Source organism: Ipomoea nil, unplaced genomic scaffold (genome assembly GCF_001879475.1).
Source record: "Ipomoea nil cultivar Tokyo-kokei standard unplaced genomic scaffold, Asagao_1.1 scaffold1043, whole genome shotgun sequence".
NCBI lineage: Eukaryota > Viridiplantae > Streptophyta > Magnoliopsida > Solanales > Convolvulaceae > Ipomoea > Ipomoea nil.
This window is the reverse complement of record NW_017617471.1, coordinates 9,778,535-9,850,623: the sequence shown is the minus strand read 5'-3', so window position 1 is coordinate 9,850,623 and position 72,089 is coordinate 9,778,535. Positions and strand designations below refer to the sequence as shown.

Genomic DNA, 72,089 nt, shown 5'->3' with positions numbered 1-72,089 from the left:
CTTAATTAGTACCGAGTATATAGACTTTTCAAAGAGCTTTTATTGTGTCTGATCAGAATGCAGTAAAGATGCATGTGATGTAGGGTAAGTCCGTACTAGAAAATAAAATTACTACTGACCGAAGACTTAATTAGTACCGAGTATATAGACTTTTCAAAGAGCTTTTATTGTGTCTGATCAGAATGCAGTAAAGATGCATGTGATGTAGGGTAAGTCCGTACTAGAAAATAAAATTACTACTGATCGAAGACTTAATTAGTACCGAGTATATAGACTTTTCAAAAAGCTTTTATTGTGTCTGATCAGAATGCAGTAAAGATGCATGTGATGTAGGGTAAGTCCGTACTAGAAAATAAAATTACTACTGACCGAAGACTTAATTAGTACCGAGTATATAGACTTTTCAAAGAGCTTTTATTGTGTCTGATCAGAATGCAGCAAAGATGCATGTGATGTAGGGTAAGTCCGTACTAGAAAATAAAATTACTACTGACCGAAGACTTAATTAGTACCGAGTATATAGACTTTTCAAAGAGCTTTTATTGTGTCTGATCAGAATGCAGTAAAGATGCATGTGATGTAGGGTAAGTCCGTACTAGAAAATAAAATTACTACTGATCGAAGACTTAATTAGTACCGAGTATATAGACTTTTCAAAAAGCTTTTATTGTGTCTGATCAGAATGCAGTAAAGATGCATGTGATGTAGGGTAAGTCCGTACTAGAAAATAAAATTACTACTGACCGAAGACTTAATTAGTACCGAGTATATAGACTTTCCAAAGAGCTTTTATTGTGTCTGATCAGAATGCAGTAAAGATGCATGTGATCAGAATGCAGTAAAAATGCATGTGATGTAAGGTAAGTCCGTACTAGAAAATAAAATTACTACTGACCGAAAACTTAATTACTACCGAGTATATAGATATTTCAAAGAGCTTTCATTGTGTCTGATCAGAATGCAGTAAAGATGCATGTGATGTAGGGTCCAAGTCCGTACTAGATCGAGCAACTGGCGCAAGTTGGAGCATCAAGACAAATGATGATTTAATTTGCACCTCTCACATATCGCCATTCAGATCTTATCTGATCTGATCTGCTTTTATATATATATATATATATATATATATATATATATATATATATATATATATATAGGGACGGAGCCAGGAATTTTGTTGAGGGGGGGCGAAATAGGGATCGATTCAGAAATTTTTTCCAGTATAAGCGAAACATTAAAATAAAAAAGACATTTAAAAAAATAAATAAATAAATTACCTAAAAAATATATGTGTAAATATTATTGGATATGGATGAAAAATAAAACATATCAAAAGGAATTGAACTCCTAACCTTTAATATAACTAAATATAAAAATAATTAATTTGATAAAATAATTTGAATATATATATGTATGTGTGTGTATTAAATATTAAAAAAGCTATTAAAATCATAGGGAACGAGCCAAAAAAAATTGTAAAATAATATTGACAACAAAAGGAATTGAACTCCTAACCTTTAATATAACTAAACACATGCTCTACCAACTAATCTAACTCATTTTTTGTTAAAAATTAATAATTTTTTTTATACTAATACTCAAACATGTACTATATATACATATATACATACACATATTATATATGGGGTGGGGGTGGGGTGAGGGGGGCAGCTGACCCCCCTGCCCCCCTCTGGCTCCGTCCATGTGTATATATATATATATATATATATATATATATATATATATATATATATATAGGTTTCGAATCTGGTGCAACCCCTAGATCATGAGATCTAATGATATCCATTGATTCATTTTCCATAAATGGTTGAGATTGTAAGAGATTGTGAAAGTAATTAAGGATATATTTAAATCAAAAGAATTAAATAGTAATTGTAGATATATGTTTAATTATGGACATAATACAATTGGAATCTTAAGCATTATATTAGGGAGATTACGAATGGGAATTGATATTTTAAATTATTAGTGACTCTATCAATGGTAATAATTAATTATATTTTATACATCTGAAATTTTAAATTATGGAAAATTTTACAGCGGTGTGTGCGTGGGTGTGGAATGGTGTGTGCGTTTTATAGTTTGCCATGGTGTACACCTCCTGTTATAGAAAATCACACACGCCATTCCACACCCGCGCACACACCATCGTAAAATTCCCCACAGTTAAAAAAAAAAAAAAAACCACATCAAGCCCAATACTATATCTCCGTTTCGCACACGCCCGAAACTAGTAAAACACAAACCAAAATGTACATGCCTGTATCACGAAACGCACATACCAAAACGCATAATTTTATGAAAAAAAACCAGCACGCCATGGTGTACAAGCCCTGTTACAGTAAACGCACACACCATTTCACACCCACGCACACACCGCCGTAAAATTCTAAAGAAAATTACTAAGAAAGTGAGAGAAATATTAATTAAAGAGAGCTGAAATAACGCTACCAATCTTTATTCACATGGAAATAAATGAAATGGAAAGTAATAAATATAGTGCTTAAGAACAAAAAGACTCATGCTTCATCTAGAATCAGTATAACATGAGATCCAAGTGGTAATCAATCTGAATCGTCAAAAAATTAAAATCAACGATCAGGGAGTGTGCTCACGGGCTCAGCTGACTAGGGGGTGTGCACCGGATTCAAAAAAAAAAAAAAAATAAAAAATAAAAAATAAAAAAAAAAAAATATATATATATATATATATATATATATATATATATATATATATATATATATATATATATATATATATATATATAAGAGCGCTCATATGCGGCGGGGTCTTACGGTGCGGCGGTGCGGTCAAATTCCAGAATACACCAACAGTGTTAACAATATGCACCAACATTGTAATAAAAACACACCCCAATGAAATGTAATAAAACATCACAAAATACACCACAGACTCAAAAAAACATACCATATAACTCACCACCCCCAATGGTGTATTTCCGAACAGTGTATGGTGTTTTTACTCACACCTAATGGTGTGTGTTTGGTGATGCAGGGCTCTGTTTACTCTGTTTTGTGTGGTGTATTTCCTAACGTTGATGGTGCATATTTGGTGAACTATTGGTGTTGCCGCACCGTAAGAAATAACCGCACCGTAAGACACTACCGCACCTGAACCCGCCTCTCTCTATATATATATATATATATATATATATATATATATATATATATATATATATATATATATATATATATATATATATATATATATAGGCTTCGAATCCGATGCACCCCCTATATTAGATGAGCCCATGAGCCCTCCTAATATCCATTGATCTTATTACCATGAATGGCTGAGATTGTAATGAATTTAGGTGGTAATTAAGGATATTTCCCAAACAGAGGGAGATAATAGTAATTGAATGATTAAGTGTATTTATGGACATTTTATGATTGGAATGTGAAGCATTCTACGCCTTGATATCTTCAAAGGAAATTAATAGGTTTTCCTCTTTACAAAGGCTGCTGGACTTACCGTGGTGTGAACAAGCTTTGACGAGAAAACTCAGGGCTGTAAGTGTAGAGTGAACACCAAAGTTTTCCGGCGACCCCCACCACAGGTATGTGCGTTTCCGAACTCTCGCTTGTGCATATGTTGTTTACTGAATGATTAATCCGCAAAGTGTGGTGGTGTGTGGTGGATGGCGTGATGGGGCGGTGGCGATAGTTGGGCGCAGTATAAGTTATGTGATGTTTATCGCGCGTCCGGGTTATTGTATGTGCATATAGGGTAGATTAATTATTGACGATGGGGCAGAATGTACTGTGCGGTAAGTGCGTTAGGTTCACCACTCAGAATGATTTGAAGGGGAAATGAATGTTGAACATATAAACCAATCTAGAATTTTAGGGTGGGTGCGTAAAAGAATAAGAGCAAGTGCGTATAAGCTGGTAACATTTCTCATTATATATATATGTCTTTTTTTTTTTTTTTTTTTTTTGTATGGCTGGTTATAGCGTAAAACGTCATTAACTATAACCTTTGTGGCAGGTGCACTACATATGGAACACGCAGTTGACGCGGAGCAGTGTGTTATAGATTCATCACCGAATGGGACACAGTTTTGGTTACCGGAATGCGACCAATCCATGAAACCAGTGTTGGGGCAGTTGTTTTCGACATTGGAAGAAGTTATTTGCTTCTACAACAACTACGCCTCTATAAGTGGCTTTGATGTGCGACGAAGTTCAGACAAAAAGAACACTCATGGGGCGATCTTGAAGAAAAAACTGGTTTGTACGCCCCCCGTCTGTGCATATACTGAAGAATGGGTCTTTTTCCCCGGTGGGGGTGGGAGGGGGTGTGGTTGTTGGACGAAGTAGTAGTCCATTGACGCGCGTAGTGTGTTCGTGTTTAGGTGGGTGCGTACATGGTTATTTGTTTGACCGATAGGATGGCGGGATGATGCGTAGATAGCAAATAGTATGTGCGTAGAATGTTATAATGTTGAATTTATGGTTTGGTCGAATTTTTTTAAAGAACTGGAACAGTGTGGGAGGGTAAGCACGGTGAGTACAACTAATATCACTGTATTGATGAAAGTTACAGTGTAAAGTGCGTATGATGATATAGGCCTGTGCATATCGCCTGTATAGCTCTTAGGGAAAATTGGCATTGTTTATGTACCGAAAGCGTATTACGCACAATCTATATACACACACGCACAGACTGGAAATGCACACTAACACGCGCCAGCTACGCACATACCAATTACCCTAAAAACACCATGGTATTATTTAACTAAATCCGCCTGTGCATATACTAAAGAATGGGTTTTTTTCCCAGTGGGGGTGGGAGGGGGGTGTGGTTGTTGGACGAAGTAGTAGTCCATTGACGCGCGTAGCGTGTTCGTGTTCAGGTGGGTGCGTACATGGTTATTTGTTTGACCGATAGAATGGCGGGATGATGCGTAGACAGCAAATAGTATGTGCGTAGAATGTTATAATGTTGAATTTATGGTTTGGTCGAATTTTTTTAAAGAACTGGAACAGTGTGGGAGGGTAAGCACGGTGAGTACAACTAATATCACTGTATTGATGAAAGTTACAGTGTAAAGTGCGTATGAGGATATAGGCATGCGCATATCGCCTGTATAACGCATCCTAAATTACACAAGAATGGATCATAAATCAAAGTATACCTAATACGGTGAATCATTGATATGCAATTTGTACAATATTGAACATTTAAATAACACACTGCACTACATTACAAAACCAAGCATTATATTAAAAAACCAAGCACACTCTGAGGCAGAGATACGCATTGACCCACCCACATACGGCGCCGGGTGATCGGGGGCTTGGGGCACTTCAACTGCTTCATGTTGTGGCAATGTTGCCAGCCGATCGGGTTCTTCGGCCACTCCTACTGTTTCCGGATGTGGCAAAGGTGCCATCGGATCAGCTACACCAACGGGCTCAGGAACACCATCACCTGCAAATGGTAATAAAAAACATCCAGCTTCCTACCCCTACACCAAAAGAAACAAAAACAATCAACAACATTGCGCACACGCAACACGCAGCAGCGCATATACAAAACAAAAAATGACCTCGAACTAAATCCAACACCAAAAAAAAAAAAAGCCATTCCACAGCTAAACACATAAAAAGAAAAAAAACAAAAAAACAAACAAACATCGTAATGCCAATTCCCAAAACACATAACATGCATAGGGTTACACACAACAATGCACAAACCAGGAATCCACCAACAATGTGCAAACCAGACTGAATACGCAATATGCACAAACTAAAGCCTCTGAATACACAAACCAGTTAATACAGACTAACAGCCAGCCAAACGCACCAACCGGATTAATTCTACGCACATACATCCAGCCAAACCCACCCAAATCAACAACAGACCGGAACCACCCAAATACTAATTATGCATACTACAATCAAATATACTAATTAATCCTATCTGGGAAATGGGACAACACCCCCACACACAGATGCAACAACCCCAAAACTCCTATTCTAAGTACAGTACTACAGAAACCTCAAATACCAAAAACCCCAATATTTAAATAAAAATTAAAAAAAAAACATAAATCAGAACCCAAACCCTAACCCGTAGCTACACACGTCTCTGCTCATGAACCTACCAGAATCCGGCCACCGTCAAAATCCCCACATCCCGGCGAAAACCCCACAGAAAAAAACACAGAAACCCCATAAAATAAACACGAACAATACACACCCGAGAATTATCAACCCCAACCCCTTCAATCGATAACAAAACCGATCAAAAAACGGAAACAAACATACCTAAAAAAAAGGGGGCGAAGACGAATACCTGCCATGGAACCCAACGAGTTGCTCCGAAGTCTCTTCGACCGCCGGACGCTCTACCCAGCCGTGATGAACGCAAGCAACAACCTTTGAGAAGGAAGCGAGAGAGTGCAATGGACGATGAAAAGGCAGAGGATGGAAGGAAGCGGGAGACTGCCTATTCTACGAAGCGACAGAGAGGAAAGATGATGAGACCAAAAATACCAAATCACAAAAACCGACGACATTAAATACATAACATAATTAAACCCAATGGCAAAGTACAAAACAGCCCCTATATTCATCAAATCAATCGCACGTGGACATAACAACAACTCAATCTGAACCATTGAATTAAAAAAATCAACGGCCAAAAAAAGGACTCACGAGCTCACCTGGCAAGGGGGGATGCACCGGATTCAAAATATATATATATATATATATATATATATATATATATATATATATATATGTATATATATATATATATATATATATATATATATATATATATATGTATATATATATATATATATGTATATATATATATATATATATATATATATATTGATGGGTAAATACGCATAGCAGACTGATCCTTATAGTCGGTCCGTCAAGAAGTCACCCAACCGGTTCATTACGGTCATCAACCCGACGAGACTAAATCACTTGTGGTCGACCATACCGTTCGTACCGATATTCCTCGTGACAAAAGAAGATGCGCTCGGATCACCCTTGGAATCGCCTTGATGGAAAGCCACCCGGTCGGTCTACCGTAGGCTGACCGGTCGGCATACAATGTGACGTAGCCTGCAGAGCCGAAAACGTAACTTACACGACAAGTTATAGGGTCCAACTTGCACTGGCAGAACGAAGGCTGACAGCTTGCAGGTAGGGTGGCTCTGTCACCTCGGTCAGTCAACCTACGAGTAGCTGCAGAGCGACCGCCTGATTGAGCCAACGAGAAGACGCCACGTCGATCCGCTTGTAGCAGGCGCATTAAATGTGTAGACCGACTTAGTTAAGTATAAATAGGGGGTGAAAAAGCCCGTGTATCTTGAAATCAATTTAACACTAAGGATTCTACTTGATTTTATGTTATGAGACAATTTCGCTGTTTAATTAAATCAATTTAATCAACATATAAATAACGAAATTGAAAGCATAAATAAAGTAAAGACACAGTAGAATTGTTACGCAGTTCGGAGCTCCTTCTCCTACGTCTGCGGGGCAACCCACGTCTGCCCAATCCACTAGATGTTCACCACAGAGTATTACAAGAGGTAACTACAAATGGCTCACAGCCTTTACCACTACAACTCTTCTAAAACACCTACTCAGGACTGAACCGTGCATGCCATAACCATCTTTGGTGTAGCACTTCAGCTGTCACAGGTACTGATTTGTTGTACAGATTTAAATCACAAATAATATTATCAATATTAAAGCAGTAATGTAGGAAGCTTGCATATGAGATCAGAATTTCAGAATTGGCAACTTCCTCTTTCGTTTTCCCTTCCTTATATACTGTTGATGTTATCACATCTGTGCTTGTTTTTATGGTTATTTTGAATCATCACAGTAATTAAGCTCTTTAATTTTGCTTATTTAATACATGTTTTCCTTGCTATTATCATTTAATTATGGTTCGCACTTGTTTTGAATATTTTACGGTGTTTGTTAGTGTTTTTGAACCATTTTAGGTCAAAGATATGACCAAGGGGAGTTCAAGGATGAGTTTGGAGCAATTTTGGATGAGTTCGGGGCCCAGTGGACTCGACACGTCGAAATTTTCCAGTAGCTAATTAATTCGCGCACAGGAAGTCTCGACGCGTCGAGAAAATTCTCGACGCGTCGAATATGCGTCTGTTTCTGGGATAAAAACTGACGCCTAAAGTGGCGCAGATAAAAAAACAGACGCCTAAAGTGGCGCAGCTGGGCAAAATTCAATACAAGCGCGAGATTTCTTTTCCTAATATCAATTGCGCGGACTTCAAGGCTCATATCTCCATATTAAAAGTTAGCAATTCAAGGAATCTTCCAAATTCTAAATATCATTAAAGACGACAATTTCTTTATTTAAATATAGGAATTAGAATTTGAGTCCAATTTGGTACAAGATTCCTATTTCATCTCAACTTTGTACCCACTATAAAATCCCTCCTTCCTCAACCCTAAAGACACAGACGGGACCGAGAGAATTCAGAGATTCTTGGAGACAAGAAGGAGAGAAATCAAGAGCCACAAGTTGTCTTGGAAAGCAAGAAGAAGACTAGGGAGATTTGGGAAAATCGTCTGGTTAATTCTTGTACTCTTTTGATGATTTGTAATTCTTTATTTATATTTGCTATGTATAATTTAGTCATGCTTGGCTAAATTCTTTAGAGATTTTTGGGTAAAAGTGTTTATGAACCTATGTGCCTGAGCTCTCAGTTTCTTTAATATATTATTATTTGGGTTTAATACTTGTGTTGCAATCGTGATAATATTGTTTGATGCTTGTAATTAATGGCCATAGTTACTAGCTTCATAGTCATGTTTGTGTCACCAATGGGAGTTGGGGCATAAATTAGGGTACACACAATTGCACCTAATGGTTGGACCTTGGGAAAGGGGAACTTATTAGGGGAAGTTTATTCTAGATTGTTGCCAATCGGGAGATGGTAGTAATTAGGAATAATTGAATGCTGATCTTCGATCTTATTGGGTGTTTAAGCCACGGGAGTGGAAATTCACTAGGAATAGAGATTACGGGAGTAATTCGATTCCACTTTGCATTCCCACACAAATCTTAATTCCAAACTAAATATTGCAAACGATAATTGGCACTAGGTGATTAAATACTTGAATCCCATGAATCTCAACTTCTCTCTAATTGTTTTCAAAATCCTAAACCTCTGTTTTATTTTATTTATTTTATGCCAATCAATCATCTAAGTAATTGTTAGGATTAGCTCTAATGAATAAGTTAGTAACTAGTGCTTGATACAACCACTTCCCTGTGGATCGATAACTCGTACTCCGAGAATTATTTGTTTGCAAATATACTACGCATCAACTGTACGCAATTCCCATTCCACCAAGCCTTGATTGTAGCTTCATATGTGGCTTGAATTCTTCTCAACCACTCATTCTTTAATTTGAGATCTTCAGACTTGCTTCTTTGTCCAACTCATTAGAAATAAAACTCCACCACACATTTTAGCTTGGTCCAATAATTAAATTACAACTCATACTAATTAACATTACATATTAATAAAATAAACTAATAAATTAGCCAATCTAATGTGTACTAATTTGTACACTTACAGGAGGGTCTCACCCCTCACTTCTAAGATCTTCATCTTCATCTCATTGTAACTACTACTCACTACATTGTAACCTACTATTTACTACTTGCAATACTACTTAGCCCCGGACCGCTCAGTCGTCACTCGGAAGTCCGACCGACCGACCGAGCGGCTGACCGTCGAACGCTTCATTTTACTCGTTCACAAACATACGTATTCGTAGTGTAATCGTAACCCCTGGTTCAATTTACACTATCATTGGCGCCGTCCGTGGGGACCTGAACGAGTCACTCTCTGTCCCGTTACTTTTCTTCTTTCACAACAAAATCTGCCTTGCTTGATCGAGATGGAAAACATCAAGAGGAGTCGGAGCCAGAGCCGCGTGCAGAGGGAAGGATCAACCCGTCAGGTTGGACATCACCCCGACAATACGGCCGATACGCTCCCCGAAGATGATCTACGACGACAGTTGGACCGATCAATAGGCCTGATGAATGAGCTCACATCCAACCACGGAAGACAGGATACACAACCTACCCATATAGTCGGACAGGATCCCGACCAGCAGGCTGGACGCATGAATGTCCACCTTCATATGCCAATGACATACACCATACTATCCCCGACAAGCCAGATGTTTCCCCCGACACCTGGTACATTTGGAGGAAACCCCATGCAAGGAACACCACCACAGGGATTCACTCAAATTTATCAACCGTGGTCTGGAATTCCCGGGTACTACTTTGTAACATCCACTCTTCAAATCCCAATTGCGGAGCAGCACCAACTAACCACACAACATGTCCAACAATTGCCCCCGCAACCCCAAAATCACATCCTGGAGGAAATAAAAGTGGTGGACCGATCCCGAAGGCACAATATTGAAGGATGTGGAGACCACCAACAACCCGACGTCACTCAACGAGAAAGTATTTTTGACCGAATTTGAAAAAGTGTCAAGTTCCGGTTGGGACCCCAAGACAACCGGAACCACTCAAGGTCGAAGTCTCGAAGAACTACCAAGCGGAGGAAAATAACACCATAAAAGCAGTCGGTTGATCGATCAACTTACCGTGGGCCAGTCTACTACTTGTAGAAAACTTGTCTGACCGATAGCTTGATAAAGTTCGTCCATCGACATTAAAATCGATTTTAAACGAGTGAGAACTCTCGACTCGTTTTGTAAAAACTTTGACCGGTTAAGCATTCCCGGTCCTAAATGTAATGATTTAGCCCGGTTGATGGCAAAAAAAAAATAAAATAAAATAAAACTCCCGATCTGTCCGTTTGAGGTTTCGTACGGTTGAGATATCCCGGCACTACCTGCACGGTCTTGCCCGATCGAGTGTAACATCTATCCTGCTTCTCAGCGATGAGACCTCTTGTTGGTCGTCCTCTAAAAAAAAAAAAAAAAAAAAAAAAAAAAAAAAAAAAAAAAAAAAAAAAAAACTCCCGATCGGTCCGTTTGAGGTTTTGTCCGGTTGAGTTATCCCGGCCTTACCTGCACGGTCTTGCCCGATCGAGTGTAACATCTATCCCGCTTCTCAGCGATGAGACCTCTTGTTGGTCGTCCTAAAAAAAAAAAAAAATCCCGATCGGTCCGTTAGAGGTTTTGTCCGGTTGAGTTATCCCGGCCTAACCTGCACGGTCTTGCCCGATCGAGTGTAACATCTATCCCGCTTCTCAGCGATGAGATCTCTTGTTGGTCGTCCCAAAAAAAAAAAAAAAAAACAATCCCGATCGGTCCGTTTGAGGTTTTGTCCGGTTGAGATATCCCGGCCCTACCTGCACGGTCTTGCCCGATCGAGTATAACATCTATCTCGCTTCTCAGCGATGAGACCTCTCGTTGGTCGTCCAGAAAAAAAAAAAAAAAAAAAAAACTCCCGATCTGTCCGTTTGAGGTTTCGTCCTGTTGAGATATCCCGGCACTACCTGCACGGTCTTGCCCGATCGAGTATAACATCTATCCCGCTTCTTAGCGATGAGACCTCTTGTTGGTCGTCCCAAAAAAAAAAAAAAAAAAAAAAAAAAAACTCCCGATCGGTCCGTTTGAGGTTGTCCGGTTGAGTTATCCCGGCCTTACCTGCACGGTCTTGCCCGATCGAGTTTAACATCTATCCCGCTTCTCAGCGATGAGACCTCTTGTTGGTCGTCCCAAAAAAAAAAAAAAAAAAAAATCCCGATCGGTCCGTTTGAAGTTTTGTCTGGTTGAGATATCCCGGCCCTACCTGCACGGTCTTGCCCGATCGAGTATAACATCTATCCCGCTTCTCAGCAATGAGACCTCTTGTTGGTCGTCCAAAAAAAAAAAAAAAAAAAAAAATCCCGATCGGTCCGTTTGAGGTTTTGCCCGGTCGAGTTATCTTGGCCCTACCTGCACGGTCTTGCCCAATCAAGTGTAACACCTATCCCGCTTCTCAGCTATGAGACCTCTTGTTGGTCGTCAAAAAAAAAAAAAAAACACTTCTGATCGGTCGTTTGAGGTTTTGCCCGATCGAGTTATCCCGGCCCTACCTGCACGATTTTGTCCATTTGAGTTTGTGATTAAGTTCACCTGTTTCCCGGCCCTGTCGTTTGAGGTTTTGCCCGGTCGAGTTATCCCGGCCCTACCTGCACGATTTAGTCCGTTTGAGTTTGTGATTAAGTTCACTTATTTCCCGGTCCTGTCGTTTGAGGTTTTGCCGGGTCGAGTTATCCCGGCCCTACCTGCACGATTTTGTCCGGTTGAGTTTGTAATTAAGTTTACTTGTTTCCCGACCTTGTTTTTTGAGGTTTTGCTCGGTCGAGTTGTCCCGGCCCTACCTGCACGATTTTGTCCGGTTGAGTTTGTGATTAAGTTCACTTGTTTCCCGGCCTTGTCGTTGGAGGTTTTGCCCGGTCGAGTTATCCCGGCCCTACCTGCACGATTTTATCCGGTTGAGTTTGTGATTTAGTTCACTTGTTTCCTGACCCTGTCGTTTGAGGTTTTGCCCGGTCGAGTGTTCCCGGCCCTACCTGCACGATTTTGTCCGGTTGAGTTTGTGATTAAGTTCACTTGTTTCTCAGCCCTGTCGTTTGAGGTTTTGCCCGGTCGAGTTATCCCGGCCCTACCTACACGATTTTTTCCGATCGAGTTAGTGATTAAGTTCACTTGTTTTTTCTGGCCAACCAGTATGGCACTACCCGACTGCTCGGTCAGTCATACCCATTAGGGTGAAAGGCAGCCAGTCGGTCGGATCAACGCATGCAGAACAAAAAATCACAAGTACTCAGTACGGAGCAAAGGAAACGAAGAACACATATATAAAATAGGCATGGTCTGACCGACACAATAACGGGGTCGGCCTCCCGAATACGAGAAGTCAAAAGTATATGATAGATAAAGCCAACTACGGATAACATTGCCAAGAAGCAGATGGTAGCAAGAGGGCGGTCGGTCGACCAAAAAAAAAAAAAGAGCAACAATGACGTGAGTCAGTCAGCCGAGTGGCGTGATCGGCCGGTCGGCCGGAGAAAAGATCACCAACAAATCGAACAAGCAGACGGTAGCAAGAGGTCGGTCGGTAGACCAACAAAAAAAAAAGAAGAACGAACGACAACGAAGAAGAAAGCACAAAGCAGGCAACAACAACAACAATAACAAGACACTAGTACATATATTGGTACAGGAAGCAGCGAAAGAAGCAAGATATGGTGTCGGCCAAGTTGGCCATTGGGTTAGAAGGAAAATGACACAAACATCACTAGCATAAAATTCAACACAAAGGTAAGTAAACGGAAGGAGCGAAGTTGATGATTTGATGAGTTGATCAGTCGACTGGATCGTTACTTTGGCCGGTCGATCGGAAAACGACAAACACCAAGTAGCAGAAAAACGACGGCTTGGTCGACCAAGAAGAAACATGTAACATGTTACAAAAAGGATGGCGGTCGGTCGACGACGTACGTGGTGGTCAGCGGAGACTTCGTGAGCGGCGAGCATGTGGCCTAGGCCGGTTGGCGATCGACGATTGTGCAAGTGGTCGGTCAGGCGGAGCAAACAGATGTACATAGCATCATAGAAGAATGGTAGAACTGGAGCATAATGGCGGTCGGTCGATGATGTGCATGATGGCGGTCGGTTGAAGATGTACGTGGTGGTCGGCGGAGACTTCGTGCGTGGCGAGCAGGTGGCTTGGGCTGGTTGGCGATCGACGGTTGTGCAAGTGGTCGGTCGAGCGGAGCAAACAGACGGACATAACATCATAGAAGAATGGTAGAATTGGAGCATAGTGGCGGTCGGTCGACGATGTGCATGATGGCGGTCGGTCGACCATGTACGTGGTGGTCGGCAGAGACTTCATGCGTGGCGAGCAGGTGGCCTGGGCTGGTTGGCGATCGACGGTTGTGCAAGTGGTTGGTCGGGCGGAGCAAACGGACGGACAAGGCATCAAAGAAAAAAATTTATGTCCCGAGGGACTTGTAGTCTAGAGTTTCGGTCGGACAGGGAAAGAAATATAAAAAATTCAAAGCAAAAGGAAAACGAAAGGAAGGCTAAAGAAACAGAATTTTTACCTTGTAAAGTGGTGAGATTCCAAAGAATTCGGGTTGGTTAAGGAAAGGAGAAGTGCAAAATGAGAATACACTAGTATAGGCCGTCCGATCAAAATTTTCAACAAGCAATCAGAATTTTGGAAATTACCAAAAAGCGTCCGGTAGACCAGGAGGAGTACGGTAGGTCGAGCAGAAGGTCTACGGTAGGTCGAACGGAAGGTCTATGGTAGGCCGACCAGATGACACTTTGTTCGTGACAAGCCAATCGGAAAAATTACAAAGAGGCTATTTTTACTTCTCGAACCCGACGATTCTCGCGGATTCAAGAAGTGGGGGACTTGTGATGGGTAAATACGCATAGAAGACTGATCCGTATAGTCGGTCCGTCAAGAAGTCACCCAACCGGTTCATTACGGTCATCAACCCGACGAGACTAAATCACTTGTGGTCGACCATACCGTTCGTACCGATATGCCTCGTGACAAAAGAAGATGCGCTCGGATCACCCTTGGAATCGCCTTGATGGAAAGCCACCCGGTCGGTCTACCGTAGGCTGACCGGTCGGCATACAACTTGCACTGGCAGAACGAAGGCTGATAGCTTGCAGGTAGGGTGGCTCTGTCACCTCGGTCAGTCAACCTACGAGTAGCTGCAGAGCGACCGCCTGATTGAGCCAACGAGAAGACGCCACGTCGATCCGCTTGCAGCAGGCGCATTAAATGTGTAGACCGACTTAGTTAAGTATAAATAGGAGGGTCTCACCCCTCACTTCTGAGATCTTCATCTTCATCTCATTGTAACTACTACTCACTACATTGTAACCTACTATTTACTACTTGCAATACTACTTAGCCTCGGACCGCTCAGTCGTCACTCGGTAGTCCGACCGACCGACTGACCGTCGAGCGCTTCATTTTACTCGTTCACAAACATACGTATTCGTAGTGTAATCGTAACCCCCGGTTCAATTTACACTATCATATATATATATATATATATATATATATATATATATATATATATATATATATATATATATATATATATATAAAGAAGGGATCTGGTGCATTTATGGTTTTTCATGTGGTTGTGTGGGTGAACGCACGTTACACATTAATCTGACACGCTTGAAGTACACAATACACGCACATTAAGCACACAAACAAAATATCTTCAGAACACAACCTCACGCATATTAAGCACAAGTCTCACATATGTTAAGTACAAGCCTCACGCATGTTAAGCACAAAAACACACGCAGATTAAGTTTTGAAAACAACTCGTATTAAGTACACACTCACGCACATTAAGTACAAAACTCACGCACCTTAAGCACAAAACTCAGGCATATTAAGCACAAAACTCACGCACATTAAGCATAAAACTCATACACTATAAAGTTTCAACAGCAACTCACATTAAGTACACACTCACACACATTAAGCACAAAACTCACGCATATTAGGCACAAGATTCACTCACCTTAAACTCAAAACTCACGCACATTAAACATTACACACTCACACACATTAACTCAAACCTCACGCACGTTAAGCACAATACTCACGAGTCTTAAGTACAAATCTCACGCACATTAATCACCCGCACAACCGCACGGGAAGCATTCAACCGCACGTCCGCACCTAAACCTTTCAAAATATATATATATATATATATATATATATATATATATATATATATATATATATATATATATATATATATATATGAAAAATGATACTTTTCTCCCATATGTTATAGAACTTTTAATACCTAAATTATTTAATTGGAAGTTTATCCCCGATATGTTAAATTGACATATTTACCCTTAAAATAAATATTTCACTTATTTTTTCTTCTCCAACAAATTATAACCACGATTTAAAAAAATAAAATATATTAATTGTTGAATTGAATTTAGAATATTTTAAAAATAAAAAAATAAAATTTTAAAAGAAAGTTTGAACCAGCAGTTCAAATTGGATCCGAAATCGTGAATCAACAGTTCAAAATAAAAACCAAATCGCGGTTATATATACTTATATGTGAGGGTCAGTATAAATGCGAAAAAAAAAAAGATACACTATTTACAAATATTATAATTCTAATTTTAAGCTAATGCTAGTAGTTGTTCCGATTTGAACATCCGGTTCACGGTTCAAGATCTATTTTTTTCCAGTTCACGATTTTAATAAACGGAAACTCAAATATTGGGTTATGTTCTGAATCATAACCGAAAATTTTTTATTTGATTGCTATAGTGTTCGGTTCAGTTCGAACCGAACCGTGGTCATCCCTACGTATAAGTAATAATTTGTTGAAAAAGAAAAATAAATAAAATATTTATTTTAATGGTAGAAATGTCCATTTAATATATCATCGAAAAAACTACTACTTTTATAATAATTGAGGGGCAAATGTGGATGCATGAATAACTCAGAAAAAAAAAAGTGTTATAAACATATAACTCATAGAGAAAAAGTGATATTTTTCCTACATTATTCCTACCTTATTCTTTCCCACCGAATTACAATTCATTTCCTTCTTAATTCCTTCCTCCCGACCAAACACTCCCTTAGTGTAAGCTTTGAAAAAAAGTTCAGCTTAAAAAGCTTCCAAAGTACTTTTTATTCCAAAATTCAGCCTCATTCTCATCCAAAAAATCCAGCCCCCTACTCACACTCGCATAGTCTCATCCAAAAGCTTTAAAAAATTTCAACTCCAACAAAAAAATCTTACTTTTCTGACAATTATTAAATCCTAGCTCCGTCCCTGTTAATATATATATATGGAAGAATAGAATATGCACCTCTCACATATCACTTGCATAATTGCATACATTTCCTATGTCTTCACTGTCTGTGAGAGAGAGAGCTGAAAGCAATGACAATAGTGGTGGACAAAGTGCTAGAGTCTCAGGTAAACCAGGGAGTAAACGCGTTGGTCGAAACTGTAGCATACAATGTGAAGTTGGTTCGTGGCATCGATTCTGAGATAAAGGATCTCACCTTCGACATTGAAACGTTTAACGCCAGGCTTGTGGAAGCTTCCAAGAACTCATGGGCCAGTGATCACCACGTTTTGAGAGTTGTTGTCAATAAATTCAGAAATGTTGTGAATGAAGCGCAGGATACAATTGCCGACTACGTTGCACTGAAGGGGAAGCATGTTGACACACTCTTCTCAAAATGTTTGGATAAGATTCCATTTTGTGGAAAGATCAATCATTTAGCGAGCGAGATCCAGTCCATAAGGGCTAAGCTGGCTATGATTCGGCAAGAGCACGGACAAGAACTTCTACAACTCATGAAGTACAAAATCAATGAACAAAACGAGGGTCTGCTAACTTTCCAGGTACCACAAACTATTCCTGAGTTATCCTCCTATTTCAAATTATTGGTTTAAGCAATTAAAATACTTTATCATATTAGATTACGCTTGATGGATTTAATTACTTGAGGTGGACCTGAATAACTAAATCCGGATAAGAGCGTGGATAGTAAATAAATAAATAGACAAAACGATGTCGCAAAATTCGCGGATACCATATATTATATTAAATGTTGTGAATAGGCTATTACAATGATTCGTTAGGACAGTAGTAGTAGGAAATAGTAAATGTGTCTTATTAGGACGAGGTGGAAGGTTTTTATATAAGCAAAACCCCTCAACCGCCCCTAAAATGGCGGGAGGTTGGATCCCCGCGCCCGGGCAAGACCGGGTCCCGGGTCAGCGCGTGTTGAGCCCGGGTCGGGTATGACCGAGCTCTCTAACCCGAGCTCATTACAGGCCGGAATGCCGAGCTCTTCCACCCGAGCCCATCATTGTCGAGATGGCTTGGGTCGAGGTACCTTGAGCCGAAACGTCTAAAGCCGAGGTGCCAGGGACGGAGCCAGAGGGGGCGTAGGGGGTCAGCTGCCCCCCCCCCCCCTCACCCCACCCCCCACCCCCGATCCCATATATAATATGTATATGTATATATGTATATATAGTATATGTTTTAGTATTAGTATAGAAAAATTAGTAAATGTTAGCAAGTAAGGTGTTAGATTAGTTGGTAGAGCATATTTATGGTAATAGGAAAGGTCTTGGGTTCAAAACCTTGCATTAGCATATTTTGTTCCTCCCCTATGACTTAACACATTTACTTTTTTAATATTTAATACACATCTTTTGTTTTAATGTTTCGCTTTTACTGGAAAAAATTTCTGAATTCGTTCTACTTCTTCGCCCCCCCTCAATCGAATTTCTGGCTTCGTCCCTGCAAGATGCCTTGGACCGAAGTGTCTTGGGCTCTACCTCGATACTCCGAGTCCGCTGCGCTACCCCGAATCAGTTCGTGTAATATATCCATCAACGTTAATACTCTATGCTTATAGACACGTAAACAAACAAGAAACACTAATTATCATGTTTTAATCAAATTCGGTGTCAAACTCATACTGTGAGTTTTTTTTTTTTTTTTCTTCTTCAAAATAGAGTCTTTAGAGTACCTTGAAATCTTATTTATCAAAACCAAGTAGTTGAAAATTTTATTTTTCAAAGTAGGATACTTTTTGTCATGTATGTTCCCCTTTGCTGCGTGCTTTCTGAGTTGTAGTCGTCATATCGCACTTGTCATGTCATGCATACAAATTTCTTCCCTAAACAATGTTATGTACTATACTAATAAGAGTCAAAAGAATACATGTGGTGTATTTAATCATGATTTTTGTAGACTTTTAAAATGATAAATTTTAATTGACTTTTATAGAGTCATTCCAAACTTTATAAAACTCTATAAAAGTATATATAAAAAACATTTATAAACTTGTATGAACTTTTTATTTTAAAAAGTCTACAAAAGTCTACCTGCACCCTATGTGTACCCTGCAATTTCATTCTTACGGGTTTTAAAATACCCGCACAATTTGAGTAATGGGTGCGGGTATGAGGAGAATTTTGTATACCGCGCGGGTATGGGGGCCGGTGCGGGGGAAGGTATCCTCGCCACACACACACTATATTAAACAATAATTAAATGATTTATAAAAATTACTTTAATTAAATGATTTACAAAAACTAGATTGGACTAAAACAACATTTAATATGTTAATTAAATGATTCATAAAAAATATACTAAAAATATTTAATTTGTCTTGTGAAGAAATGAAAGAGAGAAGATAATTAAAAGTGTTGCTAACGAAATTTGAACTCATGACATAAGCCTTTTACAATGCTTTTATAACATAAAATTTGGAATTCAACCAACTAAGCTACTCAAACTATTAATGCTTTCAACATAAATATAGATTTTATATAACATTTCATGATATATATGTATACATATACATACATATATATAAACGGGTGGGGTGGGGTGGGAGCTGCCCCCACACAGCTGGATTCGCCCTTGATAGCTCTATTACCCGATCATGAAATACCAATCATCATACCAACATGACTAGCTTAGAAAGTCAACGCTCTGGGATATCGCGATGACAATGGTTTGGCACGAAACCTTGTGAGGCATAAAGACAAGGCAAATTATATCGTGCACTGCGGTGCATAATTGATTATGTACCGAGTATCAAAATGATGCCGTTTTGTTTAATGAAAATAAACGGTATTCGTTTCGCACCGTTCCGCACCCTTCCGCGAAAAGTAACTCTATTATTCAATTTCGTTTTTGTATATACTGCAGTTTCAGTTCAACACAACTACAGTTTCATTTCAATATAACTACAGTTTCATTCGATATTTATAGACTCAAATATGTGAAAATGTTATTTAATTTAATTTTATAAACACTATATGTAACACCCTCGATTTTTAGGCATATTTTAAAACATTTTAAGATTAAGAAATACGATGAAGTCTATTATTTATACCAAAATAAAGCGGAAGTTAAACAGAATAGTTGGGGGAGGTTATGCCACATCTAAGCTAAGGACTTAGATGCACAAGTTTAGATACATTGTAGTGTTGTTTAGATACACTGTAGTGTCAGTTGGTAATTAACATAAAAAAATGCGCGCTCTGTTAACATACACTAACGGCGCATCATTTCTTTACTTCAAAAAACGACGTCGTTTTGACCGCGGTCCACGATATAACAACCCTAAAGACAAGCCAACACCCTTGTATTTAAAGGTGTCAAAACGGGCCAACCCGATTTGTAACGGGCTAAGTATAAAACGGTTTGGGCCAAGTTACGATTTTGTAACCCAGCAAATATTAAACTTTATATAGTCCAAGAATCAAACCTCTAACCTAGTCAACAATTAACACTATTTTCAATCAAATAAATTAAACTTTTTGAACAAATACAATGTGTTTATATACATACATATATATATATATATATATATATATATATATATATATATATATATATATATAAGTTCGATATATAATGATTGTGAATGATTTAAATAAATATATAATTATACAAAAATATTCAACAAGTATATAATTTTAAGGGTTCAATTCTTGTAATCAATAATATTTCCAACTAATACAAATTCAATTACACAAAATAAATTTGGGGTGAGGGGTTGGTCGTTCATACGATTTTCACATATAGTGCTTGGGTGCTACAAATTTGATGTCTTTAGCATTCTCTTAATCTAAGAAGTAGAAAGTAAGAGTGAATGTATGATTACTCATAAATCTACTATATTAATAAGAGCCCAAGAGAGTTAGGCATATAATGGGTAGAAAAAATGGTGGTCAAATTTTTTAATCAAATGAATGACTCAGATTGATCAGATTTTAATTTTTCCTTAAGATTTCCTAATTTCTATCTACATCTACAAATCTAATAAGAGCCAATAATGTTAGGTCCTTAACTGGAACCAGGGTTGCAAAAATCCCGCCTAGGCACCGAGTAATCGGGGCCTAGGCGCTAGGCGCCCCTAGGCCGTGGCGATTTCTCCCCTAGGCTCCCGCCTATGACACCGGGCGCCTAGGCGCCCGCCTAGCGCCTAACTCAGCCGATTACGCCGAGTTAACTCGTCAATTTCTGTCGAGTTAGCCGAGTTAACCCGACCAACTCGACCTTACTAATTTTTTTCATTTATATGACATATATATATATATATATATATATATATATATATATATATATATATATACATATATATACATATATACATATATACATATATATATATATATATATATATATATATATATATATATATATGTATATATATATGTATATATATATATATGTATATATATATATATATATACATATATATATATATATATATATATATATATATATATATATATATTTATATGTATATATATATACTACATATATATGTATATATATATACTACATATATATATACATATATATGTATGTATATATATATACTACATATATATGTATATATATATTTATATGTATATATATATACTACATATATATATACATATATATGTATGTATGTATATATATATATATATATATATATATATATATATATATATATATATGAGTGTGTGTGTGTAATATGACATATATGCACCTACACACGTGCACTGTTTTTCATTTTTTCAGTTAGCCGCCTAGGCGACCGCCTAGGCCGCTTAGGCCCTGCCTAGGCCGTCTAGGCGCTAGGCGCTACTCTACCGCCCGACTAGCGCCTAGCGCCTATTGCAACCATGACTGGAACAAAAAAATATCGGTAGTAGTTGTTTCTTAAAATGAACAGTTAATATTATTTTGATTTTAGTAATTTTTAATGATTTTCCTTATTTACCCTCTATTATATTATTTCCTTCCCTAAAATAACCCTAAATTCCGTTAGTATAAGTATAAACTTTAGTAACCAAATATTCCGTTAACTATTTATTATTATTATTATCATACTCATTAATCTACTATACTAATAAGAGCACAAGAGAGTTAGACCTATAATGGGTAGAAATTAATGGCGGTCAAATTTTTCTATCTACTATACTAATAAGAGCCCAAGAGAGTTAGACCTATAATGGGTAGAAATTATTGGCGGTCAAATTTTTTAATCAAATGAATGGCTCAGATTGATCAAATTTTAATTTTTCCTTAAGGTTTCCTAATTTATCATTAATGAATATGATTATCCGTTAACTTTTCCGTTAAATATTGTATTTTCCGTTAATTTCTTTTAGTTCACCGTTAACTTACTCATTGATTTCAATAAGAAATTTCTTAAGTTCGAACCCCATCCCAATCAAAGTTGGCATGATTAGTACTCTATTTTAGTCTTATTAAAATAAATAATAATTTAGTAGCTACAACAAAAAATAATACATATGCATTTCTTTAATTTAGAATTATGTGTCTACAATGTCTTTATTAAAAAAAATTATTCAGTATCAATAAATTAAATAAGAAAAATAATTTCATTAGTTATATTGTCTTTATTTTTCTCCAATATAAAAATTCTTTATATTCAAACTCATCAATTGATTATATTCGCTACATTGTCCCTACAATGTCTTTATTAAAAAAAATTATTCATTATCAATAAATTAATTAAGAGAAATAATTTAATTAGTTATATTGTATTTATTTGTCTCCAATGTAACAATTCTTTACATTCAAATTCATCAATTGATTATATTCACTACATTGTCTGTTATTTTTTTTGTGCACTATTTTTTTAATTAAATATCAAAATTATAATACAAAATAATATTATATATTTATTTACCAATTATTTTATTAATACCATGAAAAAATTAAAAAATATAATTAATAAAACCAATCATATTAACTACTTGAGGGATTTGTTGACAAAGAGAGTATTCAAATCACACAACAAATTGAAGTGAGAACTACACACAACAACTTGGAGTGAGAACTATCTCGTAATGTCCTTGTTTGACAATCAGCAGTTAGCAGATTTGACAAGCGAATTATATCAACGGTTGGTAAAAAGATATTTGAAAAAATTAGCTGTTTAGATTAACATGTAAAATGACCTAAGTGTATAATAATTGTAATAGTAATTGTTTTTAAAAAAAGTAATAGTAATTGTTTAAAAAAAAAAAAAAAAAAAAAAAATATATATATATATATATATATATATATATATATATATATATATATATATATATATATATATATATAATTAAGTCAATCATATTAACTACTTGGGTGATTTATTGATAAAAAAAGTATTCAAATCACACAACAAATTGAGGTGGAAAACTACCTCGCAATGTCCTTGTTTGGCAATTAGCCGTTAGCTCTTCAATATTAGTATATATTTAATATTTTATGCCCTAATTTTTATTTGTTGTCCCTTATGTCCCGTATTTGGTTTCAACCATACATATACAATTATTTTATTGACAATTATAATCAATTTTGACTATATTATCTTGCACTTGTAAACTTAGAATTACCTATTTAAATACGCAAATTCAACATACAATTATCTATGCATGAACAATTCCAATATAATCTTGTCTTGATATATATTTTAAAATACTTATTTAAAAAAAAACATTGGGCATTATCCCAATCGTGCAATGCGCGTAAAAAACTAGTATCCTTAATGAATATGATTATCTGTTAACTTTTTCGTTAAATATTATCTTTTCCATTAATTTCTGTTAGTTCACCGTTAACTTACTCATTGATTTCAATAAAAAGGTCTTAGGTTCGAACCCCATCCCAATCAAAGTTGGCATAATTAGTACTCTATTTTTACTCTTATTATATTATATTAAATATTAAATATAATACGGAGTAATTTAGACTATTTAGTAGCTACAACAAAAAATAATACATATGCATTTCTTTAATTTAGAATTATGTGTCTACAATGTCTTTATTCAAAAAAAATTATTCATTATCAATAAATTAAATAAGAGAAATAATTTCATTAGTTATATATATTATCTTTATTTTTCTCCAATATAAAAATTATTTACATTCAAATTTATCAATTGATTATATTCGTTACTTTGTCCATACAATGTCTTTATTAAAAAAAAATTATCCATTATCAATAAATTAATTAAGAGAAATAATTTTATTAGTTATATTGTCTTTATATTTCTCTAATTTAAAAATTCTTTACATTCAAATTCATCAATTGATTATATTCACTATATTGTCTATTACCTTTTTTTGTACCCTATTTTTTTTTTAATTAAATATCAAAGTTATAATACAAAATAATGCTATATATTTATTTACCAAGTATTTTATTAATACCATGAAAAAAATATAAAAATAAAATTAATAAAGCCAATTATATTAACTACTTGAGGGATTTGTTGACAAAGAGAGTATTCAAATCACACAACAAATTGAAGTGAGAACTACCCCGCAATATCATTGTTTGGCAATCAGTAGTTAGCTCTTCAATATTAGTATATATTTAATATTTTATGCCCTACTTTTTATTTGCTCTCCCTTATGTCCCGTATTTGGTTTCAACCGTATCTATACAATTATTTTATTGACAATTATAATCAATCTTGATTATATTATCTTGCATTTGAAAACTTAGAATTACCTATTCAAATATGCAAATTTAACATTCGATTATTCATACATAAACAATTCTAATATAATCTTACCTTGATATACTTTAAAGTACTTATTTAAAAAAAAAAATTGAGCATTATTCTAATCGCGCAATGCGCATAAAAAACTAGTAGCAATTATAAGCTTTTTAAAACGTTCTGTTGTCATAGATTAGTACTTTAAATTATTCAAAACATTTGTTTGTCTTTTGTGACGATTATCCTTTCGGTAAAATTGAGTTTGTTGAATTGGGTATACTACAAGAATTAAGACATTTAGTAACAAATTTTTTGTGACACTTCGTAATTTAGTCATAAATAATATTCTTTTTGTGATTAAAAAAAAGTTCAACACTATTGCTTATGATAATTTAGACAATTATTTTTTTGGTCACAGATAGTATGGTAATTGTGACAACTAAGTATTTGTTACAAATAAGCTGTCACTATTACTAGAATGATAGTGTCGTAACCTAAGTTGTCACTATTTGTTGTCACTAAATGTATGTGTCTTTTGACGGCAATATAATTATAGTGAGAACGGAAGTAATTGTGGCAAAATATAGTGTGACACACAAATTTTGGTACTTTTTGTGACAAATAGTTGTTGGTCACTCTGTTTTATATATCTGTGACAACACTTTTTGTCAATAAAAATACACTTATAAATTAGATACGATTGTGAGAATAAATTTATTGTCACTCATATTGTCATTTTTTTTATGAAATTGTTACAAATATTTAATTTGTGATGGTCTATTATTTCCTAACAAAAATTACTAAAATGTAACAATAATTGTGTTGAATTCAAGCTTCGTCACTAATGTTATGATAATTGTGATAAGTAATTATTTGTTACAATGATTTTGTCACTATAATTAAATAGATGAATATTGTGTGAAGCTATGTTGTAGTCAATGTTTGCCACTAAAATTGCATTCAAGTTGGTCCCAAAGTAATTTGTTGTGAACTAAATATTAAATACTATGGTCAATTAAAATGCAACTAGTTAGTGATTCTTAAAATAAATGTAATTGTGAAAATTAAATACATTTTATAATTGCTCATTTTTTTTTAGTTTCTTTTTGTGACATTTAAGTTCATTATAATTTACGGAAGCTATCTAACAAACAATTCTGCAAGTCAAATTGTTTCAATTCATCTTAATACAAATGTTAAAAAGCTCATACTTGTCACTAATTGGCTTTAAGAAGATATGACAACAGATAACCAAAGAACTCCAAGGTTAAGCGTGCTTGACTTACAGGATGGGTGACCTATTGGGGAGTAAGCATAGTGCAACACTAAAGTCTATCAATTGGTAATAGATCTGGGGTCACATGTTCGAACCGATCCAAATGGGCTGGGCATAGGTCGAGCCATGTCTAGTCCCGGGGCAGGGTGGGAGGGGGGGGGGGTGCTCCATTGTTGGGGTTGATCGAGTTGACCTCGAGTTCAGCCTAATTATTGGTTACCACCTTTTAAGTCACTATTAACAATTTTTAAATCAACAATAATTCTAAAAAATAAGTACAATTATTGTGACTAAAGTGTTGTCACTAGATCATTTTTTTGTAATGACATATTTGGTCACAGGATGTTAATTTATTGTGACCCCTATTATTATCACTCAAATAGTACTTTTAGTGTAAGTGAAATTTGTCACAAAAGTCTCGAGTAATTGTGACGACTTTTCAAAAGTCGTCACTATTATAATAGTGACGAAGGATATAGTAACAACATGTGACGACTTCAAAAATTGATCACTAATTTTATTAGTGACCAAATTGATAATTTTGGTGACAACTTGTGTTGTCACTAAATGCAAAATTGCTTGTAGTGGTACACAATCTTTAGGCATGTTCCATCATTCTGCTTCATAAGATTTCTGCATGCATCTCTTCTCTCTGCTATACATCTTTCTGTTGTCTTCTAGCTAGCAAGCTATACAAATATTTTCCTGTTGACTTTCAACTTACAATATATATTAGTCCCGATCTTCCGTAATTGTAACTTTGTCTTTAGGGATAGATGGAAATAGGTGTAGTCGAGTCGATGTTTAGAAAATTAGGTCTAGGTCAATTACGAAAATTTAAGGTATGGGGTTTTTATTAAGCTCAAGTTTGTAATTGTTATATCGTGCACCAAGACACATAATGCATTGTGCGCTCTAAATTTTTTTCTATTTCATATGTACATAATTATATAGTAGAATACATATAAATTCCTAACATAATACACATAATGTAACATAATATATAATACACATAAACTTATAACATAATACACATAAATTCTTATACATAATACACCTAAACTCTTAACATAATACACATGAACTCTTAACATAATAGACATAAAAACAAAAAAAACAAAAAAAAAAAACTGTAACGGGATTGGACGGACGGAACGGTGTCCGTCGCGTCAACTCCCCCAACTTATTGAAACGACGTCGTTTTGGGTCAGGGCACAATGCATTGTGCGCTCTGGTGCACGCTATAATTTGCATTAAGCCTGTATGTAGGCTTTATGTAGGTTTTTTATTAGGCTCAAGCCTGAGTTTACAATTGGCTTGGCCTGGTCTGAAACTTTTTTTAAAATCCGTTTAATAGGTAGGCCATTAAAAAAGTTTCAAAATAAGTCTTTCTTTGAGCCTATTTAAAGCCTATATGTTAAGTTTTTAAAAACTTTAATAAGTATTTCTAAATAATTTAAGAATATACATAAGTATATCACTACAATGCAAACTGTAATTTTGCATTTCCCCAGTTTAAGATGATTATTAGAGATAAACAACTGGTGTAATGGACTGACTGATTCGGAGACGTGAATTGTCAGTCAGATAGATGGATTGCAGATTAGTTTGTAGAGGCAAATAACTAAAGAAGATAATAAATCAACATATACAATGTTTACCCAGTTCGATACGGTGTGTATCTACATCTGGGGGACGATCACCGAGGCGTCCAATCCACTAACTCATAATCCAATGTACAAAGGTAGAGAAACAATAATCTCACCCAAGTGCCCCACAAGAGGTACGTACCCACTCTACAAAGGTTTAGTGGATTGTTGAAGACGGAGAGCCACGCATGCAGAAGTCCAATGAAATCCATTCGATTGGAGAGTTAACTCTGATGCAGTCCCTTCAATGACGCAGTCCCACGTTGTTCCCACAACTGAGTGATCTTCGCGTCCGTTCGTTTAAGTAACGATAGTTCTTCTCAAGTTCTTCATCATAATCACCAAGAACATATATTCTTGAGAAGAGGCATGATAATCAAAGATATGATACTCTGTATAGCAAGGAGTGTTTTCGTCTTCTTAAAATCGTAACACTAATTCATGACCGAATGAGGGTACTTATACTTTCTTGGTAAGAACACTCTCCAAATATATCTTTGATTGTAGATGGTAGGACAATTTGTGAAGAATGCAATCTTAAAGATTCGGTCCATACCTTCCAAAACAGATCCTCTGATTTTCTTTCCAAAACTGTCTTCTCAAACTGCGTTCAGCATTTTGGAAACATCTTCCTTTATCAGTTCTTCAGTGTCAGTGCGTCTGTTGATGAACCTGATCAATCAGTCTTCTGTAACAGTAAAAAGACAACAAACTAAACCCTATCTTAGTTTGCCATAATAATATTGCCAATTATATGCTGGAGTTTTTTGGAGAAAAATAAAAACACTAACACTAACATAATAATTGAAGAAATATACATTAAGTGTTCGGGAGAGAACTCAGAGCGCATGACATTCGTGCAGGTGTCCAGATCTAATGGTTGAGAAATACTGATTTTAAAAAAAAATACGGTGGCATTTTCGTAAATAACTTAACATCGAGGTGCAAGTAGAATGTATTACAAGTACAAGTAAAATGTATTACAAGTGCAAGTAGCAGTACAACAATACGCCTCATGGGGGTGGAAATTAGGGCACGATGGAGAGTAGGGGACGGCAAGTCCCTAGATTTTTGGTCCGATTGGTGGGTCAATGACAAGTCCCTTGGTCTTGATATGGAGATTGATATTCCGAAGAACCTCTACGATAAAAAAGTTAGCAATTTTATCAAAGATGACCGTAGTTGGAATGTTACGTTGATGCCTTGTTAACCTTTCTGCGGGAGGAGCTGGTGAACAAAATACGAGCCATCCCCGTCCCTGTTGACGACTCCACTGTCGATACACTCACTTGGCAGGACAGCACGTCAGGTACATTTTTTGTGGCCTCTGCCTATAGTCTTATTTCATGTACGGTGGACGAGAACTGGCCATGGCTGTGGAAGCTCAATTGCGTGGAGAAAGTAAAAACGTTACTCTGGCTCCTGCTCAAAGGCAGGATGTTTACTAATGTGGAGAGAAGGAGAAGACACTTGATTGACGACAGCACATGTGCAAGATGCCGAGATGAAGAGGAGTCTCTTGTTCACCTTTTCTGTGATTGCCAGTTCGCAAGGGAGTGTTGGGAGGCTATTGAGACCTACGGTGGAAAAACTCTAAAGAACCACCTCCTAATGAACGCCTGGATTGAGAGTAATGTTCATAGTAAAATCGTCACTAACGACGGTGCACCTTGGAGCATCACCTTTGTTTATACTCTTTGGCAGATCTGGAAGTGCAGAAATAATCTGATTTTCAATAACAACTCCGAAACTCCGGTACATGTGGCCAAGTTGGCTTGCACTTTCGCGTCCGAAGCAAGAGCCTTTATCATCAGACATGGAGGAACGTCACAAGGATGCTATAACTGGGTCACCTGGACCCCTCCGCAACCGGGGTGGGTTAAAATCAACATAGACGGAGCAATGAAGTCTTGCACAGGGTTAGCAAGCGCCGGCGGCATTGTCCGGGATGATCACGGTTGTTGGGTTATAGGGTTCGCAACAAAAATCGGTGTTACAGATAGTTTCTCAGCGGAGTTGTGGGGCCTAAGGGAGGGTTTAAGGCTCAGTCTAGGAGAGTGGTTAATGGACTCTGCAGCTGCGGTGCCGTGATGAATAGGGGTGATCACAGTGAAGAAACCGTGGTGACCTTGGTCAAGGACTGCTTAGACCTCAGCAGAAAGTTTCGCAAGTTCAAGATTTCTCACATTATGAGAGAAGGAAACAGATGCGCTGATTGGCTCGCGAATTATGGCCAGAATATCACTTGGAGAACGCTTTTACTCGACTCAGCTCCAGCGGAGCTCAATGATATCATTCAGGCTGACTCCCTGCAGCAGGCCTAGTCTAAGGGTTCGATAAGGCTCTCCTTTGAGGGCTTCAAACTTACCAAAAAAAATATTGCACCTAAGTGCAAATAAAATTTATTACAAGTGCAAACAAAATGTATTACAGATGCAAGTAAAATTACACTGAACATCAATACTTAGTGCACATAACGTTATAATTAGTTGTACCTAGGTGCCCGAATGTTAACAAGGTAAATTACTTGCACTTGTAAGTAAAAATAGGTGCACTTGTATGTGAAAATAGGTGCACATGTAAGTGATTTTACTTGCACTTTTTACTTGCGAAGGTGCACCAGCTACGTGTACTTATAACACATTTACTTGCGCCAAAGTTTGAATTATTTACGAAAATACCAACGCATCATTTTATAAAATTATATCTGATTCGTTGGTCTAGACACATGGACAGCTGTAAATGTTTCTTATTCCTCTCCTCTCTCTCTCTCTCTCTCTCTCTCTCTATATATATATATATATATATATATATATATATATATATATATATATATATATATATATATATATATATATGTCAGGCTTGTAGGCCAAAAGGCTGAGTCTGGTATATATAGTCCTGGTCTGTTTAGTTTAATAAGCTTTGATATAGGTCAAGCCTGACCTTTTTACTAAACAAGTAAGGTCTAATTAGCCCTTAATTAGGGGCATGGTCTATTCCCAATTGTTATGCCATGGACCCAGATCCACCTTACAAAGGTGAACCTGGGTCCAAAACGACGTCATTTTATTCCAAAACGGCATCATTTTACTTCAAAACGACGCCTTCTGAATTAGAACAAAAATTACTTCCTTCCATGTCGTTAACTTATCGTTTGTCTTTAAAATTCGTTCTTTTATATTCGTAATTTTTTAACTCTATATTCACAATTTTAGAACTGAATATTCATGATTTTAGATCTCAATATACAAAATTACAGAATTCAATATTAACAATTTTTTAACTCTATATTTACAATTACAGAACTCTATATTTACAATTACACAACTATATATTCACAATTACAGAACTATGTATTCAACAGTATAACACAAATTTTTAATCTATATTCACAATTTTTGAACTCTATTCACAATTTTTAAACTCTATATTCATTAAAAAAAAAAAAATCATTGGTAGAGAAAACACTGCCACTGACAACATTGTTATTTCAAAATGGTAGGTCACCTTGTAAGGTGGATCAGGTCGACAGCATAATTTGCCGCCTATTCCCATACTTATTTCTGTTCATAGATTTCATCTTTCCATCAATCTTCATCTCGATCTATCTTCATACTTATTGACTTATCTTAATTTTTGTGCTTAGTAAATTTTCTTAATTTGATGAATTTTTGTTTCGCTTTAACAACCAAGAGATAGTAAACTATTTGAGGTTCTATTTCCCTAATACATTATTTTTGACATCATTAAAATCTAGGAAAAAGATTAAATTAACCTCTTAAGTCGAGTAGATAGTATAATTGAGCTACTTAATTAAAAATAAAAGCTCCATTAAAACCTTCTAAATCGATAAAAATGTTCAATTGATTCCAAATTGACTTGTTTAGAGAAGGAAGGGTGGTGGCCAACAACCAATTTTTCTTGGTCTCCGACCTTTTCGTCTTCAACTGGAGGAGAGGAAAGAGAAGGAAGGGTGGTGGCCAGCAGCCAATTTTTGCTTTTATTATTTATTTATTATTATTATTATTATTATTATTATTTGTTTTAGTTTTTATTTAAACATTATTAAAATAATTTTTAAATTAAAAATTAAATTGACGACATGACCATATATGACACAAATTATAAAGTCATACACTTAATTTTAAAATATTAATAGTCAATGATACAAATTATATAGTCATGCACCTAATTTGATAATTTTAATAGTCAATAACCAAATTTGATACATGTACTATACACAAGGTACCAAAATAGTATTTTAAAAACGACACCCATCAGCCATGAATTAGTAACCTGCTAAACAAGTCAGGAATCAATTGAACATTTTTGCTAATTTACAGGGCTTTAATGGAGCTTTATTTATTTATTTATTTACTTGAGGAACTCTAGGGGCCAATTAGACAATTTTCTTAAAATCTGTATTACACTTCATTAACATACACTCATAGACCCATGCCACACTAGACTATATACTTTTACAGCGCAAATTATGCCGAATGGTGAACACGTGTTCAAATGGCGCCGTTTTTACGTTAAAAAAAAATGACGAATGTGATGTTAACGGCGCGCGTTTGGTTAGATTATGAATTTTCTGTTATGAGATTATGAATGTACTGTAAATTCATAATCTCATAATAGATAATTCATAATCGCATAAAAGAAAAACATTTATTAAATTATGAATTTTATGTTATGAGATTATGAATTTACTGTAAATTCATAATCTCATAACAGAAAATTCATAATTTATGAATGTTGAAGAAGCTTGCGCTACAGAGGAGCAACCATGGTTTCGGACGGGAATGTGTAGGCATGGTTCCAAAGTGAATATGCAGGCATGGATTCATAATTTATGAATGTCCGAAATCATTGCTCACCTCAAATTAAAGTGAAACCGCGAAATGTGAAAATGAAGAAGAAAAGTCAAGCAATTAATTAAGGAGAAAAAAAAAAGAAAAAAAAAAAGAGAGAAGATAACGGTGCACTAACACCGTTGGGACCATGTTCACCATGAATGGTGAACACGGTTCCATGGCATAACGATTGCTTTTACAGGGCGTTTGGTTGAATAGGGGGAATTATGTGGGAAAGGAATTGTAATTCCATGGGAGATGAATTACTGGGAATAAAGTGGGAATTTAAATTCCAGTATTTGGTTTACAGGAATAGAATTACTGGGAATTTCAATTCCAATGTTTGGTATACATGAGAATTGAAAGGGAATAAGTAATATAAAGTCAAAAATGTCCATTGTTGTTATTATGCATTAATTTTAGGTTAAAAAGGAATGGGTAATTTTGACTCATCACTATCTTTTTTTCTTCCTAAAATCCCAGGAACTAAAATCACAGGGGGACATGGGATTTTAATTCCATTACAATGGGGGAATTGCAATTCCTTTCAACCAAACAAGGGAATTTTGTGACCTTTGAAATTAGGTGGGAATTAAGTGGGAAGGGAATTAGTTTTTGGTTCTTAAAGCTAGGTTTTGCCTGATAGTCCTAAAATATGTCAAATTCAAACATAATGCATTAAATTTGCACTAATGACAAACTATTTAAATGAACAAGCAATAGATAGCCCCTGGATTTAGTGTAGTGCCTTGTTAAGATTGAATATTGCATATATATGGGTTCTAAAATAAAATTATAACTTGTTCAAATTAAAAGATGGTTTGAGCATTTGAAGAGTACACAGTACTAATAATGATTTGCAATTGAACTTGAATATTTGTATTTATCACCTTAGCACTTTGGTTAGTATAGATTTTTAATGATTTTTTCTTCAATTATTTAGGTTCGACCAATAGTAGAGGAAAACAAGGTATTTGGATTTAAAAAGGATTTGGAAATCATAGAGGGCCGTTTCATTGAGGCATCCAATAATTTTATTGTCATCCCAATTGTGGGGATAACTGGATCTGGAAAAACTATATTTGCCTCGAAGATTTTCGAAGACCAAAAATGCATTCATCAAAATTTCAACAACTACATTTGGGTTAATGTTTCACAAGGTTTTGATATAAAACATAAATTCATTGACATCATCTATCAAATTACCAGCCGTAGAGAGGACATTAGCATGATGAATGAAGAAGGGTTGGCCCGTGAAATATATGAACTTCTAAAGGATGAAATGTACTTTGTTGTATTGGATGATGTACGGAACAAAAAAGATTGGGATTCTTTTAAAGTTGTATTCCCTACAAACTTGAAAGGAAGTAGGGTGTTGGTGACCTCCCCATATGGCAATGTCGTTGATTCTAATTGGAAATCTCATAATTTAGGAATGTTAAGCAATGACCAAGGTTGGTTGCTGTTGAGAAATAGTGCTTTTGGTACAGACGAATGCAATGAGAAATCATTAGAGAATGTGGGGAAAGAAATAGCAAATAAATGCAATGGATTACCCCTAGCTCTAGTAGCGGTAGGTGGTATGCTACGTCAACGTAGGAATATTGCTGACTGGAAACGGATTGTTGAAAATCCATTTTTAGAAATTAATCGAGAAGGTCAAATCTACCGTGACCGAGTAAAAATGACTTACAATGATTTGCCTGATGAGAAGTTGAGAAATTGCTTCCTATATTTTGCATATTTTCCCATAGGACACAAGATTGTTGTTTGGAAGTTGTTTCGTTTGTGGATTGCTGAAGAATTCATTCGAACAATAGATGAGCAGGGGTATGCTTTAGATGCAGAAGTTGAGGCTCAAAAATATTTGAATGATCTCGTGGATAGAAATCTTGTGGTGGTGGCAGAACCAAGAATAAATGGGCAAATAAAAACTTGTTGTATACCCGACACATTGCATGAGTTTTGCAAAAGTGAAGCTGCAAGGATAAATTTGTTCCATGTAGTGGATGAGGGTCAAAGATTAGATGAGAATACTTCTTCAATTCATGATAATATTTCTTCAACTCGCCGTCTTTGTTTCTACTCCTTTGATGTCCTCATCAAACACTACAGCCAAGAGAGGAGGACTAGTTTATGCCCATTTGGCAAACATATCCATTCTTTGTTGTTGTTTTCCTCACAAAAGGGTCAAACTTATTTTAGTAAAGAGCAATTAGCAATCATCCCAAACACCTTTCCACATCTTAGGGTGTTGAACATTGAATTCTCCATTGAGCTTGATAAGGTCCTACCGAATGAGCTTGATAAGGTCCTACCAAATGAGCTTTATAATTTACATCTCCTTAGGTATCTTGCCATCAAAAGCGATCTCAATTTCCTCCCCAAATCATTCAAAAATCTTTGTGGATTGGAGACTTTAGTGATCGAAACCACATCATGGACACTACAAATTGATGAAGGCATATGGAACATGAAAAAGTTAAGGCATGTGCACACCAATACCTCTTTGCAATTACCACCCTTTCCTCGAAAAGGAAGCACAACCAACTCTGCAGGAAAAGACATCCGCACACTTTCTTCAATATCGCCAACAAATTGCTCAACAGAGATCTTTCGGAAGATCCCCAACCTCCAAAAATTAGGTGTTCGTGGGGATTTATCAAAATTTATAGAGGAATCGGAAATAAGTTGTTCATTCAAAGAGTTAAAATGCCTTGAAAACTTGAAGCTCTATGGCCAATATGCTAAAGTGTTAACGTTCCCAAGCGGAATCGTTGATGCAAGTAGGCTAAAAAAGTTGAGCTTCTCCGGCACACTGTTTGAGTGGAAAGATATGGCAGTATTGGGGAAGTTGGAGGAGCTTGAGGTGCTGAAGTTGGATGACTATGCATTCAAGGGGGAGAGTTGGGAACTAAGCAATGATGTTGTTTTCAAACGCCTTCAATATTTACGCATTGGAAGGACGAACCTAATAACTTGGAAGTTGACCACAGAGAATAGCTTTCCGGCTTTACGAAGTCTAATCCTTCGAAACTGTAGCTCTCTAAAAAAAATTCCAGAAGCTTTTGCTAATGTTCATACCCTTGAGGTGATGGAATTGTTTCACATGAGTGAAAATGCTGTTCAGTCTGCAAAAGAGGTCAAAGAAAAGCAGCTCGAAAACTGTGGATTCCAGCTCCTCATACCCCCTAAAATGGTAACTAATTGTCTATCTTTATTCCCCATTTATTCACTACTGGAAATTATGAAATTTTTGCCCACTTGAAAGTGATCTTAAATCAAGTCGAAAGCCTTGTTCCGATCGACCACTTTTGGTATCCGGAAAAACCTTTGTTGCTATTTACGACCACTTTTTACTTTCAACTTGATTTAAGATCACTTTCAGGTGATCAGAAATTCCATAATTTCCAGTAGTGATTGTTTTAGTGATTTAACACTATTTCATGAAATACTTTAATTTTTCATTAGTAGTTTATTCGTGGGCATCCAATAACTAGAAAGAAAATTTTAGGAGAGATAAAAAATAATTTTTTATATTAAAATTAATAGTCAATATAATAAAATGATTAGGGATAAAATTATAATTCACCCCGTTGCTTACCTCTATGGTTATTGTGTTTGAAATAGCTGATTGTATGTGCCATTAACAGGGTTTTCAACTAACAATTGACTTGGTCTGTTTTCCCTTGATCTATAGACACTCGTAATTTCATAGAATCTACTTTATATTATAGGATGCAATTTCCTCAATCTACTTGATATGGTTATTTATACTAAATTACTAATTGCTCAATATAATACTTGATTAGCTACAATTAGTCCTATTGTGAAATGTAATATTAAGTTTCCAATTGGGATATCTATTGGAGAAAAATCATTAGTTGTCAAAACAGTTAAGACATTCATTAAATAATCTTTAATATGGAAGCCAATTAATTAATATTTAGACTTAATTTGGCAGATTTTATTTTAGAATTATAACTTCTTTTAAGTTATTAATTGATAAGCTGTTTTTTTTTTTTTGTTTTTTTTTTGAAAACAATTAATAAGCTGTTCTAAGCTCTATTTCGCAAGAATTGACCAACTTAAAATAAGCTTTAATATTCAAACTTATTCTCCAATGCTATAATAAGTAAATAAGACATAATAAGCGCTGAGTTGTTTACTAGCTTTTCAATTATCAGCTAGTTTTTCTTTTATTATTGTTTTTTATTACTTTCACTAACTTTTTAGTTTGGCACAACAGAACCGCCTCTAATAATATTTTCTTTGTCACATTTTACTTATTTTGTTTAGTATTTAATTATTTATTGGTTAAACTAACTCAATTTTTTTTAGTATTTTCGTATTATTTTTAACTTATTTTTTGTTTGTGAAATAGTACTTTTTAATGTAATTTCTAAATATATAAATTATATAAATATATATATAAATATATATATAAATAAATATATATATATATATATATATATATATATATATTAATAGTAAATTTAATTTTATGAAAAATCAAATTTTAATAACTTTAGACAAACATTATTAGTTCAACTAGAGATATAAATAGGATGGATGGAGTAATATTTTTAAAAAAAAAATAATAATTTGTAAAAGTTTTATTTTAAAACATGAAAATATATATAAAACCCTACATTTAAGTTGCATCTCTCAGAAATTAAATTCATCTCTTAATTCTTCAGGGAAAGGGACCAATGATGGTAGGCACGATGATAGAGAAAGCGGTAAAGGAAATGGTTGAATTTGTAGAGTGCTGTAGTGATTGGAGTGGTGGGCCTCCTGGCTTATATTCAGAGTTAAAGGATATGAGCTTGGAAATCCAAACGTTTAATGCCAGGCTCCATGAAGCTTACAAGAATTCAATTGCATCTCTCGATGTTTTGATGTTGAAAAGCTTTCAAAATATTGTGAATGAAGCCCGGGATGCGGCTGTGAAATGCATCTTTCTAAAAATTTCCAGTACTCTACTCACAAAGTTTTTGGTACTAAGATATAAGAGAAATGTCAAATCTTGTGCGAGTGAAGTCCAGTCTGTTAGGTCAAAGATGATTATGTTTCGCCAACAACACGAAAATGACATTCAATTCCTCACGAAAATGTGCTGGCGCAATGTTCTGCTACCAACTGTCGAGGTACCACAAAAGCTATTGTTAAATTATCATATTTCACATTTGTTTCAGCAATATAAAACATGATCATATTCGGTTAATTCCGTTAATAAACTAAAGAAAAAAAAAAAAAAAAGAGAACAATTTAGAATAAGGAGAAGAAAGTTAAACTTGAATCCACATAGAGAAAAAGTGTATTGGGAGGAACCATTTTTGTAGAAAAAAATTGTATGTTTAGTATCTAGAATTTTTTTTCCCATTTTTCTAGAAAAATAAAAATAGAAAATGTATTTGTTTAGCATTTTTTCATTTTCTATTTCGAAAATTATTTTTCTATTTCCAATCTAACAAAAGATTTGTAAAATAGTTTTTTCTTGTTTTTTAGATTATTTTTTCCAAATAAAAAGCACACATAATGTAATCTATAATCATTATTATTATTATTACTTACAAACTTCCACCTAACTTATCTATCCACTATTTATTTTCAACGCGTTATACACAGAAATAAGTATCATATCCAATATTATTACTCAATGTTAAAATCATTTTATTGAAATAGTTTTTTTTTTTAAAATAATAGTATATAAATTTTAAAAAATTCATAAAATTTATAATTGTAGAATTCATAATTTCGATAATCCAAAAGAAATCATATGAATCCTAAACATGGACAAAAGTAAATATTATGGTAAAAATCTTGTGGTCAAGCGACATAATTGTAGCTAAAAGAAAATTATGTAAGCAGTGTTTAGGTAATCAATCAAATATAGGGTAAGTTAAGAGAAATCATAAGAAATTACAAAAAAAAAAAAAATCAATATTTAAATATTCAATTAATTCTCCTTTAGAGTATTTTAGAGAGTATTTAAAAAAAAAAAAAAAAAAAAAAAAAAAAAAAAAAAAAAAAGAGTAAATGCTATATGATAAATTCGACTACGGTTTGTAGATATATATGTGTGTGACGTCTGTGTGTATATGAGCATGTTCCACTATGTCTCTATGTCTATAGCTATATCACATTCAATTTCGTATTTCTTCACAGATAGGTGGACCGCAATTGATTGAGAAAGTAAAGGAATTGGTAAACAGGCTAGTCCAAACCGTAGAAGACAATAGTAATGTCAACCTGGTTTTTGACATTATTATGGAGAAGTCTGAGATAGAGGACATGACCTTCCAAATCAAAACATTTAGTGAGAGCTTGATGAAAGCTAGCATGAGCCCACTCGCCAAAGATGAACACCGTGTTTGGAGACTAATAGTAAACAAATTCGTAAAACATGTGCGTGAAGCCGAGGATGCGGCTGACAACTACTTTGCACAGGAGAAGAAGTATGGATTGGCAAAAGCTTTTGATAAGATTCGGCTTTGTGGAAAGCTCAATAATGTTGCGAGTGAGATCCAGTCCATTAACAAAAAAGTGAAAACCCTTAGCGAAGACCACAAAGAAGACCTTCGACGCCTCCAGGAGGACTACAACAAACGTAGTAGTGGTCTGCCACTTCCCAAGGTACCAAAAAATCTATTCCCAAATTATCATATTTCAAATTATTTGTTTCAATAATTGCAATACAAGATTGCATATTCGCTTACATCAATATGGAATTTATGGGTAAGTTTGCGAACTTCAATTTTATAATGAACCTCGTTTATTTAAAAAAATGATCTTGAACCACAAATTTGCCGTTATCCTCTAAGCCCCAACTAATCTTGTCCTGCACTTGTTGAAGGGAATCTTCATAATTAGATCAGCATCTCTAGGAATAAAGATGTTCCTAATGGTGGATTCATCCCAATCATGAGTATTGGGATCAATAAGATCTTCCACTTTAGAATTCTCCATGAACGGGTAAGGAAAAAACAAAACCTTAGGGTTATTGTTATCCGGCAGCCAATTGGCACCCCAAATATTCGTCCGCGCCCCATCTCCAATTCTCCATCTTGAGTGTTTGTGGATGATATCTTGTGTAGCCATCAAGCTGCTCCATATAAAAGACGGATTGGCTCCCACTTTGGCATCAAGAAAGGATGAGTTAGGGTAGTATCTCGCCTTATAGACTTTGGAAACCAACGAGTCGGGGTTGTTGGTTAACCTCCAAGATTGCTTGCACAATAGGGCTATATTGAATTTATGAAAATCTCAAAACCCGAGTCCTCCCCACTTTTTTGGCCTGCACAGAAAATTCCATCTCTTCCAGATGATAACAGTACTATTTCCCCCGCCTCCTTTCCACCAATACGAGTTCATAGTGGGGTCTCAACAGCTTTGATTAATCCCTTTGGCATAAGAAAGACTCCCATGGCATAAGTAGGGAGAGCTTGAAGAACAGATTTCAAAAGAATCTCCCTTCCCGCTCTAGATATGAATCTGTGGTTCTACCCGTGAATCCGGCTGACAATACGGTGCTTGATGAAGCTAAGAATTTCAGTCATGTTCCTTCCTATCATCATAGGGAGCCCCAAGTAGTTTCCATTGCTGCTGCTATAGTCAATGCCCAGAATATTGCTAAGCCTATCCCTCACAGGTCCAGATATGTTTCTGCTAAAGGCCAGCGTGGATTTGGACAAATTAATACTTTGACCTGATGCCTTCTCATAGTCCGAAATAAGATTTTTCAAGTTGTTTGCTTCCCCATCAGTGGCCTTGAAGAAGATAAAACTGTCGTCGGCAAAGAATAAATGGATGATAGATGGTGCATTCCTAGCAACTGTGATGCCATGGATATATCCCTTTCGCTCATAATCCTTGATCATAGCACTAAACCCTTCTTCCACTAAAATGAACAAATACGGAGAGATAGGATCTCCTTGTCTTAGACCCCGTTGTGGTAAGATGAGACCAATTTCCTGACCCTTATTGAGCACAAAGTAGGACACTGTGGTTACACATTCCATGACTAGCTCTATCCACTTAGCATCAAATCCCATTCTGATCATGATGTTGCGCACCAGAGGCCATTCTAGTCTGTCATAGGCCTTACTAATATCCAATTTGAGATATGCTAATCCATGTTTCCTCTGAGTTTTCCTCTTCATAAAATGTTGCATTTCAAAAGCTAACATTATATTGTCGGTGATCAATCTGCCTAGGACAAAAGCTCTTTGATTTTCAGAGACTAAACCATCCAATAAGGCTTTCAATCTGTTGGCCATGGCCTTGGCAAGAATTTTATAAGCTACAGAGCCTAAAGCGATAGGCCTGAGGTCGGCCATTGTCTCCGGAATGGTTTTTGTGGGTATAAGTACAATCTGCGTGGTATTAATATCCTTCGAGAGCTTCCCAGAACACAGAAAATTATTACAGAAACTAACCAAACTCTCACTTAAAATATCCCAGTAAGATTGAAAGAAACCTGGGTTGAAACCATCAAAACCCGAACTCTTATCGGGATGCATGCCGAACACGGCCTTCCTAATCTCAGAGACAGTAAATTTCCTTAAGAGCAAATTATTCTGGGAGCTAGTGATGGTGGGGTTTATACTGTTAATAACAGGATTGCAATCTCCAGCTTCCAAAGTGAAAATATTGGAAAAATAATCTCTTACCAGATAATTCAGTTCTGGGCCTTGCTGAACCCAATCACCATTTTGATTGCGCAGTCTCATGATTTCGTTGTTCCTCCTCCTCTGATTAACTGCATTGTGGAAGAACTTAGTGTTGTTGTCGCCCCCCTTTAGCCAGAACAATTTCGCCCTCTGCTTCCAAGTTGATTCTGTCTATCCAGTAGCTTAAGGAATTGGTTCTAGGTCTCTGAGAACTCCTTCATACCAATATCATCCGTTCTGGGTCTGAGAATTCCCAAGAGACTTTTGAGATTATCAATTTGAGGCTGCATGTTCTTGTTAAAATCTTTGTAATTTTGCATTCCCTCTTTTCAAACAGATTAACTGGATTAATCAATTGACGAAATATACTGACTGATTCAGCGATGAAGTCAGTCAGTAATAATAAATCATAGAGAAGATTAAAGAGAAGATAACAGCACAAAGCCAAAGACACAGAATGTTTACCCAGTTCGATACAGTGTGTATCTACGTCTGGGGGACGATCACATAGGCGTCCAATCCACTAAATCATAATCCAATGTACAAAGGTAGATATACAATAATCTTACCCAAGTTCCCCACACAAGGTACATACCCAGTCTACACAGGTTTAGTGGATTGTTGAAGATGGAGAGCCATGTATACAGAAGTCCAATGAAATCCCTTCACTTGGAGAGCCCACTCTGATGCAGTCCACTTCAATGACGCTCTATACAGTTGTTCCCACAACAGTGTGATCACAGTGTCCTTTTGTTTAAGCAGCAGTGATTCTTCTCAAGTTCATCATCTTAATCACCATGAACATGTTGTGTTGAGAAGATGCATGACAATCAAAGATTTAGTCTCGTATAGCAGATGTGGAGTGTTTCTTCTTACATTCAGCGTAACCCTAATTCTTGTCGAATAAGAGTACTTATAGATCCATCAATAAACACTCTCCATGGATATCTTTGATTGTAGAAGGTAGGACTGTAAATGAGGAATGTAATCTTTGAAGATTAGGTCCATACCTTTCCAGAAAATATACGCTGATCTTCTTTCCAAACTTGTCTGCTTATACCGCGTACAACCTTATAGAAATCAGCTTCCTAAATCAGATCTTCAGTGTCAGTCCTTCTGCTGTTGCTTCTGATTGATCAGTCGTCTGTAGAGCTGGACGAACACACGCTAAACCTATCTTAGTATGCCATAATAATATTGCCAATTATAAGATGGGGTTTTTGAACAATTAAAAACACTAACAATCTTTACCCCATTTCCAAATTTCGTGACTGCACAGTTCGAATCTAGTGCTTAGTAGAAGACCTTCTGAACTAGACCAACTTTGGTGCACCATTTCACGACACTGAGCTTCCTTCAACCAATAATTTTCAAATTTGAAGCTTCTTCTTCTCCTTGTGCATGTTGAGGGTGACGACCAGACAACTAGAGGGATGTGATCGCTAGACGGCGCCTCAAAAGATTCGGCTTTGGCTCCTTCGAAATTGTCGAGCCACGCATTGTTGACAAGAATACGGTCCAGTTTTTCCCTAATCCATTGAGATGTGCCTCTGCCTTTTTCCCAAGTAAACTGATAGCCCTTGAAATGGTAATCCCTTAGCCCACTGAAGTCGATTGCCTCTTTGAAACCTTGCATAAACCACTGCGGTTGACGGGCACCTCCGATTTTCTCTTCAGGAAGAAGAATATCGTTGAAGTCGCCCATAAGCATCCAAGGGAGAGATGAGGCGAGAGATAAATTTTTGAGAAGGCTCCAGGTGAGTTTCCTTCTGTCTCTTTGGATTCCCATAGAAACCTGTAAAACGCCAGGTGGAGGGGTGAGAGCATGGCTTGATGATGGCGTTAATATGATTAATGGAACTGTCTGAGATGTCTATAGTTAATGATTTCTTCCAGATCAAAGCTAGGCATCCACTAAGGCCCACACTATCCACTATGAATAAAAAATCAAAGCCCAAAATTTTACGAATATCTTCCATTTGAACCGAACCAAGTTTAGTTTCCATCAAGAATAAATGAACCAGCCTCTTGGTGTGAACCATGTCCACTAGAACTTGAACCGTCGTTGGGTTGCCAAGCCCCTGACAGTTCATAGAGATAAAACTCATTGATTTAGGCGGGTCTGCGACGCAGGTCCCGCCTCTAGCAAGTTTTTTGAGAGACTCGGATCAGTAGCAGCCTTGAACAACTCTAAATCAATGGTCAAAGCGGAGTGCTCCGGGCCTCTTTTTTTTTTTTTTTTTCTTCTGGTCAGGGCCACTTATAACTGGGCCTTGCAAACCGGGCTGGAAGGTTGGGTCCATGTTGAAGGAAGGACTGGGGATAAGCATCTTAGTAGAACCTAGCTCATTAAATTGGTTAATAGACAACTTTTCCATCTCAGCCGCATATATTTGACTTTGGGGTCTAAGGCCAGCTGTGTTAGGGGCTGAATTAAATACGCTACCTGATACTTTGCTGACTCCTGCCATCTGCCTCTGCTTGTCACCAGCCTGAGCAATATCCGTGGGGTAAAAACCGTGTGCACATTCCTTTTGCCCATTGGGTACCTCGTACCTCGACTCTCGTTCCATCTCTGTCTCTTAGTCCCGGTCATCCACGTTACTTCCGGCTGGTGGATTTATCTTGGACGGGAACTGATCAAGCACCCATTTTTTTTCCGCTGTTTTGATTCCAGCGGCCAGCCGCTCTCAGCTCCGGCCCATAGGCCATCGTGGTCTCCTCACTCTGGACTAGGCAAAAACTTTCAGCATGGCCGATTCTTCCACACACAAAATAGAACGTCGGGAGACGTTCATACTTACATTCAAGTGTCATGGCTCCTCTTCCTGGTTGTTTAAACTTGACTTTCCTTCTCAAGGGTTTAGTGATGTCGATGCGAACACGTATTCTCACAAACGCCTTCAGAGTGCCATCAAAATTAGTAAGATCAGCTTTTATGAACTGTCCGAATGTCGCACCTATAGCTTCAATCATCTGCATGTTGGCAAGTTTCTGGGGTAGTTTGTGAATCTGGACCCAGAATTCCGCTTTCGTTAGGTCAACACAGTATGGTAATTCGGAGTGTTCAAGCTTTTGCAATACTAAAAGGCTTTGTTCAAAAGACCATGGACCGTTTTCCAGCACTCTACGTCTGTCTTTCTCGTGGAAAAAGTAAAAGATGAAGAGATTCGTAGAGGTTTCTTCTCCTACCAGACCCTTCATTGGTCTCCATACTGTTGCAAGGGTGTCTTTGAAGAAGTTGAACTTCACAGTCTTTTCCGTGATAAGAGTACCGACCACCATGAACGACTCCACCTCTTCCACGTTCGCGTCGCCGTAAGGTAGGTCGACTTCCTCTTCATCGTCATTCTGGATGTTTAGGTTGGCATATTGTTCTTCAAGGGTTCCTTTGCCTTTGCTACTGGAAGCCATTCTGGATGATGGGGGGTGTTGTATGATGATGGGTGTTGGGGGGTGTTCTTTGCTGATAGAATGCAAGAAAGCGATATGTGGTGGGGAAACAGTGTGTAGGCAAGGCCTCTTAAACCCTCGTCCTGATAATGAATGCTCACCAAATTTCCTTTCGTCATTAATAACAGCCATAAATGTGAGTCATCAATGAAGAGAGACAGGTAGGGGGCCAACCAGAAGATTGGAGAGAACAGAAAAAACACAAATGGGGACTTGTTAACAAGAACAAGAGGGAAAGGCTTGTTAACGAGAACAAGAGAAAAAGAACGAACGGAGGAAGTAACTAAACCAGCGACTCAGAGAGAGATTTCCCGCGACATTTTAAGAAATCTCACAGCTCGGACGATAGTGACTTGCGCTTTCCTTAGTGTATAAAGGATCGGAGAAGAGTGGAGTAGAGAAATTACACAACTTCCGAACAACTATAAATCTATCTCTATCACTTTACATTCATTCATCTTTCTATTCTTTCTTAAAAAGTTTTTGTGCATCAAAATTATCACTACAAATTTCTAAAGTATTTTGACTATCTAGTTAACACTTCAACATAGTCTTAAAATATTATGATGAGAGATTAACACCCTTTAGTCTATCTCAAAAAGAATTTTCTTCAAAATTGAGAATAAGTTTTAAAATTATGTACAAGTCTATTTACCATTTCTAGACTTTTATCTCAACCCATGACAATCATAATGCATGAATAAAGTCAAGAAATTAAATTTTCTCAGTATAAGTGTGTTAGAACAAATAATCTTGCGAAAAAAATTATAATCTTGTTTAATTTTCTAAGCTGATGAGTATGCATATGTATAAATCTTTATAAAATTTGTTGATATATGTGAATTATGGGGAGCTAAGAAACGTAAGATTATTTGATCGAACTGCGTGTAAAGAAGCTATTTTTTATCCTTTAAAAAAAAAAAAAAGCTATTGTTTATCTAAGTGCTTCTTTCAATCCCATTGTTAGTTATATTCCTTCAATTGTACTAATGATTGGGAAGTGAATCCTTGGCATCCTCCCGCCCCACTTGATTAGTATATATTCATAATTTTTCAGGTTCGCGAAAACAAGATGGTTGGCTTTAATGATGATTTGAAAACCATAAAAACTCAATTAATGGAAGCATCCGAAGATTTTTTTGTCATCCCAATTGTGGGGAATGCTGGGACAGGAAAAACTACATTTGCCTTGAATGTTTTTGAAGACCTGGAAATCCAGGAATATTTCACCCATTGTGTTTGGGTTCATGTTTCACGAGGCTTTTGCAGAAAGCAAAAATTCATTGACATTCTGCATCAAATTTCTAACCAAACGGAAGACTTTAGCACGGTGTTAGAAGATGTGTTGGAAGCTACAATAAAGAAAATATTAGATGAGGGTGAAAGATACTTGATTGTATTGGATGATGTGCGGGAAAAAGAAGATTGTGATTCTTTAAAAGTTGCATTCCCTACAAATATGAAAGAGAGTAGAGTCCTGGTAACCACTTGGAGTGGTAATGTAGTTGATTCTACCTGGAAATCTCATAGTTTAGGAAAGTTGAGCAATGATGATGGTTGGTTGCTAATAAAAAACAATGTGTTTGGTATAGAGGGAGGGTGTGACACATTAATTGAAGAGCTTGGGATAAAAATAGCAAAAAAGTGCAATGGATTACCACACGCTCTAGTACTAGTAGCTGGTATCCTAGGTATAACTCATGCTTTACCACCTGCTTGGCAACGAGTGGCGGATTATCAGCTTATTGAAATTAACGAAGAAGACCAAAGCTACCTTGAGCTAGTAAAGTTGAGCTACGATGATTTGAATAATGAGTGGTTGAAAAAATGCTTCTTATATTTTGCATATTTTCCCATGGGACATGAGATTGTTGCTTGGAAGTTAATTTGTTTGTGGATTGCTGAAGAAATCATTCCAAAAGGATATGATGAGAACCTTTTAGATCAAGAAGTTGAAGCTTCAAATTATTTGAATGTTCTTGTTAATAGAAATCTTGTGATGGTGAAGAAAAGAAGCGCAGATGGTCAAATAAAAATATGTTGCATTCATGACACATTGCATGAGTTCTGCAGAAGTGAAGCTGAAAGGATAAATTTATTCCATGTAATGGATGAGGGGCAAAGATTAACTGCAAGAATTTATTTCGATCGTCTTTGTTCCTACTACACTATGAACATATTTGATGTAGAAAACAATCCATCTGATTCATTCTCCAATCTCTTCAACAAAAGGAGAGGTCCACGTCAAGATGGTAAATATGTTACATCTTTGTTGCTGTCTTCCTCACAAAAGAGTGAGATTCATTCGACGCCAGAGCAGTTGGAAACCATCCTAAAAAACTTTGAAGATCTTAAGGTATTGAATATTGAATCCCTCAAATTTAGCTCGCTGCCAAATGAGCTTTATTTCCGAAGCAAAATCAGGTATCTTGCAATAACAGCTGATATCAGTTCCCTCCCCAAGTCATTTGAAAATCTTGGTGAATTGGAGACTATGGTGATCAATACCACGGAACCAAGGTTACAAATTGATGGAGGCATATGGAACATGGAAAAGCTAAGGCATGTCCACACCAACACCTCTATGCAATTACCCAGCTCCCCTCCCAAAAATAGCTCTAGAGGAACAAACATCTGCACACTTTGTACAATATCACCAGCAAGTTGCACAAGCGAGATCTTCAACAAGACCCCAAAACTCCAAAAATTAGGTGTTCGGGGGAATTTATCAGAACTATTTCTTGAGACAAAGCAAAAAGTTTGTTTAATCAACAATCTTCAAATGCTAAAATGCCTCAAAAACTTGAAGCTTCATGGCAACTCTGAGAAAGTAGAGTTGAAGGTCACAGTGTTTGATAAGTTTTTGAGAAGGCTAAGAAAGTTGACCTTGTCTGGTACATTGTTTCAGTGGGATGATATGACTGTATTGGGATCACTGGAGGAGCTTGAGGTGCTCAAGTTGGATGACAATGCGTTCTCAGGGAAACTTTGGGATCTAAACAGTGATGTTATTTTCAAAGGGCTTAAGTATTTGCGCATGGGTAAGATGAACCTCATAACTTGGACAGCTGTGGACTCAGATAAAAGCTTTCCAGTTCTTGAAAGCCTGATTCTCAGGAATTGTATTTCCCTGCAAAATATTCCAGAGGATTTTGCTAATGTGGACAACCTTAAAGTGATGGAACTGTATAACGTGTGTGAAAGAGTGTCTGATTTTGCAAGAGAGATTTGTGTGAAAAGGCATGGCAAAACAAATGTCAAAATAAATGCATTCAACGTCTTCATCACTCCTCTTCAGTCACAAGCAACGGTAAGTCTCCAACTTCAATATTTCCAAACTTTTATAGGCCTTGTTTGGTAAAAAAAAAAAGACCTATAGGCCAATTTTGACTTATTTGACTACTATTAATTGTTTGATTTAGTTAAAATTTCAATATAAATATTTGGTTAATTAACTTTTTGCAACTCCAAAAGGCTAAAATTCAAAAAGCTACTCCAAACAACTTTTTCAATTAGCTTTTTCATAAAAGAAATTATACCAAACAGTTATCAGTTAACAACTAATTTACCAAACACTTTTCTACAATCAGCTAATATTATCAACTTTTATACCCTCTAATTAACACAATCAGCTAACAGCTAACAGCTAACAGCCATTTACCAAACAGGGTCATAATCTTTTCGGAACTTTTAAGGGTTTTTTTTTTTTTTTTCAAAATTAAACAGTAAAGATGAATTTCATATTATTTTTAAATTCCCATACAACTTCAAATTGTAAGGTGTGCTAAAACATCATAAATTTATACTTTATTTTACATGAAAAAAGAACTTTAAATGTAAGTTTTATTAGATTTGTGTTTTGATGGTGGGATTATTTAAGTGAAACATATGGCAGCAGAGGTTGCAAATGAAAGCAAGTTGATTATTTATTAGATACAAAATCGTGATTACTAGAAAGGCTTATTTTACTATGTTTATTTATTTTTATTTAAAAAAAAAATACTTTAGATTTAATTGAAGTGATAGAAGAATTTGAATTTATATTAATCCTCTACTGGTACATTACTTAGCATATGAGAATGAATATGTCAACACCAGTGCATTCTACTACCTTGCACCTTTATTTCGTCACAAGAAATTGTAAGTATATTATATCGACCTTTTCTATTATATGCAATTGTCTTAAGTTTTTGTATGTTTTTAAAATTTAAAACATTAATTGTAAGTTTTATTATATTTATCTTTTTTTGAAGCTTTTAAGGTTTTTTTTTTTTTTTTTTCAAAATTATACAGTAAAGATCAATTTCATATTATTTTTAAATTCCTACACAACATGAAAATGTAAGGTGTGCTAAAATTTCATAAATTTGTATTTTCACAAAAAATTACTATATGGATAGAAGTCTTTTTCATAGAGCAAAATTGTCTTTTAAGTTTTTGTATGTTTTGAAATTTTAATTGTAACATTAATTAATTGTAAGTTCTATTAGATTTATGTTTTGGTGGTGGGATTATTTATTTATTTGAGAGAATGAGTGAAAGATACGCCAGATGTTGCAAAGCATGTTAATTATTTAGTAAGAAAAGAATTGTAAATTACTCGAAAGTTTGCTTAATATTTTTATTCTTTAAAAAAAAATCTTTTGATTTAATTGAAGTGATAGAATTGAAGAAGAATTTGAATTTTGTTATATTAATCCTTACAGGAACATAATCAAGAATATGGTGAGGTAAATGTCAACACCAATGGATTTGAGCACCCCAACACTTCTACTTTGTCAGAAGAAATTGTAAGTATATTGTTCTGCCCTTTTCAACCATACAATATAATCTTTAGGGAGATTTGAATTCCAAAGTGTGTATAAAATTAATTATAAATTCTATTAGATTGATGTTTTGTGGTGATATTGTTTGTGAAATAAGCAATATATATGTCTGCAAAGGTTGCAAATATTAATTATTTAGCAAATAAAGAATCGTGAATTACGAGAAAATTTGTTCATGTTTTCTTTTCAAAACACCTTTCGATTTAATTGAATGATAGGCCATAGGGGAAGAATTTAGAAAACCTCTCTTTCAATATATTATTCCTACAGGTACATAATAAAGCATATGGTAAGGAAATCACATTACTGTATGGTTACAATATCTTATATTATATAGGCTCTGTTTGGTATGCTTAGTTAAAAAGGTTATTGAAAGTTGAAAACTGAAACCTGAAAAGCTAGTAGCTAATAAGCTAATTAATTGAAATTAAAGAATTTAGTAAAATTAATGGTTGAATTAATGATAAGTGTAAAAACTACTAAAAAGACATAAAATGATGAAGTAAGATATTATGATTTTGATTTATGAGGGTTAGATGGTGTGAATTTTGTAAATTAATAAAGAAAAAAAAAAAAGAAAAAAAAGTGATGAAGTCGGGAGCTCATTTTGAAATAGCATTTCAAAATAAGTTATTATTTAAACTCTACATGTTTTACCAAATAGAACTTATAACTTATTTGTAGTTTAAAATAAGCTATATGCTCTAAAATAAAGTCTACCAAACAAAACCTAAAACAAATTTATTTTCAAGATAAGAGTCCACAAAAATATTAGATATTGGATTGGGTTATATTAAATAGATCTTCAATTTAATTTGAATAGAAATATTTTCTATTAGATAAAATTGGCACTAAATTTTTTGTATGTTTTAAAAATTTATAACATTAATTGTAAGTTTTATTATATTTATGTTTCGATGTGATATTGTTTGAGGGAATAAATGATGTATAAGTATATATGCCAACGTAGGTTGCAAATATGTTAATTATTCACCAGGTAAAGATTTGTTAATTACAAGATTGTTTGTGTAATATTGATTTTTTTTTTAAAGTTGAAGTTAACAACAAGATTCTAAATTGGATTTTCATTAAGAGACATCTTTTAGCCTTCTAAGTTTGATCCGTTCATTTATGTACAATCAACCTATGTTAGTTTATCTATTTATGATTTTCAAAGTAATATTCCGTTAGAAGAAGAGTTTGAATTTGTTTCTTGTTAAATATATTATTCCTACAGCTACATAAGCAATCAAAAGGGAAGGAAAAAGTCAACATCAGTGAATCCGATCACCCCAACATCTCTACTTCATCACAAGGAATCGTAAGTATATTGTCTTTGGCCTTTTTAACCATACAACATAATCTTTAGGGAGATTTGAATTCCAAAGTGCGTATAACATGCATTAGATGTAAGTTATATGAGATTGATGTTTTGTGGTGATATTGTTTGCGGAAATAAGTGATATATGTCAGCAGAGGATGCAAAATATGTTAGTTATGTAGCAAATAAAGAATCGTGAATTAATAGAAAATTTATTTTTGTTTTCTTTTCAAAAGACCTTGTCCCTGTTTGATAAATGACTGTTAGCTGTTAGTGATTGTTGGTGGTTGTTGGTGGGATTATTTAAGTGAAACATATGGCAGCAGAGGTTGCAAATTAAAGCAAGTTGATTATTTATTAGATACAAAATCGTGATTACTAGAAAGGCTTATTTTACTATGTTTTTTTTTTTTTTTAAAAAAAAACTTTTGATTTAATTGAAGTGATAGAAGAAGAATTTGAATTTATATTAAAACTCTGTAGGTACATAGCCCTGCATATGAGAATGAATATGTCAACACGAGTGGATTCGACTACCTTAGCACCTCTATTTTGTCACAAGAAATTGTAAGTATATTGTCTCGACATTTTTTATTAAATGCAAATAAGGGTGAGCATCAGTCGATTATGGTTATATTATTATTATACAGTAAAGATCAATTCCATATCATTTTTAAATTCCTATACAACATGAAAATGTAAGTTGTGTTAAAATTTCATAAATTTACTTTCACAAAAAAAGTACTATATGGATATAAGTATTTTTCATGGTGCAAAATTCACTAGTACAAAAATGATTATAAAAATTTAATAATTTGTGTCTGGTGTATAGAAACTGAACACGTAAAGTGAGGTGATGACAATTTTATAATTAAAAGTTTACTATTAATTTTTTTTTAAAAAAATAAATGGACTATCTACGTCCATTGTATGTGCACAACAAACGCAGATAGTCCTTAGATTTTTTTATTAGTTAAATTAGAATATGCGCACATGTCATCTGTCAACGTGTCCAAATCTAACGGATGAGAAACACTGATTTTTTTTTAAAAAAATATTGTGATATTTTCGTAAATAATTGAAAATCAAAGTGCAAGTAAAATGTATTCCAAGTGCAAGTAGCACTTTAATATAGTGCATCTAAGTGCAAGTAAAATGTATTATAAGTTCATGTAAAATGTATTTAAGTAAAATTTACATTGAACATCAATACTAAGTGAACCTAACGTTATAACTAGGTGCACCTAATATTTTAAGTAGTTGCACCTAGGTGCACGAATGTTAACAATGTAAAATTACTTGCACTTGTAAGTGAAAATAGATGCACATGTAAGTGATTTTACTTGCAAAAGTGTTCCAACTACTTGCACTTATGACACATTTACTTGCACCAAAGTTTGAATTATTTACGAAAATACCACTGCGTCGTTTTTTTTTTTTTTTAAATTACATCTGATTCGTTGATTTGGACACTTGGAGAACCGTCATGCGTTCTTATTTCTCTCCAGGGAGAGCGTTCTCACCTGAGAGCGCCTATATATATATATATATATATATATATATATATATATATATATATATATATATATATATATATATATATATATATATATATATATATAGGCGCTCTCAGGTGAGAACGCTCTCCCTGGAGAGAAATAAGATATTGATGCGGAGTATTCCCCAGTATGACCTCCTTATACGTTCATGCTCTGACTTTGTATTCAGATCGGGGTTAAACGATTCGAGTCAACGGATCAAAGTCAAACCCGCCAATCGTTGGGCCAATATAAAGGGTCTCAACCTTTCATTTTAGGGTTACGTTCTTCCCCTTTTCTCCTCCATTCCCTACTCTCTAAATTAGACAATGAATAGAAAATCCTTGGGAGCTATTTTCTCTACTCTCTATATTATTTCTACAGCTTACATTATACAAGATACACACTCTACATACACGGAAATTAACCGTGTATATATAGGGATGCACTCTTGTGCGAATAAGTGCCCAGGAAAGAATATGAGAATGAATCAGCGCGCGACACGTGTCTTCGGTGCATGTAAGATGTGTTATATGTGCAAGTAGTTGGTGCACCTATGCAAGTAAAAAGTGCAGGTAAAATCACTTACAAGTGCACCTACTTTCACCTATAAGTGCATGTAATTTTGCCTTGTTAACATTCACTTCCCACAAACATTCATGCACCTAGGTGCACCTACTTATAAGTTATAACTATATGTGCACCTACTTTCACCTATAAGCTAGTGCATGTAATTTTGTCTTGTTAACATTCACTTCCCGCAAACATTCATGCACCTAGCTGCACCTACTTATAACTATAGGTGCAACTACTTATAACTATAGGCGCAACTACTTATAACTATAGGTGCACTTAGTATTAATGCTCAGTGTTAATTTTACTTGCACCTATAATACATTTTACATGCACTTGTAATACATTTTACTTGCACTTCGATGTTCAATTATTTACGAAAATGTCACCGCGTTTTCTTTAATCCATTAGATCTGGACACATGTCGCGCTTCATTCGCACCCGAGTGCAATTATATATATATATATATATATATATATATATATATATATATATATATATATATATATATATATATATATATATATATATTTGGAAAAATTAGCTTAAAATGGCATATTAAGTGGTTATTTTGTGGTACAATTATCAGTGGGGTCCACTTCCGATTTGGGTCGGGTCTAAGTGGATTCGAATTCTTCGTAGTAAGACGAAGAGATTGATATATTGTACGCTCAAAACGGATAATGGGTGAATGAGATATTGATTCTCAAAGTAGACCCATTTGAGTTGGGAAATGAAGGGAAAATAGTGGACTTTGTCCCACATTGGTTTGGAAACAAGATTTGACCCCTTATATACATGAGCTCTTTTGAAGCTTGTAGAATTGTATAGCATAGAGGCTCTCTCGCGCGGGGGGAGGGGGGGGGTGCAGATCAAAATCCAACTAGAGGAGATCGAAAGGCTTGATTCAAGCCCGAGCTCGCGTGCGTCGGCACCTGCGGGCACGAATGTCGTCCGGAAACTCTCGGGTTGCACCACAACACGCACGAGCACGAATGTCGTCCGGAAACTCTCGGGTTGCACCACAACACGCACGAGCACGAATGTCGTCCGGAAACTCTCGGGTTGCACCACAACACGCACGAGAGATGTACTCTCGTGTTGTTGGTCCTTATGCTCCCGTGTGCACCTGCACCCCCCGAAAGTTCAGCCTGTTGTACAGACCCGAAAGTTCAGTTGTACAGATTAAACTCATCTGTTACGGAATTAATACTGTTTTAATTTCAATTCTCATCTGTTACGGAATTAATACTGTTTTAATTTCAATTTTAAATTCTGAGTTTAATCTTACTTAGTGGGTGACTGTTACAGGTGTTACATCTGTGCACATTTTTGCCTTCCACTGCACATTCTTATGCATTCCAGAGCACATTGTTTCTCCTTCCAGTGTACATTATTGTGACTTGCATGTAGTGATTTTTTTAAAATGTGTTTGTGAATGGCTGAGATGTACTGGCACGTTTTATATGGGGCTTTCTTTTCACTTGAACCCCACCATGTGTATATATATATATATATATATATATATATATATATATATATAAAATTTAAAATTAGCTTTTTTGATTTAATTGAGGTGATAGAATTGAAGAAGAATTTGGATTTATATGAATCCTGTATAGGTACATAACAACTTCGGTGGATTGAAAAATTCATATAATTCTAGCAGCTCTTCTTCATCACAAGAAACCTTAAATATTTAAAATTTATACATTGAATGTTCACAATTTACATGCTGGATGTTTACAATTTTTATATATTAAATATTCACAATTTCTATACTGAATGTTTACAATTTGTATATTGAATGTTCACAATTTTATATACTAAATGTTCACCATTTGAATCTTAAACATTTAATATATAAATTTCCTATGTACGAGCAGTCGCCGAGCCACAGTCCATCGCATAAAGTGACTGGCGAGATGGTGAGAACCATATATCCGTCTTACGAGTTTACACCGACTGACGGCTTTGCAATGGACGGGTGTTATCCGACTGGCAAGGAGGGAGTAACCGACGACGAGCAGTGGCGAAGCCACAGTCCATCGTTTAAACCGACTGGCGACCTGGTGAGTAGCAACTTTCCTATGTACGGGTTTACACCGACTGGCGACCTGGTGAGTGGCGACTTTTTAACCATCAATATGTTATTCCCTCAGGTACATAAGCAATCAAATGGTGAGGAAAATGTCAACACCAATGAATCGTAAGTATATTGTCTTGGCCTTTTTAACCATACAACATAACATTTAGGGAGGTTTGAATTCCAAAGTGCTTATAACATCAGATTTAAATTATATGAGATTGATGTTTTGTGGTGATAGATATTATTTGAGAGAATAAGCGATATATATGTAAGCAGATGGTGCAAAATATGTTAATTATGTAGCAAATAAAGAATCGTGAATTAATAGAAAATTTGTTTTTGTTTTCTTTTCAAAAGACTTTTTTATTTAATTGAATGATAAGAGAAGATTTTAGAAAATTTTTCTTTCACTATATTATTCCTTCAGGTACATGAGAAATCATATGGTAAGGAAATTAAATAACTGTATGGATTCTTATATTTAAACAATTTTCTTTTCAAGATAATCCACAAAAGTATTAGATATTGGATTGGGTTATATTAAATAGATCTTCAATTTAATTTGAATAGAAATATTTTATATTAGATGAAATTGTCTCTAAGTTTTTGTATGTTTTGAAAATTTATAACGTGAATTGTAAGTTTTAATTATTATATTTATGTTTTGATTGAGATATTGTTCGAGATAAAAAATGATATATATGCCAACATAGGTTGCAAAATATGTTAATTATTTACAATATAAAGAATTGTTTATTACTAGAAAGTTTTTGTAATATTAAAAAGAAATTGTTTTAAAGTTGGTCGAGTGATAACCACAAGGTTCTAAATTTTTTGTAATATTATCACAAGGTTTCAAGTTCGTCTTTCAGTGAGAGACACCTATTAGCCGTCTTGGTTTGATTGTTTAGTTATGAATAACCTATATTAATTTATCTATTTATAGTCCTTGAAGTAATACTACGGTAGAAGAAGAACTTCAATTGTTTTCTCATTAATTATTATTTCTACAGGCACATAAGCAATCAAATGGGGAAGAAAATGTCAACACAAGTGGATTCGACCACCCCCAACACCTCTACGTATTCACCAGAAATAGTAAGCATATATTCTTTAGCAAATATCTTACACATAAATGTTATATATAACATAATCTTTTACTGTGGCTCAAGGTGCTTGTGGTCCTCAAGCAAGGCCTTGAAGTTAGTTTCTTATATATAAACCAATTAATTTAATGTTTTTCTTTTCATTTTAAGTTTCAGCAAAATATAAGATATTGAATTAATTAGATTATTTTAAATATATTATTTGATTATTTCTTTTTAAAATGCGGAATAATCAACTAGAAGGCTAAAAAAGTTCGCCTTCAACTTCATCCACAAACCTCCCAAGTCAAAGATTTATGGCTTTCTATTTGTTTATCCCACATTTTGATTGGAGATTTAGGAGAGCAAAAATCTAATTCGAAGAAATATGTGCGCAAATTGCTAAAAGGAATCACATATTGTTTTAAATTGGAGTGCAAAACTTAAATTTCTAGTTTTACCCTTCATTTTAACACCAACTTAACGTCAAAGCTAACAGAGGACTATTTTGGCTTAAAATTCAAAAGTCGAAGGATCACTTTGGGGAAATTAAAAGTCAAGGGACCAATTTGAGAAAATATCATAGTCAGAGGACCATTTTGGAAATTAACTCTTTTGAAACGCCACTCCAAGTAGCATTTCAAAACAAGCTATTATTTTAAACTCTACGGCCCTGTTTGGTAAAAAAAATTGGCCTATAGGCCAATTTTGGCTTATTTGACAACTATTAATTGTTTGATTTAGTTAAAATATCAATATAAATGTTTGGTTAATTAACTTTTTGCAACTCCAAAAGGCTCAAATTCAAAAAGCTACTCGAAGCAACTTTTTCAATTAGCTTTTTGAGAAAAGAAATTATATCAAACAACTATCAACTAACAGCTAATTTACCAAACACTTTTCTACAATCAGCTAATGTTATTATCAACTATTTATACCCTCTAATTAACACAATTAGCTAACAGCTAACAACCATTTTACCAAACAGGGCCTACATGTTTTACCATATAGAACTTATAGCTTATTTGTAGCTTAAAATAAACTATAAGCTTTACCAAACAAAACCTAAAACAATTTTATTTTCAAGATAGAGTCCGCAAAAATATTAGATACTGGATTGGGTTATATTAAACAGACCTTCAATTTAATTTGAATAGAAATATTTTCTATTAGATGAAATTGAAACTAAGTTTTTGTATGTTTGAAAATTTATAACATTAATTGTAAGTTTTTTTTTTTTTTTTTTTTAGAATATTAGTTGTAAGTTTTATTATTATATTATGTTTCGATGATGATATTGTTTGAGGGAATAAATTATGTATATATGCCAACATAGGTTGCAAAATATGTTAATTATTTGCCAGGTAAAGAATTGTTAATTACTAGAAAGTTTGTGAAATATTGAAAAAATTGTTTTGAAGTTTGAGTAAACAACAAGATTATATTAAGTTGGATTTTCAGTGAGAGACGCCTTTTAGGCTTTTTAACCTTCTTGATTTGATCCGTTCGTTTATGCGCAATCTATGTTAGTTTATCTATTAAGTAATACTTTGGTAGAAGAAGAGTTTGAATTGTTTTCTTGTTAAATATATTATTATTTCTACAGGCACATAAGCAATCAAATTGGGAGGAAAATGTCAACATCAGTAAATTTGACAACCCCAGCACCTCTACTTCATCACAAGAAATCGTAAGTATATTATCTTGGACTTTTTAACCATATACAACATAACTTTAAGGGGGATTTGAATTCCGAAGTGCGTATAACATACATTAGATGTAAATTATATGAGATTGATGTTTTTTAGTGATATTGTTTGAGGAAATAAGTGATATATATCAGCAGAGGGTGCAAAATATGTAAGTGATATATATCAGCAGAGGGTGCAAAATATGTTAATTATGTAGCAAATGAAGAATTGTGAATTAATAGAAAATTTTGTTTTTGAAAAAAAAAAAAAAAAAAAAACCCTTTTGATTTAATTGAATGATAGGAGAAGAATTTAGAAAAATTTTCTTTCAATTAATATATTATTCCTACAGGTGCATAAGAAATCATATGGTAAGGAAATTAAATAACTTTTTGGATTCTTATATTTAAAAAATTTTGTTTTCATGATAAAGTCCTCAAAAATATTAGATATTGGATTGGGTTATATTAAATAGATCTTCAATTTAATTTGAATAGAAATATTTTCTATTAGATGAAATTGTCTCTAAGTTTTTGTATGTTTTGAAAATTTATAACATGAATTGTAAGTTTTAATTATTATATATATGTTTTGATCGAGATATTGTTCGAGAGAGAAAAAAATGATATATATGCCAACATAGGTTGCAAATTTACAAGATAAGGAATTGTTAATTACTAGAAAGTTTTTGTAATATTAAAAAGAAATTAAATTGTTTTAAAGTTGGTCGAGCGGTTGATTTAATTACCACAAGGTTCAAGGTTCTAAGTTCGACTTTCAGTGAGAGACACTTATTAGCGGTCTTGGTTTGATTGTTCAGTAATGGACAACCTATAATAATTTATCTATTTATAGTCCTTGAAGTAATACTATGGTAGAAGAAGAGTTTGAATTGTTTTCTCGCTAATTATTATTTCTATAGGTACATAAGCAATCAATTTGGGAGGAAAATGTCAACACCAGTAGATTCGACCACCCCAACACCTCTACGTTGTCACAAGAAATAGTAAGCATATATTCTTTAGCAAATATCTTACACATAAAAGTTATATATAACATAATCTTTTACTGTGGCTCAAAGTGCTTGTCACTAGCGGAAATTATTGAATTTCCGACCACCAGAAAGTGATCTTAAATCAAATCGAAAGCAAAAAGTGATCGGAAATAGCAACAAAAATTTTTTCGAATACCAAAAGTGGTCGGAACAATGCTTTCAACTAATTTAATGTCTTTCTTTTCATTTTAACCACATGTGGTCCTCAAGCAAGGCCTTGAAGTTAGTTTCTTATATCTAAACCAATTAATTTAATGTCTTTCTTTTCATTTTAAGTTTCAGCAAAATATAAGATATTGAATTAATTAGATTATTTTAAATATATTATTTGATTATTCTTTTTAACTTAGTTGTACATTTTTCTTCAGGTTTCTGATGATGATTAATTGTTCGATCAGCTATGTCAATTGCTTTTTTGAAATAAAAAGAATTAAAGTTGATTCGTTTCCTTTTCATGATGCAAAGAATGCGTCTGTCAGTGATCTAGAGGTCAGTCAAAGTCTTTAAAACTTGTTCTTTTAATATTTTTTTCAGTAATAATAATAATAATAATAATAATAATAATAATAATAATAATAATAATTATTATTATTATTATTATTATTATTATTATTATTATTATTATTATTATTATTTTCAGTGGATTGAGCTTAACTTAAATTTATTATTATGGTTGCTCAGAATTCTGGTTGGATGTTGGATGAATTCCCAAGCAAAGCATGAGTGGAGCGAATTATTGATGTTGAAAGCCAATTAAGCTAAGTGTGTGTTAGTGATTTCATATTGTTGAATTCGGAGCTGAGATTATATTTGTATTTTCAATTTGTGATTACTTTCATATGGTATTGTGGTATGTAGTCAATTAAGGAGTGAATGTTATTTATCGTTTTTGTTTCATGTACTGCATATTTGTCTTGACAGTATGACATGTACTGCATGTTACTGAAATAAATTACACACACTTTAAACGTTTCATTTCGGTGTTCGTTTTTATCAGTTTTCAAATCATTTATTATTGAATTTCGGCAAAATATTATGTCGACCATAAAAATTAGTACATTTTTAAAAGAGTTAATTTCGTTTTTGGTCCTAGATTTATATGTGGAAGTCCAATATATTAAAATTACATTATATATTTGTATAATGAATGTAATTATCCAGATTACGATTTTTTTAAAAAAAGAATTGAAGATGCCAAATCTATTGTATGTGCATAAATCAGTGGGGAGAAAGGGGAAGAAAAGAGGAAAAAGTGTTGTAAGAAATGAGGGATTTCCCTTCTTGTTTTGGGGAAACTGGTGTTCAAGTTGCTGATTTTTCATCATCAAGTGCTAATAATAAAGCTGCTGCTCAGAATTTGGTGACTTGTATATATCAGTGTAGATTGCGTGGGAAATCTTGCCTGTTAAACGTTACATGGAGTAAGAATTTGATGGGGCAGGGCCTAAGTGTGGGAATTGATGATAACACCAACCAGTGCCTATGTAAGGTTGATATTGTTGACTCAAAGTGTTTTGTCAAAATTATGTGCAAAAGGAATTCCAGATCTATAAAGGAATACCAAGCTTAAGAGTAGTTATTGAAGAGTACTAGTTCTAAAGGAAATTGTTATTGAAGTTTTTAGTTCTAGTCTGATTATGAATAACTTTATTATTCACGAATCTGTTAGGAATAGCTACTATAAATAGGGGTTGTCCTTTCTTGTAGAACTCAAGCTTTCAAGATCTAATTGTGAGGTACGAGAGTCTTTGAGAATAGGATATTAAATTCCCCTAGAAAGTAGTACATGTGTTTAGGTTTCAATAGTTTGGTAGGAAAGATCATTCTATTGTGTAATCTCAGGTTCCTAACAGTGTACTTTAAATATTGAACTTTTAGTGGATTTAGGCAAGTTCTCAAATTGAGAAGTGCCTCGCAGATTAGGGTTGATTGCCCGAACTGCGTTACATATCATTTGTGTTACAAACGTTAGCTTCAAACGTCACTGTGTGCTGCGCTTTTATATATTTCAATTGGTACCAGAGCCAAACTGCTTAAGTTATTAGCAGGATCCTAATGGAGTTTCCCAGAGAAGGACTGTCAAGCACTAGGCCACCTGCCCTTATTGGCACAAACTTCTCCTACTGGAAAGCTCGAATGCAGATATACATTCTAGCACAAGGAGAAGGCGTCTGGAATGCAATAGAAAACGAATGGAAAACTCCAGTCGATGACAAAGGAAATGCAAAACCTAGAATTGATTGGAGCGAAGAAGAGAAAACTGAATATAACTTTAACTCAAAGGCTATGAATGCAATATATGGAGCAGTAAGCGAAGACACTTTTAAACTAATTGCATCAACTCGCATAGCCAAAATTGCGTGGAGTATATTGTGCGATCATCATGAGGGAAACACAACTGTAAGACAATCTAAGCTTCAGATGATACAAACTGAATTTGAAAACCTGAAAATGGAAGAGGAAGAAAGCATCACCCAATTCAGTGCCAGAGTTTTAAGTATATCCGGAGATGCATTCAACTTAGGCGAACCTATACCCGAACAAAGGATCGTCAAAAAGGTACTACGCTCACTACCCGGAAGATTCCAAATGAAAGTCACCGCTATTCAAGAAAACAAAGATCTAAACACCTACAAACTGAGTGATCTAATGGGAAATCTTCAAACATATGAGCTTGAGATACTGCAAAAAGGGAAAAATAATGACAAAGGAATTGCGTTCCAATCAAAGCAGAAAGGAAGTCCAGAAATTGATATTGAAACCATAGAACAATCAATCGCTCTCCTAACAAAGAATTTCAACAGAGTTCTCAAACAATTCAACAAATTTAGAAACAAAAGTGCTTCAATCAATCAAGGGGACTTCCCAACTGGACAAAATCATTCTATCTCAAAAAGAAAAGACAGTTCAAATACAGAAGGAATACAATGCTATGAATGCAAAGGTTTTGGACACATCCAATCAGAATGTGCCACATACTTGAAAAAGAAAAATAAAACATATATATCAACCCTAAGCGATGACTCAGATAGTGAAGAAGATGACAGCAACACAAATTTCGTAGCCTTCACCGCTAGTCATGAAAGCAACAATAGCGTTGACATGCAAGAGTTACTAGAGGCATACACTCAACTAAATGCCAAGTGGGAACAAATCATCAAGAAAAATTTGGAACTCATGGAAGATAATCACTATTTGAAGAATGAAAAAGAACGAATAGAGAAACAATACAAAGAAGCTCAAAACGAACTATTAGACTTCAAAAACAAAGAAGCTAAACTACTACAAGAAATCAAGGAGCTTACCGAAAGACCCAGGACTCCAAGCACAGACACTAGTGAGAATCATCAAACCGAGACACAGGAAGTGTCACAACAGCACTTCCGACACCGAAGAAGAATAAGGTGCTACTATTGCCACAAACTAGGACACATCAAAGCTCACTGCTACAAAAGACAAAATGACTTTTACTACAGGCAAAACAACAGAGCATGGCCATCACATAACAGAAATAATAGTAAGAAAATCTGGGTAAGAAAAGACCAAAATGTTGCATATACTTCCAAAACAAACAAAGAGCAAGATATATGGTACTTTGACAGCGGATGTTCAAGGCATATGACTGGAAATTCAGAAAATTTTGAGAACGTTCAGTACAAAAATGAAGGGCATGTCACTTTTGGAGACGGTGGAAAAGGACAAATTATTGCAAATGGTACCTTGAATGTCCATGGGCTGCCTAAATTGCCAAAAGTCCTTTTAGTACAAAGCCTAAAAGCAAATCTAATCAGCATAAGTCAGCTTTGTGAAGATGAACTCAAAGTAGAATTTTCTAGAGACAGTTGCAATGTGTTTAATCAGAATCACGAGTGTGTCATGATGGGAAAAAGGTCCACAAACAAATGCTACATATGGGATAGTGATCTATCTTGTTTACAGACAACCATCAGTCAAACACAATTATGGCACCAACGTAAGGGACACATAAATTTTCATGACCAAGGAGCATCCAGAGGCTATTCATCAAACAGTGTGATCATTGATGATGTAACTCCAGCAATAACCACTGATGATGACGAAAATCCAAGAGTTGTTGAAACAACTGTTCTAACACCCATGACTAATGATATGCAGAATTGCAGAACAGAAACAGAACCAAATGAAGAAAAGGATAAAAGTCATTCTACTGTCTTAAAAATTCAGAAAAATCATCCTTTGGAAAATATCATAGGAGATCTCAATCAAGGAACAAAGATTAGAGGAGTCTACTGCCACATATCTAAGTTTGAATGCAAAAAACATTAATAAGGCACTAGACAGTAACAAATATGCAATATTAAGCTCTGAAATTGGGATGTGTCACATGTGAAAGAAGTGTAGAGCTTGGGCCCTATCTCCAAATGTCATTCATAAACAGACCCAAATCCGGCCCAATGCCATGGCCCAAGATGTTATTAATCGAAAATTTAAAAGGAAAAATGGTCCTCGTAGTCTTCATGATCATCGTCCCCCAGAGATCACAGATCTTCACAAGGAAACATCAATGGTGAAAACACGTCATCAGGCAAAGATCAAAATTACCTAGAAGAGGCTCCACATCAAAGCTCTCCAACACAGGTGTTTTCTCGAACCCAGCTCGCATTGAGGATGATGACCCCTCAAATATCGTCATGGACCTGGTCCCTACCTCTCAAGTACAGTTGCAAGATGTCCAAGAAATTGCATCTCCTTGCTGAAATCGTGAATAAGTTCCTTCGGGAGAAGATTTTCCCGGACCTCGAGAACAGACCGTACGCGGTGCTGTACTTCCACACCGACGTAGAGAAGAATGAGATCTTCCTCAGAATTTCAGCTCTGCGCTCACTTTTCGACTCCAATCCGGCCTTCGTTCGGCAGAATCTCAAGGCCGTGTATTTTGTCCATCCTGGCCTTCAATTTAGACTCTAATAGCCACCTTCGACCGGATCATGTTCAACGAAGTTTTCTTTTTGTGGCTGTCAAGAAAACAAGAAAATAATGATGAAGTCATAAACAAAGATTCAAGACAGCACTCAGAGATATGTGGAATCAATTAAGGGGGAGAAGAATAGGAAATCAAGCCACTATGAGATCAAGGTTTTTGCCAAAAATTTGACAAAGGGGGAGATTGTTGACTCAAAGTGTTTTGTCAAAATTATGTGCAAAAGGAATTCCAGATCTATAAAGGAATACCAAGCCTAAGAGTAGTTATTGAAGAGTACTAGTTCTAAAGGAAATTGTTATTGAAGTTTTTAGTTCTAGTCTGATTATGAATAACTTTATTATTCACGAATCTGTTAGGAATAGCTACTATAAATAGGGGTTGTCCTTTCTTGTAGAACTCAAGCTTTCAAGATCTAATTGTGAGGTACGAGAGTCTTTGAGAATAGGATATTAAATTCCCCTAGAAAGTAGTACATGTGTTTAGGTTTCAATAGTTTGGTAGGAAAGATCATTCTATTGTGTAATCTCAGGTTCCTAACAGTGTACTTTAAATATTGAACTTTTAGTGGATTTAGGCAAGTTCTCAAATTGAGAAGTGCCTCGCAGATTAGAGTTGATTGCCCGAACTGCGTTACATATCATTTGTGTTACAAACGTTAGCTTCAAACGTCACTGTGTGCTGCGCTTTTATATATTTCAGATATAAAGCCATGGCTGTTCTCTAGGAAGAAAGGTTCAAAGACTTTAGAAGCATATTCTTGTAAGATTGATGTGTATTGGGACCTTTCATCAGCTAAGTTTGGATCTGGTCCGGAGCCGTTGCAAGGATTCTATGTGTGTATTGTCTTTGAAAGGCAAATGCTTCTGCTTCTCGGGGACATGATAAAAGAAGCTCTCAAGAAAACCGGGGCTTCCCCTGCTGCTTCTGGTGCTGTTTTTATTGCCAAGAGAGAGCACATATTTGGCAAGAAGATTTTTGGAACAAAGGCTCAGTTTTGCGATAATGGTAAAATCCATGATCTCGTTATTGAATGTGATACGAGTGGTGGCAGTGACCCGTACCTTGTGATCCGTGTGGATCGTAAGCCAATGATGAAGGTGAAGCGGCTTCAGTGGAAATTTCGGGGTAATCATACCATCTTGATCGATGGCCTTGAGGTAGAAGTGTTTTGGGATGTCCATAATTGGCTTTTTGGTACGACTTTCGGGAATGCAGTATTCATGTTTAAGACTAGTCATTCAGCCGAGAAATTGTGGGCTAGTCAGCCTCTTTGTGATCCCCAGACACAGCATTGGTCCTGGTCACAGAGATTCCGGGAATCCCAGTCGCCTAGTCTTGATTTCTCACTGTTTTTGTATGCTTGGAAGAATGAATAGGGGATTCTGGGATTCAACCTTGACTTGCTAACATTATACTTTTAGTGAGTTGTCATTTGTTGAGTATGTAATTTGATTTAAACTTTATTGTTTTGTCATATATTCAATTTCTCAATTAGTTCAAAGAGATCAGATACAGAGACAATTTTTCATCGTTTACTTGTAAATTATTTAATTGAAGTTCTTGTTCATTTGCCTAATTCCTTTGGAAAATTATAGTAAATTATTTCGTTGTGGAAATTGCAAAGGTTTCTTTGTATGTATTGGCAGCCAATTTAGAGTCTGAATTCTAAACAATGCTTGTACAGGCTGTAATTTCCCCTCTTTCAACTTATTCTTTATGTTTAAGTAATACCAATCACTTATTTCCTTTTTTCAGTTCAACTAATTATAAGCTGTCTATCACCATTCTGTGATCTTCTTGCAGATTTATGTTGCAAGCTCAAAAAATTGTGAAGAAATCTGCACTAAGTGAAGTGATTGTTATGGATTTCGGTATGATTTTGACTTCACTACTTTGCCTGAATTAATATCGTTCAGACTACTGTGTGTCTGTGTATAGTATAGATTAACTTCTGGCTGTGAATTTATTGCAGAATGTTTGCCTTAAATTTGATGCCTGGTTAGGAAGGATTCTATTGATTCTAAGTCATTTCCACCATGTTCAGCACAAATTCTTGAATCTTTTTCCTCTCAATGTGTATGATTAAAATGTGTGCCATTTAGCCTGCAACTAAAGCCAGCATATCCAAATTAGTCTCAGTTCTCTTGCATCATTTGTTGTTCATACAAAATAACCTTTGAATTCAAAGAATTATTGCTAATTATCCTCTAGTTTTGTTTTGGTTTCTGTTTATATGGTCTTATTCAAAGGGACCTCTTTTCCACCAGCAACTGAACTTAGATCATTACAACTTCAAAGTTTGTTTTGTTTACAAAACTCAGATCATTATAACTTCAAAGTCTGTATTAGGTCTCTGTTAATCTGTTATTTTCTTTATTGCAAATTTTCATTAGAGGATTAGCTAGAAGCGGAGAACCAGTTTTTCATGGACTTGACCAATATCCACCATTGATACACGTCATATATTAATGGTGACTAACCACCATGTCAGGACCTGGTCAACGAAACTGGGCCTAGGCAAGAAAAATGGAGCTGAAAGTGAATGCAAGATTACAGTTATAGTGTAGTGTGTTATAGTAGAGATCTCTTTACTACTTGGGACCATTTTCTACAGTTCCAACATTTATTTCAATATGCAATTAGTGTGTTGGCATATTTAATGGGGATTCATCCTCAAGGCCACAATACTAACTCGAGTCATGGTTCATGCTTCTTGTAACTATATTATTTTGTTCGATCTGATCTCCTAGCAGTTATTTCCATATGGCAGCTGGAAGACGATCATATATTATGTTGATCTCCTAGCAGTTTTCTCTTTGATGCTGAGAAGTTGGTTTGTATTTATCTGCTCTGAAAAGCAGCAAAACGAATGAAACTTGATGCCCGGCCTGGCTTCCCATAGTGTTGTCCAGTTGCGGGCAAGAGCACGGGATCCTCATGCTGGTTTTGTCTATATTATCTCACATTCCCACCTATATATGCATCAGATTTGTGATTTGTAGAGTTGTGCAATAGGTTGGTGTAATGTGTATATTTTGTGGCACAAGTTTGTTACCTGCTGCAGCAGCTAATATAATGCACCAAAAAGCTAAGGGGAGGAGTCTGGCAGTATATATTGTCCATGCCCCTGGAACAATCTGTATGTGTCAACATATTCATGCCAGCCAGATCTTGGTCCCCAAATCATGCAAAATTGGTGGTCCAATTATTTATATGCTACTAAGTTTAAAACTATATACCATGGTTGAAAAAATTGCTAGGTGCTTGGGGCGCTTAATTAGACGGCGATTAATCCGTGTATTTTTTATTTTTTAAAAAAATTTGTTTACAGTTTTAAAATTTTTTAAGAATTGATAATTATAAATTATTTAATATTTTATAATTAATACTAAAATATTAGATATTAACCTAAAAACATCTAGAGTTTGAACAATTTAGAATTATTTTGCTTAAAATGACACATCATTTTGAGTGAAATAATTTATTTTTTTTTTAAATGGAACAATATCTAATTAGCCGACTAGGCGACCTAGTCGGTGCCTAGGGTTATTTTTTACTCCCTCAAATGTGCATTTGAATGAAATTGAGCATAAAAAATATCTTTTAGCTCGAAAACTCAATAAACCATATTGAAATGTGCAATGGGATAAAATATAATACAAATTAAGAGTCATCCAGTGTGAATATTTTTCCGCAACTTATCATTTCAAGCTAGCCAAAGGTACCAGCATATCATCATAAGGAGGCTTTGTTGAAACTTTCCCAGAGTTTTGATATTATGGACTAACAAATCTGGGAAAGAGGCAAAGCTTGTAGAGGAGATTTGCAGATATGAGATGGTCCAACAGGAATGAGCTACTAGACAGTGGATAAAAATATGAGAAATGGATTCCTCTTCTGATGCACAAACCCCCCAGTCCTTAGGTTTGCACAAATGCTCCCCAAGCCTTCCACTTAATACCTTTTCTGCTACCATAATCTGCCCCCACCAATATCCATTCATTATTCTCTCATTTCTTTCACAAGATCTTTAGGCAATAGGAAGATACTCACGGCATAGGATGGTAGGGCTTAGACCACACATTTTAAGAGGATTTCTTTGCCAGCTTTGAAAAGAAATTTATGACTCCAACAGACAACCGTGCATTCTATTGTGGATTTTGACTTTATTTAAGCCAAAAATTTCTTTTTTATTTCTTCCCACGAGAGATGGTAGGCCAAGATAATTTCAAGTATTTCCCATACTTCTAATTCCCAGAATATTGCCCACCAAGTTTCTTAAATCATCCCTGACATTGGGACTAAAGTTGATAGAGGATTTGTCATAACTAACAACCTGCCCTGAGGCCCTTGTATAACTCTCAAGAATATCTTTGAGATTTTGGCTTTCTAGAGGTGATGCTTTGCAGAAAAAGAAAAATGTCATCAGCGAATAGGAGGTGAGTAATTTTAGGGGCTCCTCTAGCCACTTGGATACCATGTAAAATATCCTTAGATTCAACTTCTCTAATCATGGCACTGAGGCTTTCTCCAACCAGAATATAAAGCTAGGGAGACAGTGGGTCTCCTTGTCTAAGGCCACGGTGAGGGTTAATAGGTCCTAACAACTCCCCATATGCAAAATATGATACTCTACAAATGTTACACATTTCATAAATAGTCACCCACCAATGGCTGAATCCTGAATCCTAGTTTAGTAAGAACAAGTGAACAACACGAAGAAATGTCCATTCTACCCAATCAAATGCCTTACTCATGTCTAGCTTTATAGTGGCAAATCCATCCTTCCCCTGCCATTTACTTTTAAGATAATGATTCATTTCAAATGCAACCATAACCATTTTCAAAGATAATTCTACCAATTAAGTACAAAAGCACTCTCGGACTCAAATATCACAGTGTTCTTTTTTCAATCTATTAGCCATAACTTTAACAACTAACCACTTTATAAACAACATTGCAATAGGGTATAGGCCTAAGATCTCCCATACTTTCAAGAATAGATTTCTTAGGAATTAAAACAAGTTGAGTGCTATTTAGGCCTTGGGATGCGGATGATCTCCCCTTTTTACTTCAGCTCTGATCTTCTAATGTCGTTAAAATCTCCCATTATGATCCATGGGAGAGAGTTTTGAGGATAAAGTTCAGTCAAGAGATGAAATGACTCCCTCTAGCTTTTTGCCGTTCAGGATTACCTTAGAAACCAGTAAATTTCCACTAGGTAGAATCTCCTTCAATAAGGAGTTAAGGACATGGGCGTCTATATGGTTTTGGTGTAAGATTGGATTATGACTCGAGTCTGATCGGTCCAAAATACAATCATTATACCTTGCACCACGGCACACATAGCAATGTATGTTCTGCGTCTCTCAAAACGACATCATTCTAAGTTGTGTGGGGAGTTACGCGACAAAGTGTATGTGTATTTTGTTATATAATTATGTATATTATGTTATACAATTATGTATATTTTTTTTATACAATTATGTACATTCTTTAATACAATTATATACATCCGAAACATGAATTTTTTTTTTAAGAGTTAAGAGTTTATATGTATTATGTTAAGAGTTTATATGTAGTATGTTAAGAGTTTATGTGTATTATGTATTATGTTAGATTATGTGTATTATACTATTATCTTTTCAAAAAAAAGTATGTGTATTCTGTTATACAATTATGTACATTATGTTATACAATTATGTACATTTTCAAAACATGAATTTTTTTAAGAAATTAACAGCCGACACGGAAAGCGGAATTTCAAAAAAAAAAAAAAAAAACAAAAAACAAAACGACGACGTTTTGCACCAGGGTGCACAATGCAATGTGCGCCCTAGTGCACCATATAAATTGCCTCCAAAATACAACTAGGCCTCCACTATGACTAGAGCAGTCACTAAAGCCCAACTGGTCCTATATAACGTCGTTTTGAACTTTAATTTTAAGTTTTTAACAACGATTACTTGTTCAATTCGCGTTATATAAGTTTTTTTTTGAAAAAAAAAATTCCTGTAAAGCATGTGTATATGTATCTCGTGTTATGCGTTTCTGTATATTATGTTATTCAATTCTGTACATTAAGTGTAAGGATTCTGTACATGAAATTGATTAGTAGTTGTATAACACAAAACATATTGTGTGTCTTATTTTACGAATTTATGTATTGTATTATGAAATTATGTGCCTATATGATAAATTATTTACATAAATCAGATATGAGGATAAGTAAAATTGAAAACATGTGTATATATCTCGTAGTAAAATAGAAAACATGTGTATGTATCTCGTGCTATGCGTTTCTGTACATCATGTTATGCAATTCTGTACATTAAGCATAAGGATTCTGTACATGAAATTGATTAGTAGTTGTATAACATAAAATATATTGTGTCTTATTTTACAAATTTATATCTTGTATCATGAAATTATGTGCGTATAGGACATAAATTATTTACATAAATCACATCTGAGAATAAGTAAAATAGAAAACATGTGTATGTATTTTGTGTTATGCATTTCTGTATCTTTTAATTAACGGTTTTTTTTTTTTTTTTGGAAATTCCGTTTCCTGTTTCTACCGTTAACTTCTAAAAGAAAAAATTTTGTTTCGTATGTACAGAATTGCATAGTAGAATACACATAAAATTCTCACATAATACACATAATTTAACATAATACATAATACACATAAACTATAAACATAATACACATAAGAAAAACTATAACAGAATTGGACAGACGAAACGCGTCTGTCGCATAACTCATTATCCACTTATCGAAACGACGTCAGTTTGGACCAAGACTCTCAATGCATTGTGCGCCCTGAGGCACCATATAATTTGCCGTTGTCAAGCTCATGACACTTCCAAATTAGAAAACTCATTTGTTTATGCGGGTCTGTGCCACATGACCTGCCTCTAAAGAGTTTTTTGATCCATCAACAGAACACAAGTCTTCATCGATGATACAAACCTCAAGATCCAAATAAGAAACTTCAGGTTTCTTACGTTTAAGATCAGCCTCTTGTGGCCCATTGAAGATTGGCATTTATCCTTGGCGGTTCCTTGCATAGGCCCAGTACTAGCTGCTCCAGAGAAAGACAAAATACTTCTGCATTTCTGCACCATGAACACAGCCACGTCCAGGACTGCCAGTCTGCCACCACTTGCAAAATCCATATTTTTTGGCAAATTATTCCGTGGGCTCAGATCCATCTTATAAGATGGACCCAAATCTAAAATTAGATAATTTATATATTGAATGTGTCAAAATTTAAGTATTGAATATTCACAATTTTTATATACAGAATATTAAATTTTCACAATTTATATATTGAATGTTTACAATTTATATATTGAATTTTCACAGTTTTCATATTAAATGTTCACAATTTTATATACAAAATATTCACAATTTACATACTGAATATCAATTTGAATTGTGAACATTCAGTATGTAAATTATGTATTTTGATATGGATCCACCTTACAAAATGGGCCAAGTACATGGCATAACTTTCTGTGTTCTTTTACAGCGTACTGCTAGTACCATCTTGCCTATTGTGCATTTGAGCTGCAACCACATCCTCTTGAAACCGTTCACTACTAAAAAATAGGATATAATGTCGATATTATAAAATCGACATTAAAACATTAAATAAAATACAAATTTAAAAAAGTTTAACGTCGATTTTTATAAAAATCGACACTGTTAATAAATACGGCAGGAACGGAGCCAAAAGGGGAGGGGCAGCTACCCTTCACCCCACCCCCACCTCATACAGGGGCGGAGCCAGAATTTTGGGGTGTGGGGGCCAATCACAATTTGAAGAGGGAATAATAAAACATATTAATATTTATTTAACATCTTTCAAAATACATCATTATATTACAAATCTACTAAAATTTGAGATGTCTTCCAGAATTCAATAGCTCAATACTTGTAAATGAATTTACATGAGATGTTGAATTTCATAATTCTTTATTTTAAAGAATAGATCAATTCTTTGTGTCTTTTTCATTTCAACTCAAACCTCCGATGTTCGCAGTGTTATTTATTTATTATTTTTTTTTGACAAATCTATTGAATTAACTAAAACTAAAAAAAAAAAAAAATAGACAAAGATTAAAGTAGTAGAAATTAAAAGATTTTGGTAGAAAAATGACAATTTATTATTATAATAAACACAATTACAATGTATCTCATTTGTAAATTAAAAAAAAAAGGTTAAAGTAGTAGAAATTTAAAGATTTTGATAGTAAAATGACAATTTATTATTTAATAAACACAATTGCAATGTATTTCATTTGCAAATTAAAAAGACAAAGATTAAAGTAGCAGAAATTTAAAGATTTTGGTAGCAAAATGATAATTTATTATTATAATAAACACAACTGCTATGTATTTCATTTACA

At 35.0% G+C, this 72,089-nt stretch overlaps 2 protein-coding genes across 4 annotated transcripts; both read left to right on the top strand.

The window, feature by feature from the left end:
* The first annotated feature begins 16,909 nt into the window (after positions 1–16,909).
* Positions 16,910–59,682, top strand: LOC109181375. Of its 2 annotated transcripts, XM_019331123.1 has the most exons (15): positions 16,910–17,477; positions 33,348–35,603; positions 37,105–37,554; positions 38,576–39,043; positions 45,590–47,842; positions 49,239–49,322; positions 50,596–50,679; positions 51,163–51,246; positions 54,677–54,862; positions 54,953–54,999; positions 55,893–55,977; positions 57,571–57,654; positions 58,578–58,661; positions 59,078–59,198; positions 59,391–59,682. In XM_019331123.1, exons 1-14 carry the CDS (start codon positions 17,007–17,009, stop codon positions 59,093–59,095), a joined length of 6,654 nt encoding a protein of 2,217 aa, XP_019186668.1. In that variant the 5' UTR covers positions 16,910–17,006; the 3' UTR covers positions 59,096–59,198; positions 59,391–59,682. The 2 variants fall into 2 exon arrangements, with proteins under 2 accessions (XP_019186668.1, XP_019186670.1); XM_019331125.1 differs by lacking the exons at positions 51,163–51,246; positions 54,677–54,862; positions 54,953–54,999; ... (1 more) ...; positions 59,078–59,198; positions 59,391–59,682 and having other exon boundaries at positions 16,911–17,477; positions 57,571–57,657.
* Positions 59,683–59,947: 265 nt separating this feature from the next.
* On the top strand, positions 59,948–65,422 carry LOC109181380. 2 transcript variants are annotated; one of them, XM_019331131.1, is made up of 3 exons: positions 59,948–60,202; positions 64,372–65,092; positions 65,319–65,422. In XM_019331131.1, the coding sequence occupies exons 1-2, from the start codon at positions 59,974–59,976 to the stop codon at positions 65,046–65,048; spliced, it is 906 nt and encodes a 301-aa protein (XP_019186676.1). In that variant the 5' UTR covers positions 59,948–59,973; the 3' UTR covers positions 65,049–65,092; positions 65,319–65,422. The 2 variants fall into 2 exon arrangements, with proteins under 2 accessions (XP_019186676.1, XP_019186675.1); XM_019331130.1 differs by lacking the exon at positions 65,319–65,422 and having other exon boundaries at positions 64,372–65,248.
* Positions 65,423–72,089: the final 6,667 nt, after the last annotated feature.

Coding starts and splice junctions, on each gene's coding strand:
- LOC109181375 (XM_019331123.1), top strand. CDS start 17,007: ATGACAATAGTGGTGGACAAAGTGCTAGAGTCTCAGGTAAACCAGGGA. Junction 51,247..54,676: donor CTATTTTGTCACAAGAAATT/GTAAGTATATTG, acceptor ATGTACGAGCAG/TCGCCGAGCCACAGTCCATC. Junction 57,655..58,577: donor CTACTTCATCACAAGAAATC/GTAAGTATATTA, acceptor TTATTTCTATAG/GTACATAAGCAATCAATTTG.
- LOC109181380 (XM_019331131.1), top strand. CDS start 59,974: ATGAGGGATTTCCCTTCTTGTTTTGGGGAAACTGGTGTTCAAGTTGCT. Junction 60,203..64,371: donor CCAGTGCCTATGTAAGGTTG/ATATTGTTGACT, acceptor TATATATTTCAG/ATATAAAGCCATGGCTGTTC.